The sequence below is a fragment of the Monodon monoceros genome, unplaced genomic scaffold (genome assembly GCF_005190385.1).
Source record: "Monodon monoceros isolate NGI ecotype Baffin Bay Population unplaced genomic scaffold, NGI_Narwhal_1 Super_Scaffold_20, whole genome shotgun sequence".
NCBI lineage: Eukaryota > Metazoa > Chordata > Mammalia > Artiodactyla > Monodontidae > Monodon > Monodon monoceros.
This window is the reverse complement of record NW_021703777.1, coordinates 17,369,265-17,441,353: the sequence shown is the minus strand read 5'-3', so window position 1 is coordinate 17,441,353 and position 72,089 is coordinate 17,369,265. Positions and strand designations below refer to the sequence as shown.

The window sequence follows — 72,089 nt, the reverse complement described above, 5'->3', positions numbered from 1 at the left end:
TATATTTTCTTCTCAACTCTCTACAAAATTAATAAAAAAATGAAAAGTAATGTGTATTAATCATTTATTATCTACTAAGATTTAACATGGTGCTACTTGATTCTTTAAACGAGTGGGTACTATTCTTAACCCTATTTAACAAATGAAAAAATAACTTGTCCCAGATTAAGAGATCAGCTGAAATCCAGGCCCTTCAAGCTTGGGGGCCCATGCTCTTATTGATGACCCCTAGTTTGCCCACTTTCTCCCTCTCTGCCCTCCCCGTCTCAGTTCCTTGTTGTGAATTGTCCTTCTTCCCTTATTTGGGAAAAAAGAGGGAGGGAATAAGGTAAGAAATTGACCCTGAATCTGGCGATGTCTAGCGTATACTAAGCCTCCGTATGTGTTTTTCTTTTGATTAAAGTTTAGCTCTCCTATGTCCCAAAGACAAACAGTTCCAGCACTTCTAGGGGCTGTGGCTCCCAGTGTCTGTGTGGTCTGTAATAATTTTGTGTGTATGTGGGGATGGGTGAATGTGGTCTGTCACCTGAGCGTGGGATCCCACTGGATACTGATGGGCTCATGCCTTTCAGTCTAAGAGAAACTGTGTGGCTTTGACTAAAACCCAGGTATCTGCACCATGAAGTCAGGCAGCCCTGGCCCAAAATCTTCCTCCTCTGGATAAGTGACTTGCCCTCTCTGGACCTCAGTTTCCTCAACTGTAAAATGGGGATACCTCTCAGGAACGTCGTGAAGATTGAATGGTAAAATCACTGCAAAGGATGTGGCACAAAGTCCATGGCATGTAGTAAGAGTTCTATCTCCCTTGGAGACTAGAAGCTCATCAATGCCTCAGAAGCCCCTCACCTCTCAGGGCCCTCCACCAAGGCAGAAAGTCAGCCCTTATTCCTGTAGACTCTCAGGACAGCACCAGGGACCCGTACCCAGGATTGCTTGATATTTCCCCAAACCAGAGGTCATGCCCACAGCTCTGCAGTCCCCTTTGGGCTGCCTGATCTCCTGGGTAAGGCCAGTTGGCTGTGGTCAGGGTCCTCTAGTATGCCCCACGGCTTTCCAGCATGTTACACAACTCTGGGCATAGTTGGCCAGCTGCATGTGGTGATTTTCCTCTCAGTCTGGGCACAGACCTCTGTGGAGCAAGGGAAAATCTGACCCAACATCCCTGCTGAACTCTGTCATGTGTTCCGGTCCTAAAATCATGGGAAGTCATCCAGGCCAAACTGCCCAGTGACATAGTGCAGTCACTCCTCTCCCTTTACTGACTTCTTCGTGACCCTCTGCTAGGTTGAACCGGCAATTTTTATTATTTCATCCTTAATAGGAATTGGAGCATTTTATTACTTTCAAAGTTTCAAACAAAATTCCTCGAAAGTTAATATAAGTGGAAGCAGTATCCTGGAAAAGAATGAAAAGGCCGTATCTGGACTATGGATCCCCAAAAATGATCCCAGAAGCTGGTAGAAACAGATTTCTCCTCCATTCCTCAGACTGCTCTCCCCATCCTGTACTGTTTTCTCTCTCTCCCTCCCTCTCTCTCTCTCTCTCTCACTGTTTCTCTCTCTCTCTCTCTCTGTCCCCCTTCTGCTCAGAGAGTCCTTGCCAAACTTGCTTCATGATGGGATTCAGCTTGAGTTGTCACTAGATCCTTGCATCCCCATTAAAACTTTTCTTCTTAGTCTATTTTCTTCTCCTCCCCCTTGTAATTATATATATATTTTCCTGTCGCTACTCCGTGTGTCCTAAGGTAAAAAAAAACTTTTAAACTTTTTTAGCAAATGAGAAGTTTCCAAACCCACAACTGCCCCTTTCCTCTTGAAAGTCATTTCTCGATATAAAACACAAAAGAGTAAAATCAACAAACTTGAAATATATACACATGAGCTATTCTCTAAACCCATAATTATTCTTATAGACTTCTTTTTCCTTAAGTATATACTTAACACAGGTCAGTTTCTAGATGGCAGGATTAAAATACCCTTTGCCGCACTGCTCTGCCTATAATTGATTAGATAGCTGTTATTTGATACTTCTTAGAAGTTACATTTCACACGCTAGAGTCTTCTAATCCCTAACAAATACTACCTGTAGGCCACTCTATTTCTGTCTTCATAATATTACGTTCAAATATCAACTCCCAAAGGTTAATTTAAAAACGTTCTTTAGGCCAAGTTCTAATAGATATATATAGAGAAAGAGATTAACAGAAAGAAAGGGCTAATTTTCAGTAAGCTTTTGAACATGTCAATGCTTGTCTTAGAATGGATTTAACTAAGTTATAGGCTCTAACCAGTATATCTCATTTTAAACAAAATGCGCAATATGAAGTTCCACATAATTTAAGTAGTGACCATTCACTTTAGAGTATAGAGTTTATTCATTTAACTAGATTAATAACTCATGGTAAATTTCAAATGTTTCAATTTAGTTTAAATATCATTTTTGTATATTTTAGGAAGATATCGGTTATACTATTTTATCTCTGTTATGGATGGTTTCAGTAAAACTAAATATTTAACTCTAAAATCATTTTTGAATGGTTGACTGTATTTAATTCAAGTTTCAAAGAGAGGGTTCCATTTGAGGCAATTTCTTAAAGTCAGTAGGATGTGTCTAGTAGGTTCAGAAACACACTCACCAAACACATTTTAAAATGTGAACTTCATCATTATTCACACTGAAATTAGCCAAATAGTTAAATAAAATGTATTTTGTCATTTTTCTTCCTTCTTTAAGAGCAAGATTTACTAACAATCTTTTCCTTGATTATGTTTGTTTATAGGAGTAAGACAGAAAGATGGACGAATCTTCTTGAATCAGAAGGCTGCATTGTAACAGCACTAAGAATTTATCTGGAAACCTTCCTCTACATATGTTATTCTTAGTTTTTGCTTCTATAAACCAAGTGTGTAAGTTCCTATATTTTTCTGAATAACCCTGTTAAGACAGCTTGTGTTATTTTAGTTTTATGAAGCTGATTGAATGGTTGCATTTTTCCTGTGTAAAACTATTTCTTTTTATACTTTAATACAGAATATAAGCTTTCCCTTCATCTTTCCCTCCTGCATTTGTGACTAGGCAAACAATCTCTTACATGTTCTCATAGTTCAGTCAAAACATACAACAGAGTAGGATTGGTTCTGTTGTAAACCGAATGAGCAAATCAGTAATTTGGATCACAAATCTCCCTGCAGAATCTTGGAATATATCAGGGCTGGCTGGCAGAGTTGTAGCACTTGTTTGGATTTAAATATGATGGGTCTGCATTTTGGATCATGCCTAGTCATTCTCTTGGTTATGTTTTACATGTTCTTTTATTGGGTTTAGCATGATTTCAAATGTGATTGTGGAAAGGTGGTTTTAACTTTTGTGCCTTGTTTTAACTTTCCCATTGGTACAATGCTATGACACTATTTGTTGCCTTAAAATAGAATGGCTTGAAAGACTAGAGAGCCAGTGGTTGCATTTAAAGTTAAGTTCTTAGTTTCAGAAAGGTATAAAATATCTACTTCCCTCAGAATCCAACCTCTGCTATGAGTGTATAGGATTATTTTTCTTCTTCAATGATCCCTCCTTAGTTGCACACTCCTGTCTCTCACGGATTATTTGGAGTCTGAAGAGTGACCTGTTTGGGGCAGTGGAGTAGAAAGTAAACTCTGATTTGTTGGCTCTGATTATCTCCAGCCCTAGCCATACCCATAGCAGTGACCTAGGTTTATATCATTTGCTCTTTATGGTTTTAAGAGATGTCGAGAATCTAAATCACAGAATCTTTCATTGACATTCAGTACTGCCTCAGTTGTAGCCCAATTCTGAAGGTTATTTTAATGAGTGTTCACGGTGAGTTTTGAAGAGTTGATTGAACAGATAAATATTTAGCTCATCATAATAATGAGTCAATATATATTCAACAAATGTTACGTTGGAATATTTCTTTACTTTTTAAAACAATAACTTGAAGGTTCTCCCAGACTTTTTTTTTTTTAAAGAAATCTCCTCTTATTTACTTATTTGTTCAAAGATAAAGCATTCTGGTAATTTTTTTAAAGCCTTATTTTGATTTTAATGATCATTAATATTGGTTTCTGCTTAAAACAACTTCTTGAAACCACAGAATTTTATACTACTCATAACTGAAGGTGTGAGTAGAAAAACTAAGAGACTGATTTTTGTATGATCTGTGTAATCTCATTACTTTGTATTTATGCTTTCCATCTCAGTTGGACTCTTTAAAAAAAAAACAACTCAATTTCACATTCAGGAACTTCCTTAAAGGGATCTTACTCTGAAAAGAAGTTCTGTTGGGTAAAAGGAAGGGTTTGAGGCAGGAATAGTCAGCTCTGGTCACAATTCAATCAGTCATTGGGCTGATGAGCTATGACATGAAGCGATAGCCTCTCTGAGACATGGAACATGAAATATGAAACAGTCTCTGTGTTTGGAAAAGATGCCCTTGTGCCATATTGGGGAAAGCGTTATTCCTTTGTCATAGAGGTCTTCTTACCCAAGTACATCAACAGATTCACCCCAGAGCTTGCTTGATTTTTCACCACTGGGAAACTTCTCTTACAGCATCAGCCTTTCCTCATTTTCAGTAGAGATGTGCTGGGTAAGAGGTCACTTAATATTGAAACAAGAAAGTAGACTCAATCAAAGATCTGAAGCTTAGAATACTTAAAGCAGCACCGTGAAATGTCACGTATTTGAACACATCTTGTGAAACTCAGATAGGATTTGGCAGGTAGAACCAGAATTGATAAGACTGTTTTAGAGTGACATGTATATATAATATCATGTATATATAATATCATGTAATATCATGTATATATAATATATACATGATAAGTATATATTATATGTGCATGACTTTTAGTGCTCGTGTCAAGTAGTGCTCGTGTCAAGTAGTCAACGGCTTGCCAGGTCTTCAAAATGAGAGACATCTTCTTTCCTAGAACATGTGGTAGAGTTCTTACCTACCAAGGGTCTGGGAAGCCCATAAGCTATTTATCACTATTTATCATGATTTATCACCAGCAGATCTGAGCCTTAAATTCTCACATTGATGTAAACTAGGACAGAAACTTGGAAAGAAAGGAGAACTTTTCATTTGTCGGTTCTATCAGAGAGGTCGTGTCCTCTGAGAAGCTGCTGTGGATGTAGTAAATGTCCAAGTGGTTAAAATGTGACTTTAAAATAGTATTCTATGAACGCCATATCATCTACTGTTAATTTTATGGCTTTCCATTTCATCAAGCCATAAAAAAGCAAATCAAACCTGCCGGGCCATTTACCACCTCGAGTGATAAGGAGGAACATTTTTAAAAACATGAGGTAAATCTAAATCCTCATTTTCATTGTTTTATTATTTCTTGAGGTTGAATTGATATTTGAATAAAACAGTTGTGCCCTTTCTTTTTCAACCCAAGTTAAGTAGGAAAAACCAAGAGTCTATGAAGCCTTCCGACCCATAAAACCATTACCCTATCAGTGTCCTTTTAGCTACTGAAATACTCTTTTATGGCTCATGTACACAAAACCATTACTAAAGCATGTAGCATTTCCTATATAGTGCCTGGAGCTTGAATCTAATTAGCATTGCAGAGTCTGGCTTTCGCCGTTTCCTCTCAGGGTTACATGTGTGACTCAGTTTTCCAGATGAATCACAGGGCATTTTGTGTAGAAATCTTGATCCATTTCCTGTTTTTCCCTGTTGGTTAAATGGTAAGGTTGAAATATGCCCCATTTGAATTGTTTTTGGAAAACTGAACAAATTTGTAACCCGTACGAAAATCTAAGTCACCAGAATGTATTTTTCTTAAAAAGCACTCACTGAAATTGCCCTCAGGATGAAATGAAGCCCAGATATGCAGTTAGTGACTTAACATATCGGTTCTCTGTATGTCTGCCTGTGTCTCCATATGTCTGTATGTGTATGGCTCTCTGGATATCATTGAGTAAGTAAGCTAAAACAAATGACACTTTGACATCTTTATGATAAATCTTAAATGTTAACACACATTTCAAATCCATCCTTGTATCACTAGGAAATATCTAGCGATATAAGTTTCTTAATTTCAGATTTAACTTCATCATTCTAGCCTCTTAAAGAGATTTAATGCATTTTAATTATTTTCATATTCCATAGAAATGGAAGTCAGTGTTTGCTGCAAACTGAATGCTCATGCTACCTGAAATAATACTTTGGAGTGCAGGACAGTGTTGATTCTTAAGTAGATTGACTATAATCTCATGATAAGTATATATTATATGTGCATGAAAAAACACATTCAGTAATAGTCTCTGTTTAAAAGCTATCACGGTATACATTTTCCAATGTGGTGCTTGAGGAGTTTCATTCTACAGTTTACAAGGTGTAGGTTTGCACCCCAAATTCTCAGGGTATGCTGTTTTACCCAAATACTTGAAAGAAAAAGGTGCCCTGTATTTTATCAGTACTGTTGAGGGGAAAAATTATGTGTAGGCTTGTTTTACAAAACTACTTATAAAAATCAACTTCACAAATTATGTTAGACTTTTACATAATTCCTAAGGAAGTATACATATAGATATGATACATATTTTCAAGAGACTGTTTCTATATTCTTAACTAACTTCTGGGTCCTAAGTAGACCTCACAGGTGCATAAAATCATTAATAAAGCATGTAGCATTTGCTAAATTGTACCTTGAGCTTGAATCTCATTGGAATTGCAGACTCTGGTCCTTGGGGGGAAAAAAAATTGTCCGTCTGTGTCACATGTCATTACAAGGCCCAGGGGAGGATTCTGAAAATTGGACTCATTTGTATGCCCCTTGTCTCAGAAGAGAACTAAATGTTCACAGTAGCATTTGTAAGCTGTTAACATTCTTGTTTTATGTTGCAGCTAGAGCATATTATTAGTTATTTTCCTATTTGATTCATAATGGTGCAGAATAAAACATACACACACACACACACACAACACGTCGAATTTGATTTCTTTTTTAAAGTTTCCTACTTGCTTTTTATAAGCTGGTATTAATGGCAAAAAGTGCTATCCAGGGCTCCCTGAAATTACTTGTCATCCCTGTATCTTTTTCTAGCAGGTGGTCCTTTCTTTTTCTCACCCTTTGAAGATGTAGGTTTCTATATTTACATTGAAGTCATCTTATTGTACAGTAAAGACAGTGATGGTTGAAAAGAATGTGAAGACTGAGGAAGTTAGGTCCCAAACAGAGGAGAGTAAATTGTGTGGTAAATGGAGAAAGACATTGGATAACGCTGAATTATACCCCTGACTATGAAAAAAGCCAGTGGGAAATGGAAAGAACATGAACATTTAAACTGTTCTCAAGATAGAAATCTTGGTGGAAGAGTTCCTACTTGAGGTCTGATGTGATTCAATTATGGAATGCAGTGAGCATGGCCACTGTGACTGTGAATCCAGCCCAAAAGCTCTGAGAATTACTTTGTCAGTGGATTGCATGTGGAGAAGACTACTTAGACAAGGACTCTGTGAGACTGACTAGCTTACTTACCTTTAATTGCCAGCATTTGTGATTGTGCGATCTTGTGTAATGGTCTTTTATTTTGACTCTTTTTGAAAAAAAAAAATGTGTTGTTGTTGTTTTTCCAGTAAAAGTAAATGCAAAGAAAACATGCATTCTTTCTCTTTATTTTAACTCAGAAAAAAGCTTTGGACGTTTTCATTTTCTTCTGTCTTCTAACTTAAATCCTTCCTTTAACTAAAATACTCTATTATAATGTTTCACGTCCAGGTTGTATTAGTTTCTCTTGCTGTGGGAACCACAAACTTAGTGGCTTAAGACAACACAAATTTATTATTTTACAGTTCTGGAGGTCAGAGTCTGGTATGGTCTTTCCGTGTACCCGGAGTATTTCACCTGATCAACCGAAGGTATCTAACTGCTTACATTTTTAAGTAGCATTGTGAGGGGCACCTACCAAGTTGAGAGATGCTCCATTGACACCAAAGAGCAACCCAGACGACGAGTGTCCCTGAGGGTCCACACTGAGGCCCAGGAGAGTAAATATCTGAAGCGCACATTTGGAGACCCACTGCACAGCATCAGTACTGTAAAATGTCAAGCACTAGTTGAAGCCACTATAAACCTTAAGATGGAAGCCCCCAAAAGACTTGAAACCACATTCCACAAGAACATACAGATCCAGAATCCCTTACATATGTCCAGGGTGTGGGGGTTGTAGGGCAAGAAATTAAGTCGAGGGCTGTTCTAGGCCTTGTATTTTCCTGACTCACCTCTGGCTTCCAGCTCTTGTTTCCAGTGAATTCTCAAATTCCATTCTTCCATTGTGCCTCAAGCGTGCATTCCTTTACTCTGCATTGCATTGCCCCACCAGGCTTCATTGCAGGACACCCATCCCGTCCTGAGTATTCCAGACTTGAGACTGTATATGTGTGTCAGGGTTTTGCCGAAGGCTTAGGGTACATGGGATGGAGATTAGCAGGTGCTTCACCCGATAGCAGCCAGCTGCATTAGCAAACACCTTAAACCTGAGCACTGGCATCCCTGTTCTTATACAGTCCCCTGCCATCTCTGGCCCTAGGTAATTTTGCTGGTTGTTGAGTTCATTTGTGCTTCAGCCATCCTGCCTATGGCTAGAACCCTCTCCCTCTCTTCATCCTCTGCTTCCTCTGCTCCTTAGCTTGCTGGCTCAGAATCCTCTAATTTCCTATTATTTCTTTTCTTTTCTTTTTCTTTTGTTTGTTTTTTGTTTTTTGCGGTACACGGGCCTCTCACTGTTGTGGCCTCTCCCGCTGCGGAGCACAGGCTCCGGACGCGCAGGCTCAGCGGCCACGGCTCACGGGCCCAGCCGCTCCGCGGCATGTGGGATCCCCCCAGACTGGGGCACGAACCCGTGTCCCCTGCATCGGCAGGCAGACTCTCAACCACTGCGCCACCAGGGAAGCCCCCTATTATTTCTTATATAGAGCAATTTAACCACCTAACAAAGCCCTACTAAAGCAGATCCACTGCACTATGTCCAGAACCATTGTTCTAGTTATGTATTGCTGAGTAACAATCCACCCCAAAACTTAATGGCTTAAAAAACACAAAAATCATTTGTTTAACTTGTGAGTCTGCAAATTGGGCAGAGCTCGGCATGGAAGTTTTGGCTCTGCTTCAGAAGGCAGCGTGACTTCCAGGGACAATCTACTCACATGACTAGAGAGCTGCTGATAGCTATCAGCTGAGAGTTCAGTTGGAGCCAGCCAAGGGCCTCAGTTCCTCTTCAGCTGGGCCTCTCCTTGGGCTGCTTGGGCTTCCTCAGAACATGGTGGCTGGGTTCCAACCATGAGTACCCAAGAGACAGGAGCAGATGCTGCCCACTTCTCACGGCCTAGTTCGGGAAGTGACACAGCATCATTTTTAGCATACTCTGACAATCACAGAACCCAGATTCAGTGGGCAGGAACACAGTCCCAGCTCTCAATGGAAAGAGTGTCAAATAATTTGGAAACTTGTTTTAACCACCATCCTCATTAAGGGGTGTTTGTAAACAGATACTTTTTTATAAAGGAGTTTTAAAGTTAGTTCTTAGATTAGTGTAGTCTCGGTCAAAGATTTTAGAAAAAATCTAGAATGAGAATGGTCTATACAAGATTTGTTGGGCATGCTTTTTGTGTGTGTTAGGAGTATGCTGGAATCTCAGAGGGCAGAATTTCACTGCTGTATTTCCAGCATGGAGGGAACCAATGTTGTTGAGGAATGAATGAATGCCTGCTATATGCCAGGTGCTCTGATTCATGAAGAGGTTCGGATTTCAGGAAGCCTTTAAACATGGTGAGAATGCCTGATACGGTGATGAAGCTCTCCAGTGTAAGCCTTGTCAAATGCACAGAGATTGAAAGAGGAAACTGGCCAGCAGCCACAAAGAGGAGATCCATGCCAGCGACCCAGCATGGGGCAGGCAGGAAGCAAAGAGGGCTAGGTGTGAAGAGAACCAGAAAACCAACGCAATAGCAAGAGACAGAAAAAGAAAAAGCTGTTTAGTTGTGTAGGGGGCAGGGAGCTGCTGAAGGGCAATAAGGGGCAGAGTGTATGGAGAAGTAGTGTGGACTCAACCGTTTGGCAGCAAGTTTATCCAACAGAAGTGGTGTGAAAAGATAGTCATCAAAGACACAGAAAAATCGTATATATATTTTTCATGCTCCTTGAGGTTACAATGCAATCAACAGATTGTCCCTTGAGTGTAATCTTCCCTGAAGGCTTATATACCTTCAGTACTACTGGATAGAGAGGGAAAACAGGTTTTATTATACACATATGTATATTCCACACAAACACACATTAGATACAGTATTGCAGAATAACATTATTATATACAATATGTGACATACTATATATTATTATAAAGAGAGAATTGTGAGATAATATATATTACCCCTATCCTGTAGTTGTATTCAAGAAATATTAACTACTACAATATACCTCTCCATTATAACATTTCTGCTCCTGAAAACTTCAAGTTCACTCTTATACAGGTTGTTTAAAAATACTCAAACCATTTATTGGGATATCTCCTGTTTATAAAAATAGTGAATGTTCTTTGAAGGATATTTAGAAAATGTTAAAATTTCTAAAAACTGAAAAGTAGGGAAAATTCTTAATCACTAAACAAAATGCCTCCAGAAATAAATACTTGCAAGTGTATTTGATACTTTACCTGCTATTTTGTAGTCTATTTTTTCTTCATAAATTTATAAACGTACCTCCTTATCTTCCAGTATTCTTAAAGGAATGATTTTTAACAGCTATATCTTAAATTTCTTTATATGGCTGTATCATAACATGTTTAATCAATCTCATATTTTTAAGTACTTAGTTTTTATGGTTTGGGGCTATGAAAATAAATGCTGCAATGAACATCTGAACACAAATCTTTCCAAGCATGTCTGATGATTTCCTTGAGATAAAGTCCTCTGGGTAGAGTTACTGAATAAAAGGACATAAACATTCTTAAAACTTTTCACACAGATGTCTCCCCACCATCCACCCTGAAACATGCAAACACCTCATTTAGAAACTTTATATTTTAGCACTGTTATTAAATTATCCTGACGATTGAGGGATGAGAAGCTCCTTGTGATTTGCTGAAATACATAGTACCCTGCCCAAAATACAAACTCTTACTTTCAACCCCCCAACAATCCCCCCAAATACACACACACACACACACACACACACACTGCTTACAAACTTTAGGAGAGACCGGTGGTCTTCTTATGACTTTAAGTGTCTTCCTTTTTCTCAAGAGCAAGGCTCTCAAAGTGTGATCACCATCAACAGTGTGCGCTTTACTTGGGAAACCTCACCTGTTTCAATGCAAATCCTCAGCACACTTCAGGCCAATTGAATCCAAAATGGGGAGTAGGGGCAGCAATCTGTGCTTTAACAAGCCCTCCAGGTGATTCTCCTGCACACAATTTTGAGACCCACTGCTCTGGACCACAGGGCGCTGGCAACCACCAGCTGACCTCTTTCTTGGAGGGAAGCCAAAAGGCTGATGTCCTGAGTGGAAAACTATGCTCTGCACTCTTCACGTTAGTGTACTCATCCCCAGAGAGATATTCCCCTACCACCCTCGTTTTCCTCGATGAGTTTTTTGTTTTTTGGTTTTTTCTTTTCCGGTACGCGGGCCTCTCACTGTTGTGGCCTCTCCCGTTGCGGAGCACAGGCTTCGGACGCGCAGGCTCAGCGGCCATGGCTCACGGGCCCAGCCTCCAGACGCGCAGGCTCCGGACGCACAGGCTCAGCGGCCATGGCTCACGGGCCCAGCCGCTCCGCGGCACGTGGGATCCTCCTGGACCGGGGCACGAACCCGTGTCCCCTGCATCGGCAGGCGGGCTCTCAACCACTGCGCCACCAGGGAAGTGCCAAACCTGGATCTTAAATGCATGGATGTTTCTCCCTCTATTTTCCATCTGAAGTATTTTGTAATTAAGAAAAATATTTTATAAAAAAATTGTGTTTTGAGCAGGAGCTTTTGTGAAATCATGTTTATTTCATTAAATTGCTTATCATAAGAAAAGAGATATTGCTTTTCTTTCTTTTTGGCAAAGTTAATCTAGCCCTTATTGTTTGTTCCTTTATTTTTTTTCTTTTGAGGAAAACGTTAGAGCACTGGGCCATGAGGGACATTGCTTCACTATGGAGGCTCTGACAGACAGCAGGCTCTGTCTGCTTCAAATGTCTCCTTGGCCACTCTGAAGGCAGTCTGAGCATCCTGAAAGTTACAAACGTACTGACATCCCTGGGGAATAGCTCAGTAGTTACTGAACACCGGGTGTGCTATGTGGAGGATACTAAGGACATACATGTGGCCCTGAGCTTGAGAAGCTCACCCTTCATTTAGGAAAATAGGATATTTACATAATAAAAGAAAATTTTAATGACATAAGGAAAGAGAGAAGGGCAGGTTGGTATGGTTAATTCATAAGTGGTGGTATATGTAATAAGTGTACCTGGGAAGCAGGTGGCTTAGTAGCTGGCAGTTTCTATGCATAGGAAATGCAGCGGAAGCTGGGCTTGGGAAGACTCATTTGGGCAGAAGGACAGGTGGAAGGATGAGAGCCAAGGAACTGGAACAGCCGAATGTTGGTGTGTTTGGAGAGTGCACGTGGCAGGAACAGGAGGTGTGCTGTTTGGGAAGACTAGTGCACATGAGGCTGGAATAAAATGTCGAACTTGAGTGGGGAGAAGAAATTGACTTCCAGGCTTAGGAGCTTAGACTGGATCCTGGGTAGGTAGTGTAGTACAATGGTTACATGCTTAAACTCTAGAGGGAGACTCCAGGGTTAAATCCTGACTCTGCTCTCCACCAGCTGTGCGATCTTAAACAAGTCACTGAATATCTCTGTTCTTCAGTTCTCCATACACAAAAGGTGTATAATAACAGTTTCTACCTTATAGGGTTGTTTTGAGAATGAAACGATTGGATACCTATGAAGTGCCTAGAGCAGTACATGTTGCCTAACAGGTGTAATATAAAATGTTGAGTAAAAAGGGTAGAGGGAGACTGTGGAAGACTTTGGTTAAGCACAAATAATTCTAATTTTTAGGAATTGTCTTCTCATCCCGTAAGTGCTTTGTATTCACCAAGGCCCCTCAGATTTTATTAAAGAGCTGACATCTTCCTCCCTAATTGGGGAATATATTAGACCGTGTCCACTCTTAAGCATCTCTTTGTTTCTCAATAATTTGATTCACCTCACACTGAAATCTTACTCATGACTGTGTTTACATGGTTGATCTTCAGGCAGATTGAGTGGAAGAAGTATACAGAAGTGGGGATGGGTACCTCAAAACAGAATGGAGGTGACTCACTTTCACCAACAAAAGAATCAGGTAATTTAAACCTAAAGCCTATTCTGAAAAGAGAACGTCCAAACTTTTACATGTAATCCTAGATTATGGCAGGAATCTTTCTAGTAAAAACAGAAGGATGAAAATAGCATACAGGTTTATGTGATGTTCCAAGTCAACTGTGAATAAAGTAAACTTTTATTAATAGGAGGGTAGCAAAGGATTACTAACTCATTCTAGCTTAACTGTAATCCCATTATGGAAGGTAAATGGTTACCCAATGTACCTCCAATGGTGGACTTTTTATTGATATCAATTTTTACGTTCTTCTCTAATCTCATCAGATAGCATATGCAATTGTGCGGTAGGCTCTCTGAGAATGTGAACTGCCTGCACACTCAAGCTGAAGACAAACAGACCTGACTCCATCTGCGGGTCTGAGGTGTCCTGGACAGTAAAGGAAGCTCATGCACAAGGAAGCCAATTCTGGTGAAACGGCAGATGAAGAGAGGTAAAGAAATCATACGGCCTCCTTCAAATTTCACCTCCTTGATGCTTTTTTCTTTATCTGTCTCCTCTTTATGCTCTCTTAGGATTGTGAACACATTGCTCTTACAACATTTATTCATTGTACTAAAATTATTTGTAGTTGTATCGTTTTCCCTAATTCACCGAGTTTCTTGAGTTGAGGCAACCCATCTAAATTTTTTTAACCTAGTATATCTCTTGATCCTAATAGACCCTCCACGTTGTAAGATGATTAATTAAAGAAATTAATAAATTGTAGAGGAGAACCCATCATATAAACCGGGGCTAGATTTCTTCCATTTTCTCCTGCAAACCCCTCTCTACCCTTTCCAACTTTGTGGATAGTCTGGGTCCATAGAAACTCTTGCCCCCTGCCTTGTGGCTGGTCTCAGCCAATGGGTACCATAGGCAGGAGATCCAAGGGAGAAAAGAAAGTGAAGTCAGGATGTTTGTTTCCCTGGTTCCCTCCGGTGGAGGTGGTGAGGGCTGCTTGTGTCCCTTAATCCAAGGCCATAGGTCCACATGGCTTAGGCTCTTTGGGTTCCAGTGATCTCCCTTGACCTTTCCTTCTCCCTGTTGTTATGAGCCTGGAGGTGCTGTATCACCCTTGAGGTTTCCTTATATCCTGCCCTTATCTTTCTAAGGTTTATTAAGCTCTTCTCAAGTTACCCAGTTTGGATGTGCCATCAGTTTTATGCAGTGGCCCTGTTTCCTACAGGGATCCTGACAGAGAAAAGGAAAGAGACAGTGAGGGTGAAGGGGACTAAGAATATGCAGAAGTTTAGACACAGAGGTGATATCCTGCTCCAGTCCTGAAGAAGGATAATGACTGAGTTGAGATGCAATCTTCTTCCCATATTTTCTTCGTTCTCAAAAATGTTGTACCTGTCACTTATGATATGGAGTCCTTCTTACTATTTTCTAGAAGAACTTTCTACTGGAACCTGCTTATTTTAAGGCTGAATTTTTGATTCATTCCATGCTTCCTCATGGAAATACTTACTCTTTTTTCTTGGTAATTTTCACATTCACAGAGAACAAAGGCAAAGGAATTTGGTAAATAAAGGATTGGTGAAACCTGAAGTCAATTTAGGCAAGTAGAGAAACGGATGAAAGTCATGTTTTTACAAAATATGAGAATAATCTTACAATGTGAAAGTAGTGTTTTCATGATAAGCAAATAAATAAGCCTGGTAACTTCCTAAAGCCCATTTTCCTCACAGATGAAAGCCCGGAAAATAGATGCACTCTATGGAGCAGTCATAACGTAACATGTTGCCTTCTGTCAGGAGTTCTATCGGACCACACATTGAAAGTGAATATCAGTGAACACTTATTAAGTTCTTGCTGTGTACCAGGCGCTGGCGCATAACCTCACCTCATCCTCACAACAACCCATGAGGAGAGGCTCATTTCACAGATGTGAAAGCCAAGATGCTTGGCAGTTTATATAGCAGGACTATGTGGAAGAGGTGAGATTTCAGATATACAGGAGCATCTTACTCAGAATCGCCCTCACTACTGTCCTCCCCTGCTTCCCACTTTCCTGGATGCTGCACGTGAGAGGTGCAGGTATCCCAGCCATACTACACCAAGCCCTGAGAGTTAGAGAAGCATGACCACTGTGCTGTCTGACTAGTTGGAAGGTAGAGGTAGAAAGAACACGTCAACAAACCCCATTTTATTGAAACTGATCATAGGTAAATAAGAACATTGCGCACCACATCTCTAATATTAAAAACAACATTGATGGACTTCCCTGGTGGCGCAGTGGTTAAGAATCCACCTGCCAATGCAGGGGACACGGGTTTGAGCCCTGGTCCGTGAAGATCCCACATGCCACGGAGCAACTAAGCCCGTGCGCCACAACTACTGAAGCCCACGCACCTAGAGCCCGCGCTCTGCAACAAAGAGAAGCCACCGCAATGAGAAGCCCGTGCACCGCAACGAAGAGTAGTCCCCGCTCGACACAACTAGAGAAAGCCCGCGCAGCAACAAAGACCCAACGCAGCCAAAAATAAATAAAATTAAAACAAAAAATTGATGAAAGTGGAAAATAACATTTATCAAATGCTACTGTGTGCTCAACACTATACATGCATTATCTCAATGAATCCTTAAACCAACCCAGTGAAATAGGGATCATCATACCTATTTTAGAGACGACAGATAGAGTCATATATCCAAAATCATTCAACCGATAGGTAGTAGAACTGGAATTCCAAGCCAGGCCTCCCTGCCCCACTCCCCTGCTGGACCCACTGTCTCAGCTGACAACTAAATTAATGAGAAGAAGCAACAAAGCTGTGATCAATCTGAGTCTGGAACAGACTCTTAATGTCGGGATAGACATCTCGAATTCTGTTCCTCCTCCCTGTACAGGAGTGCATTTAGGCTATTTTGAATGTGTTTTAAGGTTTCAAATAAGTTTTTATGAATTTTAAAATATATTACTTAGTGAAAATAGAACCAGATCATTGCCAAGTGATTTGAGCCTTCCTTTCGGGTTCGGGGGTTATTATTATCCCTCATTACTATCACCCTCACCACCATCTTCACTAGCACCATCATCTTGGCTATGTCCACACTTACCACTTCCATTCAACCTTCAACCTCCAAGTTCGAACCAGGGCAATTAAGCAATAAAAAGAAATTAAAGATATTCAGATTGGAAAGGAAAAAGTAAAACAATCTCTATTTACAGTTGATGTGATCTTTTATATGGAAAATCCTTCTATCATAAGATATTAGAATAAGTGAGTTCAGCAGGGTTGCAGGATACACGATCAAATACAAGAAAAAAATTGTGTTTCTATATACTTGCAATGAACAATCTGAAACTGAAAGTAAGAAAACAATTCCATTTATAATAGCATCAAAAATAATAAAACACTTGGAATAAATTTAACAAAAGAAGTGCAAAACTTATACTCTGAAAATTACAAAATGCGGTTGAGAGAAATTTTAAAAGATTTAAGTAAGTGGAAGGGTGTCTCACATTCATGGGTCAGGAGACTTAACATGGTTAACATGGTAATAGTTCTGAAACTGATGCATCCCAGCTGGCTTTGTAGAAAGTGATAAGCTGATCCTAAAATTCATATGGTAACTCAAGAGACTCAGGATAGCCACAACAACCTTGAAAAAGAACAAAGTAGGTAGACTCACAAGTCCCAATTTCAAAACTTACTACAAAGCAACAACAATCAAGAGAGTGTAGTACTGGGATAAAGATAACATGCAGATTAATGGAATAAAGCTGACAATCCAGAAATGAGCATTTACATTTATAGTCAACTGATTTTCAACAAAGGTGCCAAGACAGTTTAGTGGGGAAAAAATGATCTTTCAACAAATGCTGCTGGGACAACCAGGTATCCTCATACAAAAAAATGAATTTGGGCCCCTACCACACATCATATAAAAAGATTAACTCAATATAGACCAAATACTTAACTTAAAGCTAAAACTATGAAACTAGTAGAAGAAAACATAGGGGTAAATCTTTGTGACCTTGGATTTGGCAGTGGTTGCTTGGATATGACCAAAAGTACGAGCAACAAAAGAAAACATAGATTACTTGGATTTCACCACAATTTAAAACTCTTGTGCTTCAGAGGACATTATCAAGAAAGTGAAAAGACATCACACAGAATGAAAAAAAATATTCGCAAATCATATATCTGATAAGGGACTTACACCCCAAGTATATAAGGAACTCTTACAAGTCAATAATAAAAACAAATAATCCAATTTTTAAAAGGGCAAAGGGTCTGAATAAATATTTCTCCAAAAAAGATGTAATAATATGTAATGGCTAATAAGTACATTGAAGGATGCTCAACGTCATTAGTCATTAGGGAAATGCAGATCAAAACCATAGTGAGATATCACTTCACAACCACTAGGATGGTTATAATCAAAAAGAAAGATAATAAAATTGTAGTTGAGGATGTGGAGACATCAGAACCCTCATATACTGCTGATGGGAGTATAAAATGGTGTAGTCACTTCAGAAAACAACCTGGCAATTCTTAAAGAGCTAAACATAGGGTTGCCATTTGACCCAGCAATTCTACTCCTGGGTATATACCCAAGAGTAATGAAAGCACATGCCCACACAAAAATTTGTACACGAAAGTTCATAACAGAATTATTCATAATAGCCAAAGGTGAAAACTACCCACATGTCCATCAGCTGATAAATGGCATATCTACATAATGGGGTATTATTCAACTGTAAAAAAGAGTGAAGTACCGATACTAGCTGCAACATGGAAGAACCTTGAAATCATAGTGCTAAGTGAAGGAAGCCAGTCAAAAAAGACCATGTAGTTGTAAGAGTACATTTATATGAAATCTCCAGAATAAAGCTATAGAGACAGAAAACAGATTAGTGATCGCCTCAGGCTGGGAGACTGAAGAGATTGGGGGTAGGAGCTAGGGGTACAGATGTCTTTTTGAAATGATGAAAATGTTCCCCAATAGATTGTAGTGATAGTTGTACAACTTTGAGACTCTACTATATTTATATATAATACCGAAAAATTGAATTCTACACTACAAGTGGATGAATTGCATGTGATGTGGATTGCATCTCAGTAAAGCTGCTATCAAAAAAATGAACATTTGCTGGTAGCACATTCAGATTTGCCTCTAGGGATGAAGCACCTTTCATGGAGGAAGGGACACAGGACACTTGGCAAAGAAAAATGTCGAGACCTGTGAGTGTACAGGGACTTCTGATGCTGTCGGAGAAAGAGAGCTAGAACTACAGAGAAAGGGCAATGACTCTCAGAACTTTTTAGCATAGCTTAAAGCTTTGTAGCCACTGTTCCAGGCTTGTCATTTTCATAACTACTATTTGTATTCTTTCAGCACCAAATTAAAAAAACCCAAACAATCTGGGAAATATAGTGGATTCAGAGAGCAGTTTCTGGGGTAAGACTGCTTATATTTGAATTCTAGTTTTACCATTTCCTAGCTGAGAAAAGGTCTCCTGTGGGGTAAGTTAAGTGTCTTCTGTGCCCTGGTTTCTCCATCTGTAATTGTGCTGTCCAATTCAGTAGCCATTAGCCACATGTGGCTATTGAACACTTGAAATGAGCTAATCCAAATTGAGATGTGCTATAGGTGCAAATTATATATCACATTTCCAAGACCTAATCCTCTCCCCCAAAATAGAATATCCCATTTGATATGATAATACTCATATACTGGGTTAAAAATAAATTATATAGTCGGTTAAAAATAAATTACTAGGGCTTCCCTGGTGGCGCAGTGGTTGGGAGTCCGCCTGCCGATGCAGGGGACACGGGTTTGTGCCCCAGTCTGGGAAGATCCCACATACCGCGGAGTGGCTGGGCCCGTGAGCCATGGCCGCTGAGCCTGCGCGTCCGGAGCCTGTGCTCCGCAACGGGAGAGGCCACAGCAGTGAGAGTCCCATGTACCGAAAAAAATAAATAAATAATTAAAGTTCATGTCGCCTGTTTCTGTTTATTTTTTGAATATGGCCACTAGCAATTTAAAATTGCTTATGTTTATATTTATTAACATTTATATTACAAATCTACATTTGTATTTACGGTTATTTTTAAACAGGTTTATATTTATAAACAGAAGTCAAAATTATCTGTGTTTACATTATATTTCTATTGGACAGTGCCAGTCTACAACATGGAAATAATAACGTTCCCCGTTAAATGTGGTTGTTGTGAAAATTAAATAATTTTTAATATACGTAAGATGCTTAAAAATACCTGACCCTTACAAGCGCTGAATAAGTGTTAGCTTTAAAAATGTATTTGAGGGTTTCCCTGGTGGCGCAGTGGTTGAGAGCCCGCCTGCCGATGCAGGGGACACGGGTTCGTGCCCCGGTCCGGGCAGATCCCACATGCCGTGGAGCGGCTGGGCCCGTGAGCCATGGCCGCTGGGCCTGCGCATCCGGAGCCTGTGCTCCGCAATGGGAGAGGCTGCAACAGTGACAGGCCCATGTACCGCAAAAAAATTAAAAATAAAAATAAAAATGTATTTGAAGGTGGTCAGGTTCAAAGAAGCAGAGAGCAACTTTCCATGGGCAGTACATCTGTGAGAGACAGGGCATGACAGTAGCGCTTTGTAGAACAGCCAGGCTAAATCCTTCAGGTCTGCAAGGAGAGGCTGACTGGGCACAGGGGCTCATGCCAGAGGGTCGTGAAGTTCCCAGACAGCCACCTCTGCAAAAGTCAGCCATCTGGACACTGGTGTTTGAAACAGGTCAACAATAAGGATGCCAAGTAAGTCTTTCTGGCTCCAATATGTCATATAAAAGGTGAAATATCACCCTACTCCTCTTAAATTTGTCTCATTTATCTAGAAAGGAGTTAATGTTTGTTCTATGCTTCAGGTTTCTTTTTTCTTTGGAGCATGTTAGAGTTGGTAGGTACCATCCAGTCTCCGAATAAGTGGCCATATTTGGCTCCGCCAGGCAGATAAGCAGTTGGGAAATGGCATAACAGTAATATCCATGACCCTGCAGTCATCACTCTTAAGTAAGCTATTATTTTACGTGCTAAGTAAGTTATTATCACAGAAGCAGCTGTGATTTACTAAGTGTCACATGGATGAGGTTCCTTAGCCCACAGCATCTTCCAGCTCAGTGCCCTGGACCAACTTGCTTTTGCTGCAGCATGAGTATCTCTGCAGAGCGCTTCCTCCAAGGCCAATGCCACCACCACCAAGAGTACCCCCGAAACCCTCCTGTTTTTATTCCTTTTTGTCTTCCCAATAACATAACAATACGTGTGCAGGTCCAGAGCTTTATAAAAACTGGGCTTAGAGCTTGTTTTTAAGCTTGCCGGTCCTAAAGAGCTTCTGACTGCTTCTGCTGCTATTTCCAATAGCGTATTTTCCAAAGGGCTCTGACCACCTATTAGAGCATCTGGCCTGTTCTGTAGAGCTTCAGAGGCTTAGCTGTATATGTGTCTGGGCTCAGAAAGTGGCAGGAACAGAGAAATATGGAAGACAAAAGCAATTCAATAGGAATTCCACATATTTATTTCATCACACATCATTTTAAATTTACAACTAGTGGCGGGCTAGCTAAATTTCCCGTGTGTGTGTGCGCGCGTGTGTGTGTGCATGTGTGTGTGTGTGTGTGTGTGTGTGTGTGTGTTTAATGGACAAGTGAGCACCTGTTATCTGTTTTGGGCCTGTCGCTATCAAAACATGTATCTGTTTTGTCAGTAAATATTTGAAAATGGTTAACGTGGCTCTTTTAATTTGTACAAATAGAGACACTCTTTTCTTGATTTCATTTTTTAGAAGTCCAAATCCATCAGGTTCTCAAAGCATTATTAAATTCTCTCGGCCATTCTGGCTTTTGTAGACTGCAGTCCAACAGACTGGGACTTCCACCACAAAACAGTTGAGTGAAAAATAAAATGATGAATATTTGAGGATGTCCTTTATAAAGGACAGTGAACCACATTATAGTCTCAAAGAGATACAGCACAAGAAAAAATCAAATGGAGTTCCTGAAATTAATATTTCTAATTCTGATATGCTGAGTCCGGCATTTTTGTAAGGCAGAAGGCAGAGGGCTCACTAGCTTTCTTCTAGCGATCTATGTGGCCAGCAGAAAGGAGAGATGGTATGTGTTCATTCTGCGTGCCTCCTACCTCAATACTCAATAAAACTAACAGAAGAGATAAATATTAATTCTTGAAGATGGCTGCCAAAAGCCATTAAAAGTCTTATCCCTTTCCTCCATGCTCCCCTCTCCAAGAAAAAAAGGTCTGTTTTTTCCTGATTGGGCATGTTTCGTAGAAACAAGCTGTGTAAGTTTCATATACATTGATTGAAAATTGTTGAAACAAAATTGTGCTCTCCTGAATGTGTGTCTGTGTGTCTTATTTTTTACAAACAATAGTTTCTTCTTAGGGAAGAACTATTTTCATAGTACTAAATGTGATTTGAGAGAGATACAATGAAACTAAGAATGCTACTAAAAGTGTCACATAGGTTGGCTCAAAATGACACTGTAGGTAGTACTGAATGATTCAGGCCCAAGCTTAATTATGTGAGGTTTTTCACTGTTTTTTAAAAAAACTCTTAAATACAGGTAAATATGTAAACACTGTGCTCTCAGAGAGCAAGTACTTAGGCACGTCACATCGTATCCCTTCCGGGGAGGTGGATTCCAGTGAAATAGCCCCATCAGTTTCAAAACCAACTGCTGGAACTACTCTCTGGTTGAGGAGGAAACACCGCCTTGCACATCTCAGAGTTCTCTTGGTGCAGCGGGAATTCAGATCCCGCTACTAGGCTTTCTTTTCTCTTCCGAGAGACATAACCTCTGCCTGTGGACAGCCTTTCATACTTTGTCTCAAATTGCCTGCATAATAACAATAATAACAAAATTACACACATATTAAAGTCACCCCACCCCCGTCAGAGCCAAGTTATTGAGTGAACACTTGAAGCTTCTGTTTCAAAGCCATTTGAGAAAGGATGTGAGTACCAAAGACGACTAGCTTTCGTTCCCACGAATGGGGTGATTTTTTTCTTCGCGTTTCTCTTCACACGCCTGGGATACGGGAGTGCTGTTACTCATTCTTCTGGAATGAAGGACCAAATGTCTCGCAGCTTTCTGCAGAGGCTGCTAAGCTTTGTAGGCCTTGCTATGTCCCCCACCCTCATTCCAGGAGCCCCACCTCTGGAGCATTCCCCTTTTGAGAAAGGAGCAAATCCAACTGGATTTAAGCTGAGAATGCTGACAGGGAAACATCCCCAGAGCCCTGGCCCAAGTGAAATGTGGAACCTAACCAGTTAGCCTTGTGCCTGGGCTGCTGGTCACTGCATTTTGACCATTGGAAGGTTGATTTTCTAAAATGTATTAATGGAGGTTTATTCTAGACATAGGTTAATAAATTAGCAACAGCTTAATGTACTATAATCTACAATCTTTTCTTCTGTAAAAACATAACCTGTTCATATTTGTACTTACATCATCTAGCATTCCTTACATGGATCATGAAATTAAAAAAATAAAGAAAGAAGGTGCTTAACTCTGCCCTACTTATCAAAGGAGATAATGTAAAACATGGTTCTCTGTTTTAAGTATACAGATTCCCTTCATGGTTAAGCGTGCATGTCAAGGCGACCTCTACACCCACTACAGAAAAGCCAGTGCTCCCTAGACCCGAAGCATCCTACTTCCTCACTATAGTATTATTAGAATAATTGTTACAAAATTCAAAGGGCACAGTGTAAATGAAAAGCTCTAGAGTGGATAAGGTGTTGGGAAAACTACATGGACAGTTATATATTTAGTTTCTGGGACACTAAGTAGTCTACTAAAAGCCTTTTTTTTTTTTTTTAAATTCAAAATCCCAAAATCTTAAGCTTGAGCCAAAACTTAAACCAGGTCAAGTTGCTGTTGTATGGATTACCTAAAAATTGTGATTCATTTGGGCTCTTAAACCACAGTAAATGATTGTCAGATGTTCTGTCTTGAACTTTCTGTCCAAGAGACAACTGTGAAGATAGCTGATAGTAAATATGCATCTAGTGTTTTTGCTGAAACTGTGTGGCAATTCTTACGGTAAATCAAATCCCTTTGTTGCCTTGATAAATTATTTCTGGGCTAGAATATGATATTATCTCCAGAATCAAATGAACTAGTCATTACAGTTTCTTGGTATCCTAGAAACTAACTTTTTTTTAGCCTTATCAATTATTCTTTTACTCATTTAAAGAAAAGGCATGTTTCGCTGGGTTTTTACCATTTTCCTTTAATTTCTGTAACGGAATGCTCAAAACTGGGTGCAAGTTCCTGCTGAACTGGGGCTGGCCCTGGGACATTCCATAAGCACTGCTTCTTACCTGTACGGAATTCCATCCTTGTCCATCTGCAGGCACACTAAGAAGGGGTACTGAGAAAACTGCACCGTGGAGATAAACTCCAAGCCTGCTTCTGTTTCCACACCAACTTCCAGGCCAGTTTTCACAAAAGAGGAGTCCACTGTGATGTCACCAGTTATTACCACAGTTACCCTAAGAATTGAACAAAATAAGCTGTTAATCACATTTAACTGAGCTGAACTAACAGACCACAGGGTCTGAATTTCTCATGCTGATAACTGGAAAGAAACACTTAAGGGACTAGTAGGTGACCTAAATGTGCTTAGAATTCTGTTGGTAACCAGGAACTGGTTTGTCCCAGCAATTGGGCAGTGAAGTTTTGCCCTACTCCTGAGTCCTCCCCCAGCCTTCAATTCTAGATGTGGGAATGAAATGTCTATCAGGCATTAATGTTTGGTATGGGCATACCAAGAGCCATGATGAAAACATGCCTGGGACCTGGTCCTATCAGGAAGTCAGAAATACCTGTGTTATCTTAAAACAAAGTATAAGCTCACCCAGAAGACAGTTGATGTTTACAACAATTTTCTTGGTAACTATCTCTCTGTTGGCTTCTATGTAGCTACCTCAATTCCATTTCATTCCTTTCTCCAAAGGGTCTCTGATGACAGAAGTCTATGGTTGCCAAGATATTTGAAAAATACAGTATCACAAAGAACCATTCCTACAGCATGTATATTGGGTGCCCCAGAAAGGACAGATATCATAGGTTCTCCAGTGATCACCTAGACAGATTGGATTGACTAGGATAGAGGCTTGGATGAAAATGAAGAGGATAAACAATCCTAGTAGAAGGCTTACCTCTAGGACTACTCTAATTTAATTGCAGACTTTAGATGAAATCAGAGCTGTACGTTCGTGCTCTTTTAATAGGCTACTAATTTTTGCTGTGCTTCTCACAGCACACCTGCTGCTATTGCCAGTGTAAAAGTAGGTCAGAGGTGGTATCATTTAAATCCCTGAATCCTTTTCCCTGAATTCATTAAATCCCTGAATACCTTCTAATATCTTACACTCAACAAAGGCTTAAGAGATATTTTTTAAATGAACAAATGGAAAATTGAAGATGAATTGGCTATAATGTGGACACTGGCAGATACTTAGGGATACCGTGTCTCTTTTAAAAAGCCAGAAATTTTTGTTGTAGCTGTTGTTGATTTCCTTCTGAAAATAATTCAGTTCAGTTTAATTTGGGTAAACTTCTGTCTAGAAAATACATCAAAAAGATGACCAAGATGACTGATGCAGTGGGAAGCCCTAAATTATATTGCTTATCACTCTGAAAGCCTCTCCCATTTCTCATTCTTTGGTTCCTTTTAGTAACACTGAGGGTCACCTTTCATGTTAAATGTGCCACCTTCTGACTTTTCTCAATTCCTTCATCCATTGTTCAAAATAAACTAAAAATCTAATTTTAGCACTCCTATCTCACCTCTGCCCCACTGTATTTTTAAATATCCAAAAAGTAAAAATCAATTGCATTTTCATGTTCTTTTCCTCAGTATTACAACAAACAGAAGAATAATTCTTTTGATTATCACATTGGTTCAAAGACATTGTTTTAAGTTCAATCACATTGGTTCAAAGACATTGTTTTAAGTTCAAAATAAAACACTTTCATTTGATCTGATGGGTCAATTAGAAAAACAAAAAGAGCAGAGAAAATTCTGTTTAGAAAAATGAACACTAATAGAAACACTTAAGGACTCAATGTTTAAGACTTAGATTCTCACAAAAGTGATCATCTTTTTATTTTTCTCCACTGAAGATAGCAAAAGAGGAAAGATTTTAAATCCCAACGAGAGGTATAAGCTAAAAAAAATTGCTTAAAAGTAAAGTCTTCTGACAGCATTGTCAACTACCAAGAGAAGATGAACATCTCATCCACTGTGCAAGCTGTCCGTGGATGTCTTTAAAAGCGAAGAGATCCTTGGCTGAGTCATATTAGGTACCTAGCTGCTCATAAGAAGCTAGGGAAAGAATGACTTCCCATGGTTACTCCCTACTCTACGATTTAATGATTACTAACAGAAAGCATAGATTTCAAGAAGTCGGAAAGTTAAACAATTCCGAAAACATATCTCTGCATATAGAGAACAGACTTGTGGTTGCCAAGAGGGAGAGGGGGTGGGGGAGGGGTGGACTGGGAGTTTGGGATTAGCAGATGCAAACGATTATATAGAGAATGGATAAACAACAAGGTCCTACTGCATAGCACCGTATATTCAATACCTTGTGATAAACCATAATGGAAAAGAATACGGAAAAGAACTATATATATGTATAACTGAATCACTTTGCTGTACAGCAGAAATTAACTCAACTATATTTCAATAAAATTTAAAAAAAACTTTATCTCTGTGGTTCTTTACATATGCTTACCGATTTTTCACTCGGGTCTTAGACTCACGATACCACAGGCTAAACTCCATTGAACCTGAAATATCAATAGCCAGACCACCCTGCACATCCATATTTGCCTTCAGTCCAGACTGCAACTGAAGCTCCTAGAAACAAAGATATAGAATAACAGTGAGAAGAAGAAGAATTAGAAGAAGGAGGAGGGGAGGGGGAGGGGCACAATGTAGCCAGCCCCTTTCCAAAGGCACATTCAACCTCCGGCTGTAGGTAATACCATTTGAGTTGTGTTAACATTGAAGTCTTTCTCTAGGCTTGGAAACACATCCTAACCTTGATCACGGAAGTAGATTATTGATTTGCTAAATTATTTAGTCAATTAAAATACTAAAGAAGTGAAGTGTCAATTGACAAGGGTGCTTTCTTTCAATCTTTGCCTCACTTTGGGAGGGGCAATGGTTCTCAAAGTGTGGTTCCCTGACAAATAACATGAGCATCCAGGGAACTTGTTAGGAATGGAAGCCCCATACCTACTGAATTAGAAACTCTGAGGGTGGTGCCCAGAACTCTGTGTTTTAATAAGCCCTCATGTGCTTCTGTTGCACCTAAATTTGAGAACCACAAGACTAGGGAAAATGAAAGCATATCCATCAGAAATCCAGTGTGGCTTTGGAGTGCGGGGTGAGGGTTTGGGATAGATGATCTCTTGAAGTCCTTTAGCACTTTTGTAGTTAGGTGCTGTGTCAAATATAGTAAACTGCATCCTGCTGGTAAATGAAAGGCAGGATCAAAACTGCCGGTGCAGTATACAAGTTCCAGGAATTGCCTAGGAAAGGAAAGCTAGGCAACTTAACTAAGCCATAATATCCTGTTGTTTGACATTTGGAATGACATCAAAATAACAAACAAGACCAACATGAACTCCACGGCATATTCCAGAGGGACAGTACTCATTTACGAACATAGTCCATCCTCAGTAATTTTGTAGTTGTCTGAAAACCATTGTTTTATGCTGTTTGCCAGCATTTACCCTTTAAGTCTTGCAATTCTATGTACATTAGATGGGGTGATGTTGGCTGAAAAATTCTCCAGCTGGATTGGAATCAGATTGCCTTGGGACAGTGTTTGAAATGATAACAGTTCTGGGAAAAAGGCTCAGTACATTTAATTTTGATATTCCTCCAAAGATCTTAGGTCCACAGCAACTGGCAGCATGACTAACTTCTTTACGTAACTGCCCTATTCAGACTAAATAAGCCATGCTTTCACCAACTATTAATGCCGCAATTTCACTTCCTAGAAAGTACTGTGTTGATCATCGATCTCCCTGAATTTTCTCCAACTTTCAAAAAAATGTGGCGAGAAATCTCAATCGTAGAACTTGGTTTACTAGAAAAGTCTGATTGTGGCATGAAACTACCTTCAGTCTGAAAGACACTTGGACGAAAGCATGAGACTCTCAACACAGAGCTCAGGCCGCATTAGGAGACAGCCCTAAGGATACTTACTGCTACGTTAGGTCCAGAACAAAATGTGGTGGTGGTGGGATGCAGGGGTTAACCTCAGGCATCATAACTGATATGAAGGAAGACAAATTATCCTGAGAAAACCACGATAATCATGTCCCAATTGTAACCTATGCCCATGAACTGCAGAACCAAGATGTGAGTTCTGCACTTGCACTGTTACTGTCATTGTTTCCAAATTGGCCCTACTGTATGCCCTGCCTCAAAAGTACTTCCTTATTTGGATCATATTCTCTATTCCCCACTTGAAAACTATAATCTTCTTAGTCCACCTAACTCGGCAGAGGTCTGTGATGTGGACTTTAGCCTTCCCACTGACCATACATTACGTGGATGTCAAAACACACCAACTGCCATGGAAAAGAACATTTCACGGCTATAAAACAAGGTGCCTTTTGTGGGGAGAGAGTATTTCCACTGCATTGTGGGTTTTGAGGAGTGCCTTGGCTTTCTGGGAATATTCCACTTCTCTCCTGCAAAGGGATCATGGAAGAATTCTTATGCATATCACACAGGAATTTATTTGCCCCCCCCCCGCAATAGAAGGACAGACCACTGACCCCTGTAGAAGGACAAACCACTCTTTCCTTCGTGAAAGTGACTAAACCACATAGTGCAGTGGTTCTAATTTTTGAGGGGTGTCAAATAAGTAGAACTAACAGCTTTTGAGCACCTACTGTGCCCCCAAAGCTCTACATTTTGTATCTCATTTAATTCCCATACAAATCTTCTATGGTGGGCATTATATCTGAAGACTGAAAAGAAAAATTAGGCTTGGAGGCTGCATGTGGAGCTAGAATGAACACCCAGACTGTCTCTCGTGGGGAGACTTTTCTACTACCATACATGCATGGCTAGCAGGAATCATAACTGTCATTTGTCTCCTAGTGTGCAAGGAAGCCTGTTCTGAGAAATATTGCAAAAAAGATAAAGCATAGGCTTATGTCCTTGTTTCACCAAGAGGACATATTTATTTAAATTCTTGTTTATAAACCAGAAGAATAAGATACTGGAGCTTTGTATTTGTAGCTAATGTGACCCCTTTGATCTTTTACTTTTGGGCCTAAAGGTGTTTCTTAGAGCTCAGACACTGATATTTTGACAACTCATCCCATTGCTCCCATTCAGGAAAATATGTTCTTTGCTGGCTAAAGAGGATCCCCCTGTTAATCTGACTTTATGAGACATCCTTCTCTGAAGAGTGATCCAGCTAGCTGCAAAAAGAGAGCGAGAGAGTAAGCACAGAGTAATTTCATCTGCCCTGGCGTTTGTGACTGGTCGTCCACTGCCAAAATTTCCTTCAATGTCAGCACTTGACCTAGAGTGGTATGTGCCCCTGAAGCTAGGATGGCATTACTGGAGTGCTCTGCAGAGCCAGGGAGACTCAAACAGCATATTTGTATAATAAACCCAGATCTGCCAAATACTCCAATCTAAATTACACTGGCATTGGGCTATGTTCAATAACTAAGGGAAGATCTTTCTCTTAGAATATGCCTGCAGTGCCCTAGCTTAATGAAGACAAAAATCATGCAAGATAAATCTAGATCAGGGGTTGGCAAACTGTGGCCTGCAGGCAAATCTCGCCCACTGGCTATTTTTGTAAATAAAATTTTACTGGAACACTGCCACGCTCATATGTTAATATATCACTTATGGCTATTTTCACTCTACAGTGGCAGAGCTGAGTAGTTCAACAGAGACCATATGTCTCACAGAGTCTGAACTATTTACTTTCTGCCCTTTACATAAAAGTTTGCCAACCCTGACCTAGGTTATTACTTATCTTTGCATCAAGATTTATACCCCCATTCAGACTATTAGGTGTTGCTGTTGGGTAGGTGAGTACGTACAGGTGGTACTGAACTGTTATTATTCCTGCATCTTAAAATGTGGACTACTTTCTCAGCACTCTCATGCCTTCTTCAGAGATTCTTTCATTAAGAATACATCTCTCCAGAGGTAATACTTCAATGGAAAAATGCAGTGTAAAATTATAATATAATTTGAGAACAATTTTTCTTCTGTGACTTTGAGGATTAAGGGGCATGAAACGCATTGCTGGTTGTCCTTCTTTTCATTCATATCAACAGAAACACAGTTTTGTTCAGAGTGTCAATACAACCATTGAAAAACTATAGTTACTAGCTTCTCTTGCAGCTAGAGATATCCATACGGCACAGTTTGGGTCAATAAAAAAGGACTTCTTTTTGTAGATGCTTATCTTTTGTAGAAATAGTTAGTATTTGCAGGACAGTTCTTGAAAGAGAGTCTCAGGCTCTGCTGCACCTTACCCTTCTCTCTTCCTTCCTGGAATGAGGAATTAGTGCTGGAAGTGCAGCAGCCAGCTGATAATCATGAGGTGACAAGCATGAGGTTGAAAAGCACACGTAAAGGTGGCCAACCTGAGGAAAACGAGTCTGGATCCTAACAATATCTTAGGGTTTCCATATCAATCCTGGATTACCTACTTTCAAATACTTGTAACATGATAAAAATCAAATGATTTGGTTAAGCTACCCCAAACTGGCTTCTTTTGTTATATACAGCTATCCTGAACTGTTATGAGGAATAATAAAGATAGGGAATTAGCATCTAGCTTCAACCAATGATGTTTTGGGGGAGTTTTAGTAAATCTGATATTTAAGGTCACTCTCAGATCTTAAAATCTATGATTTCATAACCAGAATCCAACAAATCAAGATCCTCAAATTATCCGGCAAAGAACAAAGCTGTTAAAAACTGTGAATCATCTGTTCCAGATGCCTCACTTTATGAGTAGCAAATCCTGGTTTAAAGCTATTCAGTAACCGCCCAAGAGCACACAGAAAGTAAGTAGTGAAGGCAAAAGTCAAAACTAGGCTATTACTTATGAATTTATTAAACCACAAAAGCAAACTTCCCAAGCAAGTCCTGTAGTCTGTAAATTTTAAATTTTAATTTAATAAATATAAATCAGAGTGCAAGTGATCACTTTAAGGATTTCCCATAAGATCCTTTTTTAGCAAATATTCCATTTTTATATTGCTATGCTTAGTAAGGCAGGAAATGTCAAGCCATTAAAGAAAAAAATTTTAAGCATCAAACACTCAAACTCAAAGGTTATTCAGATTAACTCTTTTCTGTTTCTCAAAAAATTCCATGAGGCAGCCCACTCCCATCTCACAGTCACCTGGTCACCTGAATCTTACCACACAGAATACAGTATTGTCGTACCTTAGTACAGTAATGTAAGATTTAGGGGTGAAGCAAACTGAAAACTATTCTGAAGAATGCAGGTCAAGTGAATGAAAGTAATCCTCCTCTTTAACAATGAGTGAACCTTTGTAAGCTTCTGTGAACATGCGAATTTGGGGCAGAGTCTCCATTAAACGTGTGGTTGGTGTCAGTGGTTGCTTGTGTCTCTACGAACTTGGCAGGGATGATGCACTATTTGGATCTTACCATTGTTGTCGTGACAAATGTCATCAGTAACTATGAAGCCATGTAGTTTAGCTCTTGCCTTCAGAAAAAAATATCATCTAAGCCCTTGTGCCCAGGAAAGCCAAGTGAAGAGATAAGGCCATCTCTTCTCTGTTGAATCCTAGGTTACTTTCTCCATAATTTCTTGTCTCTGTTCACATCAGTTACCCCCCACCCCCACCTTTTAGTTCTATGGAGCTATAAATGACATTATATTATACTCATATTATGTTGAGTACTTCTTCTTTTGCCTCAACAGTGAAAAGATGTCTTAATCAGATAATACAGACAAAAGAAAACACATTTACCTGTAGCAAAAGAGAAAAAGAGAAAGGGCAATAATAGCAAGAGGTTCAAATGCTTTGAATGTGAGTTCCAAGGTGGGTGGAACTTTGTCTTGTATCCTCCAAGCATGGAGTACATTTAAAGCATGCCTGGTACATTCAGTAAACAGTTGCAGAATGAATTACCTGGGAATGATCTATTAGCAGAATAAGTCCTTTCACCACACTCATGGGGTCGCTAGTTGCTGACAGCATTTTGGCCATCAAATCACTGTATCCGTTGAAAAAAGTGACAGGTCTGAGCTGAACATCAAAGAGGAGGGCTGACAAGCCAGCATAGGAGTCAAGGTTCTCCTCTCCTTCATCGGGAGTGGCTGCAATTAAGGTCTCCAGTCCTTGGGCTTCAATGACCACCTAGAGAAAATGGATATAGCATTCATGACACTAGCTCCATGCCTGTTCTGTACGTGATGATGAGTTGACAACTAGAACTTTCCCGGGGGTCAAAAACTCAAACATTTGCAGTTGCTAGGCAAAAACAAAACAAAAACAACTCCAGGCCTGAATATGAGTTCGTTTTCTTCATTTAATCCTCACAGCCACCCTTTGAGGTTCATATGATTGTATCCATTTTGCAGATGAGGCCAAAAAAAAAGCTCAAATGGCAGAGGTAAGTCTCAAACCCCTTCTGTCTGACTGCAATGACCATGAGCTTTCCATTTAATGGCGTCATCCTAGAGACTCAGTCTCTGCAGAGCTGTCGTACATGGTGGATCGGCTATCTTGTAGAGCCCCTAAAAAGAGGCGGAGAAGTGTTGGGACAGTCTGCCCTACGAGAGGATGTGGAACTCTCTAAGCCATGACTCACACCTTTCCACATAAAACTTTCTCCAGTAAAAGAAAAGATGATGAACGCTATGAGGAGCCTCACATCCTGATCTCTGCCACACACAGGAATCCCACAGATTCTCTGTCCTCCACGCCCAGCACCTTAGCCACTGGGCATTTGGCATTTCAGAATGCGTATCAGAAAACAGATGGTGATTCCTCAGGACAGAAAGCATGGTATCCTAACTAGAGTCCTACCAAAGGTGTCGTAATACAATATTGATAAGAACTCAAGTTTATATACATTGCATCATTTTTAAAGCTTAAATGAGCTTATTGAGAAGGCTATAGTTTGATATGCATAAAAACTATAAAGAAAGTATATTTCACAATTAGGAAGCCTTTAGAGATTGTCACCACATTTGGGGTAAAACTAAAGGGATGGAAGTCAGCCAGTTGTCAAATGCCTACACTTTATTCTTTTCTCTCTTAGCAATATTGAAAAAATATAGATTGACTCTTTGGAGAACCATATTCTATCATGAAAGCTTTTATTATGGGGAATCAGTCTCTTCATAGAAACACCAAGAGAAGGAAATGTATTCTATAACTAAATATCTGGAGCTCCAAGGAATATATCTATGGATAAAAACAGTTTTTAAAACATACATGAGAAATACTGGCATGACTTCAATTTTGTGACTATGTGTACCTTTGAAAAAACTATGGATGTTTGGCAAGTCCAGTGACTCAAAACACCTAAGTTTTCAAGTTCATGTGGAAACTCTCTCTGGGACTGTAAACCGTACAGCCTAGATCCACCATGAATTTATGCGTTCTATAGTGTTATCATTAGTATATATTCTATTTTACTGCACACTAACCTCTTACATACTTTAATAAGCAAAATTAGTGAAAAATGAGATACCTGAATACTATGAAGAGGATTTTTCCTAACGTACTGAAAGATGTTCAGGTTACTTCTCCTTAGAATGCCAGAACCAGAGTAAAGAATGTCAAGGCTGTAAGTAGATGCCGAATGGGGACTACCTGAGGACAAAAAAAAAAACAACAACCTGTAATTTAACCACAGTTCCAGCAATACCGAGCAGGGGACGGAGCAGGGAGGGAGAACCCCTTTTTGGGTTACGTACGTTCTATGTAGCCAGTATAGGCAGAAGAGGATCCACTCTTGGAGAAACGGTCATAATTATGAGCAAACATTTCCTTCAGAACTCGACGGACCATTTTGCTGTAACACGTAAAAGGAAAAAGCTGCACATTCGTGGTAATGGCTGTTTCCCAAGTCAGATTTGGAAAGAACCCAAATCCTCAGTGGAAAGAAGAGGGGGCCAAATTTTCCTCATGCCACTCCAAAACTGGGGAGGTGCCAGCTGGAGTGCCAGCATCAGGATGAGGGCTTTCCCCTCCATTCCTCGGATATTTGAAATTCAGTTTGGTATCAAAATGACAGCAAGGCGAGTTCAGCCAGCTATGAGATGGCCTAAGCTGACTGATGGACACACCTCAGGAGTGGAAAACACATGTTCTTTGAATCATCGTGGTTCTATTGTTAAATAGTATATACTTTTAAGGAAAGTTGTACCAAACTGGAGAGGTTGCCCAATATTTCTTTAAATGTTTTCCTACACCCTCTAATGTTATCACTGGCTAATGATATATAACAGCAAATTCCCAGGAATTTCTTCTATATCTGTGTAGTTTTCACTTAAAGAAACATATCAGTAAAACCCAATAGTCTCCTCTAAAGTAAGTCTTAAACCTGACCCCATACCTCTATTTTATCTACTTAACTAATTAGTGTTGAGGTATTTCCATTCCTGACTACTTAACACTAATCATATCAGTAATAATAAAATTACAACTCAGCAAAAACGAAATCAAAATAATCAACCAAAGAAATCTGGACCTAGTTCTGAGGTAGAACATCACTGAGCGGAAGAATGGTTATCTTATAGGTTTTTCCCCCAGTATCACTAGATTATAAGATTTTAGCCTGAAAAAGGAAAGATGAAGAGCAGTCCTCAAATATTCAAAGGGCCTGCATGTGGCTGAATGATTAGATCTCTTCCACTTTGCTTCAGGAATAAAATCTGGGCCAATAGAAGATTTCAGTTATGCAAAGCAGTAATGGAGAGAGTCTCTAAATGATGACACAAGTTCCCTCAGAGGTGGTGAACCTCCCACCACTGGAGAGGTGCAAGCAAAGTCTGGACACCACCTGCCAGGAGACTAGACCCCCTCACTGGAGAGAGATAGCAAGCGAGGGGGCCTCTCAAGTCCCTTCCAACTCTGATGCTTTCAGTTTTGAGAATCTGACCTGCCCCGTTTGCGATGGCTTCCTCATGTTTCCCAGGCTGCTCTCTACCCCGCTGCTTCCTCTTTACTGTCCCCTGAATCACTAGGTTCACAAGACAATGGCAGCAAATACACCCAGGATCTCCCCCACAGAGTCTCACAAAAGCAAAGCAATAGAAGGAGAAATCAAATCCATTTGACCAGGCACACATGGCTGCAGAGAGAATTCGTTTCTTTTCTGCATCTCTGATCTGCTTCCCCCTGCTTCCTTACTTGCCCTGCTCCTTTGTCTGTACTTACTCCTCCTGTTTCTTTTTCCTTCAGTCTTACTCCTTGTTTCTTTCCTTCGATCTTTACTGCCTTTTTTTCCATTTCCTTTCTCCTTACCTATTTCCCACCCTCCCCCCATGTCTGTTTCCCTTTTCAACTGGGAACACTCAAACATGATCCTTCCTGAAGGCAGTGCTCGGCATGTAACTCAGGGGAAATGGAGATTCCTTCCCTGGCCCTCTGATTTCAGTGAGGAAAAGGGACAGCAGTGAATTTGGGAGAAGAGACTTGGGAACTGGAAGGAAGATGATTCCAATGAGTAACTGAGAGCAATGAAGTCTGCTGATTCCATTCTTCATACTTTGAATAGTCCTAAAGCATGGGTCTTGTCTAAGGTTTTAAACTCAAATGGTAAATTCATTTAACCTGTGATAAATGAGGCTTCAAAGATTCCTAACATTTGGAAAGTTAAGATGAAAGACCATTTGGTGGGAACCTACCTCATTTTATGATGCTAGTTATAAAAATAGTCCTACTGAAAATACAGTTGGATTTTAAAACATTGCTAACATTTGGCAATATGATGTTACCAGACCTAACAGGAGACCTAGAGTAAAAAAATCATACCCAGAGTTCCAAATCACAGTGCCAAAGTGAAGTTGTTTAATCTGGCCCTCCAAATAGTTTTGGCAAACTCTCTGGTTTTATGCAACATAACCCAGCATAAAGACCACACCATTATTATTAGCCACACATGTACCACATCAATATACAAATAAGCTTGGATAAGCAGAGACGGGGCACTGCTTCATACCTTGCAGGCATTTCAAAACGTAGGATGTCTTGGACAATGGAGAGCATGTATTTATTCATTTCTTTGGGAAGCTCCCCAATAGAGAGGAGGATGTTTTTTACTTCCATGTAGGATGGATTGTTATTTAAAATGATGGCAGCTGCAGTAGTGCGCACAGTCTTTTCATGAACTTTATGATTCTGGTGGTATATCCTGTTCATAGTCTTCTTCACCTGTTTGTAAGATGTTCAAGCTTAGTTAGTGCGCATCTAGATTTTTTAAATTGATATCGGGCAGGAAGAGTTAACGCTCATAAAATAGACATGTGTTCCAATATTTCCCATATTCTTTTGCAATTATGTTGGGGTCATAGTTCTGGCTAATGGACCATGAACGGAACCACTGTGGGTAACTTCTGGGCCAACGCAGTTAAGAGCTGGTGTATCTTATCCCTCTCTCTCTTCTACTACGGTAGTGAGCTCAGGGCCACATTTTCTTTTACCTACTTTAGCCATAGAGTGGATGAGAAGCTGAGATTTTTGAGTCTTGTTTGTTATAGCAGCATATCATGGTATTCCCTAACAACCACAGAATTTTCAAAGACACTACTGCCACATGGCAAAGGGGCTCTGGAGAGAGATGGCTATATGAACTTACATTTCCTTACAATGAGGTACCTCAGAATTTTCCCTTCTTCTTTTTAATTAATAGACTTTTTATTTTTTAGAGCAATTTTAGGTTCACAGCAAAATTAAGCTTAAAGTATAGAATTCCTATATACCTCGTGCTCCACGTGCCTCCCCTCTCCCCCCAACATACAACCTCCTCCTGTATAACATCCTGCATCTCAGTGGTACATTTGTTACATTTGATGAATCTATATTGATACATCATTTTCACCTAAAGTCCATAAGTCATATTAGAGGATTTTCTTCTTTCAACAAAACATTAACACAAAAGAAAATTTGCCAAAATAATTACATTCTGCGGCAACAAATAATTTCATTGGTCACTAGCATTGCCTAACAATATGCAGTGCTTGGGGTTCTGTACTAGGCATTTATAAATATTTCTTTCAGTTCTACTTTCCTCTGTCTTTTTCTACCTCCCGCAAATGTTGACCTTGTTGTCAGGTATATAGGAATTAAGAATCACCTAAGCAAAAACAACTAGGAAGGGACAGAGCCAGAATCCATATGTTGGTCTGTCTATCTCAAAAACTCATGATCCTAATTACCACACTTTACAGCTTATCAACTCGGACACAAAACATGGTTGCAAACCGGGAACATCATTCTCAGCAGGCAGTTTATCTTACACTTTATAAACATTCTCTGCCCTAAAAAAAAGTATAGTTTGGATGCCTTCCTGAAAATGCAGCTGTAGGAACCAACATGGTAGTGCTTAAGCCAGGTTATTCCAGTGTCAAAAAATTTAAGAGCATCTTAAAACTTGTGGAAGTAAAGATATTTCAGAAAAGAATTTGTTTCTTTTTTTTATTATCATTTGGAGTATTTTATTGAATTTTGATATTAATTTTAAGAAGACCACTGACAACAAGAATTCATCCTGGGGAAGATATTTTGAAATCATATTTAACAGGGAATTGCTGAAGGAACTGGCATTGGTACCCAAGAGGAGAGAGGACTTTGCCTCTATTCGAATACTTGTAGAATTCTCCTGCTGGAGGGGAAGCCAAACTAAGACAAATAAGTGTTAGTCACGGGAAGGAAGATATCACCTTGATATGAGCAAAAAAATCAGACAGTGTGAGTTGTCCAATAATGAAGAAGTCTTGTGAAATATTGAACTTCTAGTCACCAGAAACATTCAAGTACAGGCTGCATAACCATATTGCAGAGACGTTTTCCCTAACTTTTCATGTACCAGTCATTCTGGACTTATTTCTTTTCCTGGAATATTCCACCCTCTTTCCCATTTGTGGGTCTTCACCCATATGCTTCCCCTGCTTGAAAGACTCCCACTTCTTTCTCATATTCTATCCAACACACATATCCTTTCTTCTGCCTGACCGTTTCTCATCTTTTAGCTTTAGATTCAGCTCCCCTTGCTTTATCTTCCTTTCACACTCTTGACTTCCTATATCTTAGCATTATCTATTACCTTTGGTGATAAAACAAGAGAATGTGCTTCAATATTTATGCTTCAGGATATAGGACATTATCTATTCAAAATTGTGAGGCTGCTTCAGAATAGCCTTAAATCCAATTTAAGAGTTATTTCTAACAGGAAAGAGAGATTGTTAGTTTGGAAAAAAAAAATAGGGTGACTTCAGAGAAGTTTGCATCTGACTTGTGATTAGGCATGCTTTTTTCCTTTTGTGAATGTTGCAAACATTCTTGGAGAATTTACCTCATCAGTTATGAAAGGGGCATCATATCTCTGGAGAGTGGTGGTGGCGAGGTGGCTGATAGACCCCTCTCCTGTCTCCGCGTACTTCAGAAGGAGTGGGATGCCTTCCGGAAGCCGGGCATTCTTCAGAGCCAGCAGATACATCATTTTGTCCTCTTTTTTTTCTGCTTTTTCAAGTCCTCCCAAGATTAACTTCTTGGCTTCTACCACTCCCTAAAAAATCACATTCTACATCAGACATATGCATAACCATATATTAAACAAAGCTTGGGTAAGATCAGCTTCACTCTTGTGTCCAGGATAACAGCCTAAGGTTTTAGAAAGGTTTACACTGGTTGCCTGACTGAGGCACACAATGAAAATGAACAAGTAAAGCTTGATAAAGGTGGTGTTGTTTTTTAAAAAAATACATACATTAACATATTAAGAAGCAATGAGTATAATTAATAATCGGCATACTTACTTTTAAACACATTCTGAATGTATAAAGTCATTTTTAAAATTCCCTTGTGATCGATTATTCCTAAAACTGCCCATTCACTGAAATTCTAAAATAATGGTTAGATGGTGCCTAAATGGTGGCACACACCTTTTCCTTAGTAACAACTTCGGTGAAAGCACTTAGCACTCAACTGTAAGGTCTTGTTCTAAATGTTTAAAAAGTGCTTGTTTCCACTTGATTCCAAATTTGATTAATGCTGACATACTGTTCAAAAAACATTCCTTGAATGCCTTTTATGTAGCATGTACTTTGCTAGGTACTTTTCAAACATATTCTTTAATCAGAAAAGGCCTTTTAGTTTTCTGGCCTAGAAACTATGAACTAGCAAGTTAACAGTTTAATGGAAAAGCAAATTAGAAATAGGGACATCTAGGTTCTTATTTTACCTTTGCTGCTACGTATGTTTTAGGGGCTTCAGTAATCATCCGTAAAGTAAAGGTTCCTAAGATCTAATTCATCTATAGGATTTATAAACTCTGAAACCAGGCTGCAGGTACACACACACGTGCACACACACACACACACACACACACACCATGGGAGAGATGGGGGGTAGGGAAGATATAAAAGGCCCCCAAAGAGAATGAAGATGCTAAACTTCAAATTTCATTAAAGAAATACCATTTCTCAACTACCAGATTGATCTTTAAAAATACAAAAGTTTGATAACATACGTTGTTATTGAGCCTACAGGGAAATAGGCATTCAGGTGGAAGCATAAAATGCTACAATTCCCATGGAAGATAATTTGGCAAAAGCTAACAAATCTGCATTTTGATCCAATACCCTGGCCCTGAAGCTATATCTCCAAAATTAAGAGAAAGTGTGCCTAAGATTATTCATTTAAGCATTATTTGTAATAGTAAAAATAGTGGAAACCACCTAATGACCATACATGGGAGAATAAACTGTTGTGCCTCAGTTTAACACACGATAGAGTACTAGACAGTTGTAAAAGGAAGGAGGAAGATCTCTGTGAACCAGTATGGGGTGATTTCCAAGGTATGTTGTTAAGTGGAAAAAAGGAGATGCAAGAGAGTGTATATAGAAGGCTATATTTTGTGCAAGAAAAAAGAAATAAAATGTGTGTGTACATCTGCTTACTGTTGCAAAAAGAAACAGAAAGGAGAACCTAAAACTAACGATACCGCTTACATAGAAAAGGTAGGTGAGAATGGGTGGAAGGGTAGGAAAGGGAATGAGACCTCTTTGAGAACACTTTTAAAATAAAGTCTTGACTTTTGAATCATGTTACTATTCCATATGTTCAAGAAATAAAATGAAGTCGACAAGGATGAAAGGTGGCTAAAATTGATTTCAAACAGAAGCAAATGAACATGAATGTATATCAGAGTAATAACATAACTAAACAGAAGAGAATAAAAAAGAATTAATCCAAACAATGTTTGAACATAGTCCTCTGACTGTATACCTTTAGTGAAATATATTCTAAGGTCAAAAAGACTGTGATGAAGTCTTGAACTTTATTTAAGTCAGTTTGGTTTTTGTAATGACGTTGGTGTAACAATTCCAAAATTATTTTGTACATGTTTTAGGATTGAGCAAATGAATCAGGATATTAATGTTCTTGAGAACCAAGGTTCTCACTGTGGGAGAAGGAGGGTATAATTACAGAATGATGGAAGGAGAGGAAGAACCCTGTAGAACTGGAGGTAGCAGTATGAACTCGCAATTTAATAAATGTAAATATATGTATTTTGTCTATTATAAGAGCCTAGATGCAATGGCACTCGAATAATAAGAAGTAAAAGTCTTTAGGGGTAAAATGTCAGATGCATGCAACTTACTCTCAAAGGGTTCAACCAAGATAATATAAAATGAAATAAAACAGAATGAGGTAATGCAAATATGATAATACGTTAACAACTGGCAAATCTAGATGAAGCAGGTATACAAATATTAATGGAATTGTGCTATTCTTACATCTTGTCCATAGGTTTGAATTTTTTCAAATATAAATTTGGTGAAAAAAGAAATTAGGATACAGGGAGATCAAAATGTAAGGAAAAACAAATAGAAAAAAGAAATAGAGGTTTAGTACTCATTGTGACCTGTGTAGCTGCCATTTAGACTGTCATAGGGCAGTGGCTTTCATGCCAGTAAATGCTGAACAGCTATAGCACTCGATAGCTTCGCAGGTACCTTTTGCACAGTAAGGTATTGTGGATTGTGTGCCCAGCAGATGCCTTAAATGTGTATTTAGAATACATCATTTTCTTTCTATCCAGATGTCTTTGATATGGGCAAAAGATAGATGAGTATTCCACAGCAGAAAGTTGAAAAGAAAATTTGAACATTTGCTATGGTCCATTTGGTAGCCAAGTCTCATTATCTTCAAAGATGCATTTTTTTAAAAGCTGCTCAAAAACATTAACAAAACTGAATGACAGTGATGGATAGTTTACAGCTATACTCATAAGGTAACTTTAAAGATGTGATAACTAGGCTGTCCCATTATCAGGAAACTTTAAATGTAATCCTTTGTTTTGTTTCCTTCTCACCCTATATGCCTCCCTTGGGTAATCCCATTGTCTCCTAAGGTTTCAGTCACTCTCTATTCCTGGTCCTGACTCCTTTTCTGAGCTACGGATGGATGTGGCCATCTGCCTATTGGACAACGCAACCTGGTGTCCCAAAGGATTCAAACATAGCCAAAACATAGCCAAATTAATAGCTCTACCCTCCTCCCACCCCCAAACCAGGTTCTATAATAAATTTTGCTTAAGTGGTTCACATCACCATACATCTAGTATCCTAACCTGGAAGCTTAACAGTCACCTGGATTCTCACCTCTTTCTCATTCCCCACATCCCATCAGTCACTAAATACTATCGATTCTATCTCCTAAAGGGCTCTTGAATCTGTCTCCTTCTCTCACCGTACAGCACCTACGTTAATTCAGACCTTTATTAATTCGTGCCCAGGTTGTTGTAAACATTTCTGATCAGATCGTACTGGCCCTAATGCAGCTGACACCCAGTCTATATACCATTTTGCTTCTTCCTAGGTTAAAAAAATCGGCGTGTGTCATTCACCATCTAAAAACCACATTATTCTCCCTTTTCTCTACAGAATGAAGTCGAGACTCCTTAGCTTGCCATTAATAGAGATCCAGCCTACCTCTCTTCTCTCTTCCCTTCTTTCCTTCATCAGCACTCCCACCTATCTGCCCCACAAACATACATATTTTTTGCTCTAGCCCCACAGAATTTCTCACTGTTCTCAAGCATACAAGGCTCATTTTGAGTTTGGGCTTTTTTATACATTATTGTATCTCTCCTAGAATGTCCTTTATTCCACAAAACTATCTCTTCACCTAAAAACCTCTTCTAGGCTAAGCTGTTTGATATTATCATTTTGGTGACAGCTTCCCCAGCACTCCCAAGCAGAATAGTTTGGTGCCTCTTCTGTAGTATTTGCAGAGCACTCTTTTTTTTTTTTTTTTTTTTAATTTATTTTTGTCTGTGTTGGGTGTTTGTTGCTGCGTGCAGGCTTTCTCTAGCTGCGGTTAGTGGGGGTTACTCTTCACTGCGGTGCTTCTCATTGCGGTGGCTTCTCTTGTTGCGGAGCACAGGCTCTAGGCACGTGGGCCTCAGTAGTTGTGGCACACGGGCTCAGTAGTTGTGGCCTGCGGGCTCTAGAGCGCAGGCTCAGTAGTTGTGGCACATGGGCCTAGTTGCTCTGGGGCATGTGGGATCTTCCCAGACCAGGGCTCGAACCCATGTCCCTTGCATCGGCAGGCAGATTCTTAACCACTGCACCACCAGGGAAGCCCCAGAGCACTCTTTTTATATTTCAATATTATTATTTATCTGTTTACATTTGATAAACAGACTAGGAGTTCTTTGAGGATGGTAGAATGTTTTATGTATCTTTATATTAAGGCATTAGCATAATGCCTAGCACAGAGTAAACACTCATTAAATACTGCTGAATGGATGTTTTTATATGTGAGTTTTGTGTTTAGCCAAGATATTTGATATATGATTGCTGAAGTAAACCAGCCAACTCAAATAATTATGGAAACTGAAAAATATAAGAAGTCATAGTCCTTTGATGTCATAAAAACCATACAAATTTGATTTCTGCCCCAATGGTGGGCAGCACGGTAAATGTTAAATAGATTGGTCCGGAACTATAGATACAGTAAATGAGATTGGATTTGCACTTACTTTGAGTTTGCAGCCTTCATTCTGACACAGCTTCCTGACAAGGGCCCCAATGATGATCATAACGGATTCCCTGATGTCATTGCTCCCAAAGGAACCTTTGAACTTACTCTATTAGCCAAACAAGGATAAAATAGGTTACCAAAACATTTAAACATTTCCAAGGGATATTTTAAGTAAAGAAACAAAGTAGCCAAAGTCTGAGGAAATTGTTTTTATGTTCCTAGGTTGCAAACTCTGAATTTTGCTTTGGGGACGCTTACAAATTCACTATCTAGCTTTGGGTTGAAAAGTCTTAGAGTTCTTTCAGGTATTTTTAACGTGGGTCTGTGAAGTCCTGAGAGGTTTATGGACTGGGCTCATTGGGTCAGTGAATCCAAAAAATGGTCTGTAAAATTTTATGTATAGGTAATTTTATGTATGGGTATCAGATTTTTCAAACAAACCCATTTTCTAAAAAGATTATGAACTATTCCCCTAAATCATAAGTGAATAAGTACACTTTTTGTTTTTAAACCTTGGATCCAAGAGAACTCTAGCTTTTGCTTCCAATGTAATTTTTAATATCAGAAGAATTATATCTTATATATATATGTATATAACATGTATAAGATTATACATTATACAATGTACTGTACATCAAATACCATGAAGATTTTTGAAGTCAAAATACATCTTTTAAAATCAAATTTTGAAGCATAATCAAGACTTCTCCCCTCTGAAATTTTGTCCTATGTTACATTACATGATAGGTGAACACAATCTTTAAATTTCCATAAAGTATAGTTTAAGTTATTTAGAGGAATTACAAAGAAGACACTATGTGAAATAATCTACTGTACAGTTAATGATTAACAGAAAGAAAATAGTCCAAAGGAATTTGAATATGAATAATCAGAAGGCTGTATTTCAGCCTGTATTCTGATGCTAGCAAATTTAATTACTGCCTAGATTCCTAAGAGCAGCCCAGAGCCTTTATTTTTGCAGTTTCCATTTGACTTACAACGAGGGCTCTCAGGAGTTCTTCATCAGGATGGGAGGCAAATCCACAGGCATAGAGAAACCTCTCCTGGAGGATAATGCTACTGTCACTTTTGAAATCCAAAAAGTCCAAAATGGCATCTAATGAGTCTGGGGTCTGAGCAGAGGTGACAGCATCCACCAGCTGGGGTCTACAAAAAAGGCATGGTCATGGATATCAATGTTTAGGGTGCTTAAGAAATTATTTTGAATCGCTACCATTCATAGACCCCATTGGTTTACATTTCCTAAAGAAGTGAAAAATTTTGTATTTAAACAAAAGAAAAATGAATGACTTTCACCAAAGATCCTTCCCCCTTTTATTTGAAATCTCTCCCTTAACTCCCTTCTTTCTCCTCAATGTATAATCAGAATATACAAATTAATTTTACTGTATTAGCCTAAGCCAAATATAATTTGGAGATTTATAAATAAAATCATATAAATAATATTATAAATTAGGTTCAAACTTTTCTGTATGGGTCATATATAAAAGCTATGGTCCCCCAAATCAATTATTTCTCTAATTAGCTTTGAAAATATATACATTTCTCAAATACATAACTTAACTAGGGCAGTATTATTTAATGGAAAGGTGGGACATTCTTTAAACTTTCATTTATATCCAAGAGAGACGTTTTTGCTCATTTTTTAAAAAATAAAAAGCACCATGGTATAGTTCAAGTTCAACCACAATGATTAGTTGTGAGCAGAGCAAAACTCCTGCAGGAAAGTGCTAGTTACATATTCTACTCATCAAGAATCTTTTGTTGGCTGAGTCTTGGGATGGTAAAATTTCTGAAACTAGTTGCCATACTAATGAACATATTAGGTATGTATTGATATATATTTTATTCCACATTCACATAACATACCATACATGTATTTAATATGTTATACTTTTAAAAAAAGATATTCTTGCACTATACCATTTTGATCCTAACAAAAAGCCTAGTGAATGAAGCAAACTGAGAGAGAGGTAATACTTATTAAGTGTCTATTATTGCACTAGAAATTTTAGGTGTGCAACCTCTTTTTGCTTTAACTTCTTCATCCGTAACATGGGGCTAAAAACAGTAGTTATTTTAGGATTGTTGAGAGGATTAAATTACATGATCTATGTAAAACACTTAGAATAGTGCTTGGCACATTGTAAACGTTCAATAAATATATGCTGGTATTAATACCATCACCTCACTGAACATCTCTATCAGTTTAATACTAATATTCTCCCTTATATATAAAGAAACAGAGATATCCAGTCATTTGTTCAAGGTCCCATAGCTGGTAAAAATATAGCTAGGATTGGAACTCAGGTTTTTCTGACTGGAGTACACGGTCTTTAATTACAGTGTTTCCTAAAGTGTTTTTCATGCAATACTAGTTCTACCAAATGCTTTAAGAAAAGGGATTTTCAAAGTCGTGTAAGTTTGGAATATGTTTAAGGAAACTTATACATAATATTATCAGATTAAAGATGCTGGATATTTCTGTAGCAGAGAACTGTTTAACTTGGTTTCTCCCAGTGTTTTTCAAACTCAGTTGCTCACAGAAGCCTTTCCTCTTGGCATACTTGTTAATATTCTATAAGTTATAAGATACACGTAATAAAAACTTCGGGAGATGTTACATTCCACCACCCTGACTTTCACTATCCTACAATAAATAGAAGGAATTATTCTCTGTATTTTACAGATGTTGAAAGTGAGGCTCAGGGAAGCTAAATGTAAATGACCTACTTCAAGGTTGTATGCTGTTGGAAGTCAGAATTTAAAACTAGGTCTTCTGGTATTAGCGCATCCTAGTATCTTTTCTACCGTACTACGTTACGTGTGTGTTACCTATGATATGGTACAATATTGCGTAAATAACCTGATTTAGAAACTACATCATGCAATCATACAAATTATTGCCACCTTAAAATTTTTAGGATACAAATAGGCTAAGGCTTAGTGTAATCTCTGTTCTAAATAGCTAATTTTTGCACTATTCTTGTCATATTTTTGGTTTTGATAAAAAGATAAGTCACTCTAAAATATATTTTTCCTAAGTTCTATGATTAAAACAGAGTCTAAGAATTTATGATTTTGCATATACTTAACTTCTGGTTTAAATATTTATTTTTGAAGATAGTACCCAACTAAATTCTGGTTTGTCATATGGAATTCATATCAATTTTTTTAATGTCCTCAAGATGAGTAAATAACAAATACAATCTAGAATAAACAGACTTCTCAGAAAAAAAACTAAATTCTCTTATTCTTGGGTAATTGAGTCCCTTGAACTCAGTGACTACTGCTGCTGTGTGTGTGTGTGTATGTGTGTGAGTGTACATGCGCGTGTGTAACTTGGCCACTTTCTACTTTTTATTATCTTAATGGCTAGTTTCCACTGTTTGTCAAATTAATTGAGCCATGTTGTATATCATCAGTTAGGATAATTAGTGTCATATGGTTGAATTTGTAGCTACAGACAAATTTTATATTACAAGACCAAAACACTTTTACTTAGAAAGTGTATTTGTATTTACAAAGTAAATTTGGTAATTAAGTCAACTCTCTTTACGGTGCATGTCAAATAAAGCATTCTCTCATCAAATATTCAAATAATGTACATATTTCTTTTCTCTGGATTCTTTTGGCTGTGTACCTCAGTACTCAATTTTCTTTTTAAAACACGGCTGCAATGGGGATGATCACATAAAAATGAAAGCACATTTTCAACTGAAAAAATCATATTCGTTTTTTGTTTTTATAATCAACTCTGAAATCTTTTCGAGTGTAAATGAATAGCTAGGGAACACAATTTCACAACAGTGAGGCAGCACATGCACCGTGGTGTCACAATGAAGCCCTGCCCCCCCATCTATGTACCAATCCAGACCTGATGTAAACTCATGAATACTCAAAAAACAATGTTCACTCTGAGTCACTGCTGAAAACTTGTTATCGCATGTCTGGTCAATTAACCACTGCATTACTGCACTGAGGTATAACTGTTCAATGAAAACACAAAACAACAAAACAATTGATTGGAAGGTGAGGCAGTTGGTTAAAAAGAGATCTTACTTGCTTAATAAACAATAACCCAGTAATGCTTTCCCACAGACAACCCCACACAATGTTCAGGGCACTTACAGTACTTCCTTGTTTTCAGCCTTTAGGATTTGGAGGATCTCTTCTTTCTTTGCAGTCCTGAGGTGCTTAATAAAGGTCAGGAAGCTTCTGACAGCCTCAGCTTTGGAGAGGTTGTCAGGCTGCAGGTGTTTTCTGATGGACTGCCAGTGCTCCGAGAGCTGCAAAACATGGCCGCAGGCCCATACCACATTCATAATTCTGAACATCCACACTTACAAAGGATGTTCTTTCCAGACATAAACTTTCCTTTGTATCTGACAAGCCAAAGAAGCTTTTTGTGTCTTACCTCAATATATCTGATCGCCCCCTGTCCATACCACACTCCTGTGGCTCTCAGAGGCTGACACAGAGGCCTGCTGACTCTGTGTACAATTCCCCTGTAGGAGGACTGTCTTTGCCTATTAGCACTTAGCTCAAAGGACCTCAAGCTTCTGGGCATATGGGTCATTCCATGGTTACAACAAGGGAATTCTATCTGAGGCCAGACTTTGACTACCAGAGTGAAACGATGCCCAAATTTCATTAACAACAGGATAATCTGGAGGGGAAAAAATCAGAACTGCTGAAGAATTGTATCAGGTTCCTTATGCAGTGGAACCTTACTGAAAACCAGTTTCTGTAATAATTTGAGCTCCCTATTCTCTTTATTTTACTGCTGTATGAGATGCAAACAATAGTAAATAGTTTGCAAACAATAGTAAAACATATTGCTGGGGTCTGAACTGTTCATTTCATATATCCGTGTTAAGTAGAGTATTATTTAGATAAAGGTAATTCTCACATACACCATCATTATGCTACTGTGGTTTTAAAAATAGTAAATAGTTCTAATTAATGACATCCTTTGGCTTAGAAATAAGCTAAAAACTTATTTTTCATAGTTTACCACTTTTCCCCAGTTGTAAAAGAATGTATTAAATCTCATCAGTGACCTCTAACTCTGAATAATGTCCATGCTGCCAGTTTTTAAATTACTCATTCCTTCCAATAAGCAACAGATATATATTTTGCTCTTTTTTCAAGTCCCTTTTGGTTACCTAATCTTAAGAGAATATTCCAAAACAAAATTCCAGTTGTACTTAGCTAAAGATTTACTGGGTCATTTCTGAGGGCAGAGAGCATATCAATGTGAAGTCAGATTTTTTTTTTTTCTTTAAAGGGTTGCACTGGTGACATTATACTGAAGTTGGAAAACAAATTCCTCAAAGACATAAACCTTTCCCATAATAATGAAGAAATAGTTATGAAAAATCTTAGATGGCTCATAATGTCGGATAACTGTGGGGGGAGAAATTAACAGCATAAGAAAAGATGATTAGTTTCATTAGTCAACTTTCTAAATAATTTCCATCTCATATGACATTAGAAAATTACACCAGAACATGAGATGATTTATGGAAGAAAAACAAAAGAAACAACCAAGTGTGAGAACAATTACTTTTTTTGTCTCATTTTGTTTTTCCCTTAATTCAATTTTGGTATATTTGAGAAACTAGCAAGGAATTAGTGCCTCACACTTTAAGCAAATTATGGTATTAGTCCTTGATGTGTCTACTTTTCTCAACACTAATAATAGCCAAGGGTAGAGCATCTTCTGGTAGATACAAACAGAGCCTGAAGCCAAGGGTTTGCTCTCCTGACAAGACGTGAAGTATTAGGAAATGCTGGAACCCAGAGTCATATTTGTGGCCATACATCACAAATGATTCATGCAATAAATGAAATTTCTCTTTGCTGGATTACAAATGTTACGAGATGATCTACACTTTGCCTTGGGGATGTGCTATCTCATTTCTGGCTGTAACTGTAAGGGAGGTTGGGGCATGGTAAATCAGTGTTCCCAATTTAGGCAAAGAGTTTGGTATCCTTTCTTAGTCCTCACAGCAATTCTCAGAACACTGAGGTCAGTAAAACGTTTCACCTGTGGACATATTACTACCAAATGGCAGAACTTTCAGGATTCAGACCCCTGTCTGTGCTCTTGATGCCATGCTTCCCCTTAACTTCATGAGGTCCTTATCCCCACTGCATTCTAAGTGCTGCTCTGAGGAAGCTCTCCTTAAGTCATAACATTTTTTATTTGAAATGAGTGGATGGTAATCATTGGTTAATTATTGTTGTATTATGCATCACCTTGGGTGCATATTATTAGGCTACTGCCATTATAACTCAGTGGTGGCTGGTAGTTCTTTGTAAACTTTCTTTACAAATTAACTGAAGCTTCCATTGGAGACAAAAGGAAAACAGAACTTTAAGCCATGATTATTCCATGATTTGGCCACACAACGCAGTTGCTCACACTTACAGAAGGGCATCCTTTGCACTCGCTCTCAAAGACCTGGCCCACAATGGGAATGGCCGTGTATTTCGAATCAATTGCTTTAATGATGGCAGCAACCTGCTTCCCAGGCATCAGTCTTGGGCCTGCTTCTGTTGTCTTCAGCTCTAATTTCTGCCTGCATAACCAAGGAAGAGAAATATCACATTAGCAGCATTCATTTGAGTGAACAAGCTACTAATTGTCATTCTTTTGGCAAACAAGATACTAATTTATTCAAATTCTGTAAGGCCATGTCTTTCAAACAGTGATATCTCCAGCAGTAACAGAAACCTCAAGACAATTATGAAATTTTTCTGGAGCAACAATTTTACTCAAAGATTCAAAAATTTAAGTCTGGCGTGTAAAAATATTATGACAAGAGACTATAGGAAAGAAAATTTGCCTGGATATGTGATGTTACCTCTTTTGGATTTAGCCCAGCTCTCTGAAAATGATGTCTTCAGTACAACCACGTTTCACTTATTAACTAAGACAATTAGGAAATCTTGTTTTCCAAAACTGGCCTCAATAATATTTTTATCTGATATGCTCTTTCAGAAGCTTGCCTCTCTCCCTTTAAGAGGTGGAATCTACATCCCTCTCCTTGAACATGGACAGGACTCTGTGACTGCCCCGACTCACAGAGAACAGTAGAAGTTTCAATATGTGGCTTGTAAGGCTAAGTCATAAAAGGGAATTCAGCTTTCATCTGGCATGCTAGCAGCACATACCTCGAGAGAACTGAGCTGCCATGTAAGAAGTCTGGCTACCCAAACCTGCCATGTTGAGAGGCCACATGGAAATAAACAGAGATGCATAAGGAGCCTCAGTAGTTTGAGTCTCCCAGCCCAGACACCAGATAGGTGAGGGAGCAGCCTTTGAACCATCTCTGGTCAGTGACTGTCTGCAACTGCACAACAGACACCAAGAGAGGCATGCCTAGCAGGACCAAGGCAAGTGCCAGGATTATGAGTGAGAATAATAAAGTGATTGTTGTTTTTTTATACCACTAAGTTTGGAGTGGTGTGTTATAGAGCAATGGAAACCTGATAAACCTAAGTAATTAAAAATATTAATTTTATATGAAAATATATGAAAACAATATGGATACAGTACAAAGTAGAACACAAGGTTCTAATCCAGAGGAGACTTCAATAAAATTTCAAGCATTTATGGTTTGAAGCATTTCTCCCAAGATTTTGCAACCATGTACATCTGACATTAGGGCTACTTCAGAAGAAACATTTGAGAAAAAATGACATAAGATAAAACTAACATTTAATGCCAGAGATGTTCTTCTGAATTAAAATTTGAAAATAATACATACTCTTAGATTTGAAATTCTAGTTCTTTAGCCTGTGAGAACTATTCTGACCAGAGAAATTTTCTCCAGTTGAAATAATAGGCTCGAATATGTAAGTACTATAAATCACATCAAAAATTCTGTCACATCACTTTAGTATGGAACTTTTCTGTGCTTATTAACAACAATAACAAAAAATAATCTTGAGGCGAGAACTCACAAATGCCACCATTTTTTAACGCTTAACATTAAAATCATTTGACAGAGAAATTAGAAAATAAATGAGAATGAATCAAGTAGTTTGCCTTTTCAAAATTTAAATTCTATTCAATTAACAATTTATTTTTAATGAAATTCTATTTAAAAACATTAAGTATTTATTACATGCCATATATTACTGTAGATAATATGAAAAATAAAGATGAACAGACATAATCACTGTTTTAAAAGAACTCAGTCAAAATGAGGAAGCACTACATATACATGTACGTGTATATACACACATATATTTTTTTAAACCAAGTATAATAATACATCAAAGAACAGTAAAGAAAACTTAAATTCTAACATTATCTTACTTTGATAATATTTTGCCTGCAATTGTTTGTAGAAAATTCAGCCTCAAAGCATGTATCTCTTCTGCGAGCACAGCTACAACAAAGCTGTCTTCTATCTTATAGGTAGTGACAGATGTGGCTTTCGAAGTGACACCCAAGACCTAAATAAATAAATATATGTGGTTGTAACAAGTAATTAGCTTTTTATCTTTGAATCAAGCCAAATAGTGAATTATCTTTTCATCTTCACAAGAACTTCCCCGTCACCCAAACCTACAATATATTAAGATAAACCTATTCATTTGATATTATACAAAATTAATACCCTAAACTAAAAATTATAAATGTTCCCAAATTATATTGTTACCTTATTCACCTATTATTTTAAAATAATCTCTACAAAAGGTAATTACTTGGTTGCCTCAAAGAAAGTGATAGCAAGCATACCGGATTTAGGGTTGTAAATCCAGAACTCTCTGATTTGCATGAATCCAAGGCCTTGATTTTGACCACCTTATCTTGATGAGCCTGGTAGGTCACTTTACAATCTCCAGAGATATCTATCTAAAAAGAAAAGCAAAAATACAATGTTTGGGATTCTCACGTGGACCATTTGAATTCCAGTAGGAAGTGGCTTGAAAATTGGGGTTCTAATATGTCATGGGGGACTGACTTTCTGCCCAGGTTGACAAGCTAGGAAGGCAGAAGAATTCAGTGTTTCCTGCAGCGTGTGGATTCTTTTCCATTCCCTTTGTTTGAGTCTTATGAGTGCCTTCATATTGCCCCAGGAATAATAAAGGATTTCCTACTTCTCTCTAATGTCTAATAGGAGCTGGACAAATGGCCTGGTCATAATCAAAACCTCTCGTAAATGGGTAATTATGTGGCAAGGGGAATTGACTTTTAATGCTGTATGTAGGCTGTGTGTACGTGTGCATGTGCGCGTGTGTGCGCTCACATGCTTTGATGAGCTGAGTATGATTCGAAATCCTTAAAAACCTGTGGGATTAATTCAACTCATTATAAGTCACATCAACAGTTTGAATGTAGGCAAATGTATCTCAGTACAGACTCAGTTTAGCATCTCTGAGTCTTCCCTCTGGCCTCTACAAGCACCACCCCCAGTCTTCATTCTAGAAAGCTAACCAGCATTCCCTTGGCCCAGCCTTGCCATCAGATTTTCTCACCCACTGATGGACTGGCTGAATTCAGACAAGAAAACTTGGACTCAGCTTTGCTTTTGACTCCAAGCATGGTACTGAAGGAGTCACTCAACTTCCCTAGTTCAACCTCGGTTTCTTCATCTATAAAATGAAGAGGGTTTGTATAGACCAGTGGTTCCTCCAACTGACAATGCATCTACATTAGCTGAGAAACTGTTAAAATACAGATGCTAATCTACTTAATCAGAATCTCTGCAGTGAATCCAGGGAATCTATATTTTTAATAAGCTCCCCATGGGATAGTGATGCACAGTGATACCACTGGAATATTCTCCAAGGTTTTTTGCATCTCTATCATTCCGTCATTCTATAGGTCTCTTTAGTATGACTTATTCTAATTCCCTCTACCTTGTATTCAAATACAAATTGGGGTAAAGGGCAATTCGTTTCATATGTAAATGAGATAACCACCCAAGTCATCTTTTCTAAGCATTACCATAGCAGTAACTTTTTTTTTTTACTGAATTTCTGCAGATAGAAACCCATATAAACAATTTTAGTAACTTTACTGACAAATACGTTTCTGGATCCTTAATAATATTAGTAAGTACCTCATTGGTAGTTCCAGAGTTTAACTGCATCTGAAATAGACTAGCCAGGCCTCTCTTGAGATTTTCTATGGCTATTGGTTCATTTTGATAGGAGTAGAACTCTTTGACCTAGGCAAAAAAAAAGGACAAACATAAATAGAGCAAAAATGCATCATTTACCAGATTTGGTTAAATAAATAGCAGGGAAGGTTAGATTCTCACCCCCTATCAATTCTGGGAGAAAGAGATCTGTTAGTCCAAAGCTGGGACTTCTTTTTTTTGTGAAACGAAGCTATTTACATTTATAAGAAGCTTAGACTGTCCAAATACGACATTTCAGGAGACTTTTAATGAAGGCTCTAAATATGATGAGCGTAACATAGGGAAGGAAAGAGAGCATCGATACGGGGTGGGATTTCTGTGAAAACAAGGATTGCCCAAGGAAGAGAAATCAGGAACATTCTCTTCAAACATGTCAATGTATTCTCTACCTGTGATTCTGCTTGAAACAAAAACTAACCAAGGTTTAAAATAACATCAAAGAAATCGATTCTTGGAAGAGAATGGCAATCCCCATGCTTGAGACTCCTGAGGCAGCACAGCCTCTAAGGGCTATGATACGGGCCCACACGTGGCCAAAATGCCCATGGTCAAAATTCCACAGGATCGGGCTTCCCTGGTGGCGCAGTGGTTGAGAGTCTGCCTGCCGATGCAGGCGACGCGGGTTCGTGCCCCAGTCCGGGAAGATCCCACATGCCGCGGAGCGGCTGGGCCCGTGAGCCATGGCCGCTGAGCCTGCGCGTCCGGAGCCTGTGCTCCGCAACGGGAGAGGCCACAGCAAGTGAGAGACCCGCATACCGCAAAAAAATTAAAAAATTAAAAAAAAAAATTCCACAGGATTGATGTTCTGCCCTCCATAGCATTCATGTTGGCCTTGGGTATAAGGAGACATACAAGGTTGGAAGACTTGAGGTTTAGGGTGCTAACACTGCATGGCCTCCCCCACGCGCTGCTTTGAGTTTCTCTTCAGAAGGTGGGAAAAAGAGGTTGGAATGAGGAAGGTGAGTGTGATTTGGCTGCACTAGTAAATGGCTTATCTTAGCTTTGTTTCATCCTTGAGATTTCTAGGCACAGAGGTAATAACGATGTCTCATACCATTTTGAACATTTAGCTCATGTTTAGGAAACAAGGATAAAAATACAAAGCATTTTCTGGAAAGTAGGCTGTCATTTTTTACTCTGTTTTGACTCCAAACATGTCACATGATTTAGAAATGGAGAGGTTGGACATAGCTTCCCTGTAAAAATTCCCAAGGTTTATGATAATTATAGCTGGCATTTCTACCAGAAATATCCTGAATGCCTTCCTATTTCTCTTTAAAACCAACCATGACTTCTCAAGTAAAACTGAAAGCTCAGTCATTATGCAATAAATTCAATTAATACCAATCTGAACAATTTAGTGTACATGAAAACTCCCTCATCCCTTAGAAGAAGAAAATACTTTGCCTGAATTATCCTAACAAGTGCCTCAAGTTTTCTATTTTTATTTTCTACATATACTCTGCCTAGTGATAGATTTATTAGGTACTTTATCTGGCAAACAATTTTAGTCATTACAGTGGATGAACCTATAAATGTTGGAATTGTGTTTGTCCAGCTTAAAAAGGAACTGGAATAGTGATCTCAGTGTCTGAAAATCCATGGCATCATATTCTCAAACAAATCACTGGCAATTTCTCAGAACCAAGGCTGAGTTTCTGATGTTCTATTTTGTAAACTAGGTCTTCTTTCCTTTTAGGAATTATAGTGTAAATTTCTTTTCAAATATTTGGGAGTATGGGATCTGCAAATATCAGGACTAATAGAGCTTTACAACTGGATCGCTTGAGCCCATACACAGTCAGAAGGGCTTGCTGGTAGCAATACACACATGCCTAAGGCCTGTGACTTTTTTGGTCTGCGCCTTAAATACTTCAGAAAGTGAGAGGAGCCATTAAGTGGGAAAAATGCTTGTACTATCATCAGTATTCTCACTTTGCTTCCAAGCTACAAAATATGCCTGAACCAGTTATAAAGTTTCACCTAAAATTTCAGGAAACCCAGGTCTCAAATTTAATCTTTAGACTATGCATAAGGTTAAATGCTCTCCTGTTACTCCTACTTCTTTTGATCTTGACTGCTAGATACCTAAGAAAATGGTATGCTGAATTTTTTCCTGGAAGGCTGAGCAACATAAACTGTGAGACAGAAAAATTTTTTTTCATTCCTTCTATTAGCTTTTATTGTTTCCCTAGAACTAGAAAAGTGGACAACTCTCTTTTTCCTTTGTCTGTCTGCTACATTTGGGGCCTACATTCTCTTCCTTTAGTGCAGAGCAATGAGATCCAAAGTGAAGACAGCACTGGTATCCATATTAGCTAAATGTCAAAACTGTTAGAATCGAGTAGGGTTTTGATAATTCAGAAAATAATAATAAAATATCAGAACTTGGAAGTTTAATCCACACGGCTGACACAACAATAATCTTAAATTCATTATTTCACAACAGGAACTAAGTAAGTTTTATTATATTCAGGCCATAAAGCTGATTACTTCATTCAGTTCTGAAATGAGCTCTGAACATGCAAGAGCACAGGACTCTTATCTAAATTCACAGTCTCCCAAACTGCCAGAGGCCGGCGGCATCGTAGACTAGTCACAAACTAAGAGTTGAACCCAAGGAAGCTAAACATAGGGGGAGAAGGGTGGGTTGTGGGAAAGGAGACTCAGTGCCTCTTCTGGGATAATTTTGAGGGCCAATCTCCCCTTGGAATCAGTAGGGATTATGCATTTCTTTTCCTTAGGAAAAAATTACTTCTATACATTCCCTTAATTTACGCATTCGTTAAGAATAAGAGAAAGCGAATTTTCATTAACTGGTCAAAGAGCAAAAATAAACAAAAAGGATCTCAGCAAACAGAGATTAGTCATTTTATCTGGTCTACTTAGCTGAAGCTATGTCTCTTTCATATGTATCTAAGACAGAGCATAGCTAAGAAATGGTACATTGGAAAACAGACAAGTGAAGAAATATATAAAGAATTAGAAGGTTTTCAAGGTGCCACGTATCTTTTGGAGGTTCCGTGTGTGTACAGGAGCCACACTGCCAGATTCAGAGAGCAAATCAATGTCTAGGAACAACACAAAATAAGGGACAGGCTCGGCAGCCACATGATTAATGTAATCAATACTGAGCAAAAACCAGAAATAGAAGTCTGGTAATATTCTAGTTAATTGGATTAGCATTCAACACTGTAACTTGAGGCATCTTTTGCATGTCAGTCTTAACCAGAAAACTGTCATATTTCCGACTTCATCTATGATTTGTAGATAAAACTAGAGTCATACCCAAACATTTAAGTAGGGGAGATAAGTAGGCATGGAAAAAAATATGTGCAATAAATATGCATGTAAGTATTTCCATGAGATATCTTTTACAATGTAAATGTGGGAGCTTAAAACAGGGGCTCTGGGAGGACAAAAATACATGCTGATGGGTATCCTTGAAACCACAGAAATTTCTTAAATTGAGCCTGGGATAGAAAATACTCTTTGAGAAAACAGCAGTACAGTCTTCCCTTTCATAATTTCTCTCATAGTAAAATGAAGTGATAGTTTAAATAATGATCTTTCTGACAGTGATGTGGCTAAAAAAGTCCAAGTGGCTTCTTAGTCTCCAGGGTCATGTTTTTTCCAACAAGTACTTTATTGTGTAATTGAAAGATACCACAATGTACTTTGACCTGTAGCTACAGTAAATCATCACAAGTAATAGCTCCTGTAGAAATGGCATGTTGGAGCCACTGAAATAATGATGTGGCAGCTCCATCCCAGCCTTTGAACAGGGAGGGCACTGAGTGCTTTTGTATGTGTAACAAAAGACTTTGTACTCAACCGCTACCCAAGGGGCTATAAAATAATTGGTTTGTCGTTAAGATTATAAATGCAATTAATAGTTTATAAATCAAGCATCTTGCCACATTGGAAGGCCAGAGATGAAAATAACAGTATTTCATGTTGTTAATAAAGTTGTGCTATATGAAAACCAAGTGAGTTAATAGATACAGTGAAGAATAAAAAGAAGACTACAAGGCAGCCAGACATTTTTTTTTTCCCCAAGTACATTCCAGCTTGAAAAGACAGTAAAATATAGAGGTTTCCAGCACAGAAACCTGTTTTAAATCCCAGCTCCACCACTTGCCAGTTGTGTGACCTTAGGCAAGTTTCTTTACTTCTCTTAACTTTGGTTTCCTCATCTATTACAAGAGGACCAAAAAGTAGCACCTGCTTCCTAGGGCTGTCATGAGGAAAAAGAGAGAATTCATGTAATGCCTTCAGTCAGTGCAGGCATTAAGCACTAAGTATGTTTTAGCTTTTATTAAGCAAACAATAGGCACAGACTTCCTCAAAGTCTGACTCATTTTAGCCCCATATAACCTTATTTGTTCATTCCTTTAATTTACGAACATTTATTGAGCTCCCACTATGAACAAGGTGCTGAATATACAAGATAAAGACACAACTGCCACCCAGGAGAAGCTTACTCTGAATGTGGATGGCAGACAAGTAAAGAGAGTATTACAATACACTGTGATAAATGCTTGGATAGAAATAAGCTCAGGGGAGTATGGGGTTTGGGAAAGGCTTTCAGAACACCAAGTTGGTCAGTGCAAGGCTTGGTTCTGGGTGCTTTGGGGAGGAAGGGAGTAGAAGGGCTGGAATATCAAGAGGAACAGCAATTTTCTCCACCAAGACCCATAATCTAGCAATGAACACAAATGACCAAAAGGAAAGTAATGGGGGGCATGAGTGAGCTATAAAGTGCTAAGAGGGTTCTGAAGAGGGATGGTTATTTCCCGCTGGCTAGAAGGGTGGGAACTTTGTAAAAGAAAGGGTCTGCAAGCAAAGCCTGAAGCATGGTAAGTATTTTCACAAGTGGAGAAGGAAGAGAAGGATTCTTGAAATGGTGATTCATGTTTGGTTACAGGAGAGTGATGATATAATAATCCTTCTTGTGAGTCCCTTTTTAGTACTTTATTAAAAATGAGCATCATGAATAGCAAAATATTTCATGTCTGAAATTTATATTTTAAAGTATTTGTTTTCACTTTTAGTTTGAATCTAGAAATTTTGGATCTAGAGAAATTTTAGAGATTTGTAGTTTTAACTATAATGATCCCTTTCTGTTTTTCTACTTTAGTTCCTAAAAGTAAGCTTTCATCTTATACTAATATGTTTTTATACATGTCAGTATAACATCTATACTTTTCATAAACCCACATATGTAATACTTGATCATTCACAGATCAAAATTTCTTTTCAATTCCAAACATAGTAAGACCATTTTAATAGACTAGACTCAAACCGTAAGAAATGCACAGTTACAGAATTTTCAGAGCAAATTTCCAATGTATATTATAGTGTCCATTCATTACTTTAACATATAAAATGCTTTTCAGTCGTAGCTATAAAATAATCTAAATGCTTTTCTAAAGAATCAACTCTATCTTAGAAATGCCATACCCCTTCAAAAGCTTCAATTTTGTACTTAATCCACTTATTGATTTCTTATGACAAGTTAATATCACTTATCTAAGTTAGATCATTTCATTCTCATAATTTGTCTACTTTCCTGAATTTATCCAATCATCTCTGATGACCTATTGTGTTACAATATCTTTTGAATTCTTCCTAATTTAATAAGGAATGTACCTTTTAATTATGCCTCTTACCAATAAACATATACTTCCTATATAAAGATTTTTCATAAAAATAGGGAACATAAATGGCTAGGAAATATAAGTGAATCCAGTGCCTTGATTTACTTCTGAAACACTTAATTTGCAACTTCTGTTTATTAGTTCTTGAAAAATTCCATTTTCCATAAAAGTAGCAACACCATGATCACCTAAAATAATATCTACTGAAGGAGAGAAAAATATGAAGTTGGAAAAAACAATGTGAAACTCCAAGAATCACTTTTACCTTTCCATGGACTAGATGAAGGAGCACAGGTCTTTGTAGAGCTTCCAAGTTTTCCTTTCTTATGATTTGGGATGGCTTTTTTCCCTTGAAAATGCTCTTCTCTCCTCTCTGTTGATTCACATTTTCGACGTTTACATCTTTTATCTGGAATCATGGAAAGAAACCTATTAGAAAAACTTCCTATGTTTGTTTCCATCAGGGTCTCCTAGAAAATAAAATGGTAAAGCAATAAACAGGGTTGGCCATAATTTCTTCTGTCATTCTCAATTCATGATTCATAGGACCTAATTATCAACTTTAAAAGAATGGAGAAGGTATTAAAAATTAGATTTTTGAATTAGGTAAAAATACTGACATCAAGGAAATCTGTGACTTCAACTCTACCTAATACTCTGTAATGGCCTATATGGGAAAAAAAATTTTTTTAAAGACTGGATATATGTATATGTATAACTGATTCACTTTGCTGTACACCTGAAACTAATACAACATTGTAAATCAACTATACTCCAATAAAAGTTTTTAAAAATTTAAAAAAAAGAAATCTGTGACTTCAAGTCTACAATAATTGTGGCTAGAAGATAGCTCTTTTATGTCATTGTCACTCTCTTCATTTATTTTGAACTGCTGCTGTCTGCCTGCTCTCTCCACATTCTGTACCATTGGTTTGAAAGGAGCCCTGCCCCACTGTACTTTATTTGTACACACAAAATTAAAATGAACAGTCTGATTACCGAACAAAGAGGTACAGAATGCTTTCTGCAAAATACTGTTCTATTGAGAAATGGCTTAGTGAGGTGGATGATAAAATTTTGATCCAACTTGGAAAACACACACAGCTATTAGAGACAACCAAAGAAGCAAAGATCACTTGATAAATGTATTGCAGTAACACCTCATTATAAAGTATATCAGTAACTACTTATCAGTGACAATGAAGCAAATCTTGGTCCTGTGTACCTGTTTCACGCTGACTTGTAGAAGGAGAACTGACTATACTAGAGAAACTATTGCCTTTAGGTCCTTGAAAAGCAAATGTGGACTCACCATATATTGAAACAGGAACAGGCCCCAGAGGCCATATAATTTGAATCTCTTTGTCAACACTTAAATCTAAAGCATCATAACTGACCAAACACTGCCATTCAGGGGAGCACCTCGTTCTGTCCTCAAGAAGAATGCAGAATAGGTTTACTCCCTCATTGGTAATTTTACCTGTTGGATCAAGGAACTCAGAAAACTTGGAAGGTCACAATTTATCTCCTTCGGTTAGAGTGGTCTCGATTGCTTTACACATAACATGGATTCTAGACTCCTTAGTTTCAGAACACTTCAAATGGATTCTAGTTTAATGTGCCTATTAGTATGACATATAGAACTGGACATCATACTTCAGTTACTCACCCGTATACACCTTCGTTTGCCTGCTTCAACAATTTGGAAAGATCAGATCACTTTTGGTTAGCAAAAACTTCAAAACTGTATCTCTACTTATTTTAGTGATGGACAAAAAATTCAATGACTATATGACCAAGAGTACAGACAAGTGCTGTTGAATGGTACACTTCTCAAAGACTGCTGACATCTAATCTTTGCATCTCTCTGGTAGAAAATGCCCACCATAATTTGGATCAGTTGGTCGTCATCGCCATCAGGACTCCTCCACAGTAAGACAACATCCACATTGGATGAAATTCGGTAGCCCACACTGTCTTGGAGGTTTCCTTTGCCCCGATCAAGAAAAACTTCAGTGGAGTACGTGAGTTTGTATAGTCGGTCATTATTTAATGAGAGACCAGTTGTGTGACCTGCATAAAGATAGTGACACAAGTCAAGTCTTTGTTGTAAAGCATCCATCAGGCCAGGGTCTGTGCTATCTAGCACAGTGGTACACAGTGGGAGCTTATGTTTGCTAATGGAAGTAAATTTTTGCTAAGTGAAACATGGTTCTACTTCTCCATCTGCTGAAATTATTGGCTTGAACAACAACAAAAACCACAACAAAGAAATAAGCTTCCATTTCAGAAAACCTTAGTTTGTATTCTTAATCAGTAATCAGATTATCTAAATATTGCCCTGGTTGAACTATAGAATCTTTTTTAAAGAAATATCATTGTATTGCTTTAAATTATATGAATATGATTTCTTCCCTGCCCCCCACCCCAGCTTTACTGAGGTATAATGAATATGATTTCAAGTAGAGATGCAGCCAGAGATTGTTCTATAATTTAATAAAAAACATTTGTTATTAACATATCATTTAAATACAAGAGATCAAAGCCAAAGTAATTTTAGTAGTTAGAAAGCAGTCCCTTACATCGGATATTTTGAGTATTTAAATATCCCTCTAATGTACTTTATCCTATTAATTTAATTAGTAAACTTTTAGTATGAATGTACATTTCAAGGCTACACATATATAAATTTAAATTAGCTATTCCTGAATAAAACGATGTTTTTCTACATAAAATCCTAGCACAGGCTTTAATCTGGCAGGGACAATTTAATGTCAAATAGTATACAAGTCAGTATTATGACCAAAAAAAATTGATATATGGAGGAGTTTATACACTCTCCAAGTCAGTTTATCTTAACCCAAAGAAATGTAAAAGAGTAGGATCAAGTCTTTCCCAGAGATGACTTGCAGTTTATGGTCATACAAAGTCTTTGTATGTTTTCTATCCATAGCTCGCAGGAGATAGTAAAAAAACGACTTCAGTATACATTTTTCCTCAGTGCTAACAGGGTAGCATTGCCTAGTTAACTATATAGGGAACCATATCTTTTTTTTCCCTCAGGACATATGCACACGGGAGAGGGACAGGAAAGGAGGTTGAGATGACTAGGACAGGAGTGAGGCAGCTGAGAAAGGAAGTGAAATTACTTGGAAAGCCAGAAATTAGAAAACCTCTGAAAAGTCTTTACTATTTACTGTCTCTATCACCTACTGTGGCGCCTACTGCCCAGAGGAAAAAAAGGTCAAATACATTGTCTCTAATAAACTGTTCTAAGTGTTTTATACACATTAACTTATTAAATCTTCACAAAAACCTAATGGGGTGGGTACTATTATTAGCCTGATTTTATAGATGAAGAAATTGAGGGACACAGAGATTATACAATTTGCCCAAGGTCACCCAGGAAATCAGTGGCGGAGCCTCTAACACCCTGTCTGGATCTAGAGACCATGCTCTTACCTATACTATACACATAAAACCTTTAGGTTGAACACTTTCATTCCTGGGGAGTGAGCTAGGAATTCATTCTTTCATTCAACAAGGATGTACTGAGCACCTACTGGGTAGTAGGCACTTTTCTAGGCTCTGGGGCTACACCAGTTAACAAGCAGACAAAATTTCTACCTTTGTGGAGTTTACCTTTAAATGAGGAAGGGATGGAAAATTAAAAAAGCAAGTACATAAACAAATTATAAAGTATGTTAGAAGTGCTAATGAAGAAAAATGAAACAGGAAAGGGAACTGGGATGTTAAGGGAAAGAGTTTTGTGAGAAGGTAATATTCTGGGCAAATACTTTAGGCTAGCCACATGGATATCTGTGGAAATAGCATTCCCCTTCCCTCCTTCCCCACATTCCTACCCATGCCCCGCCCCTCCGCAGAGGGAGTAACAAGTTCAAAGGCCCTGAGGAGAGTTCATGCAGGTGTAAGGGAGGAACAGCAAGGAGGCCAAAGAGGCTGGGATTGGCTAAGTGAAAGACATAGCAGAAGGAGATGAGGTCAAATAGGTACCCATGGGTGGCTGGGAGACCTGGGGGGACATTTGCATAGATTTAGAATTTGGTTGAGTGACACGAGGAGCCACTGGAGAGTTTCGCGTGGTGAAGTTATACATGATCTGACAAACCTTCAAGGGAAGGGAATAGGGCGTTTAATAGGAATCAAGAAAAGCCAGGAGAAGGAAGTGTAGGAGGGGGTCTCCAAGTGTGTACACAAAAACAGGCTGTGTCCAAACACCAAGTCAGGCAGAACCTCAGGTATGAGATACAGAAGGCAGACAGAGTCAGGAGAAACCTTGCAGGAGGTGAAGCCTGGGACTCCCTCTAGCCTCCCTGATCTCCACCTCTTCTGCATTTTAACTGGGGACACTGCTGCAGGGTCAAACACTGGCTTTCTGACCAGGAAGATATTTTGGTCAAAGAGGCCTTCTTTTTATGACACCGACACCTATCAAGTTCCACATAGGGCAAAAAGGAAATACATGTTGTCTTATCTAATCCTCACAGCAAGTCTGAAAGGTAAGCAGTATATGGCAGCTGAAAAAAGCTGACTCCACATATAATCCAACATAGCAGATATAATGCAGAATTTGACGTTGGAATATGCTAAAATTCAAGTTTTGTGGACTACCTGAAGTTGTCTTCTGATTAAAGTAGCTATGAAAAGTTTGCAGTAAAGTAGCCTCTCTTTAATTCCAAAGCTTTCCAAACTATCATGTTGTTCTTTTTTTTTTTTTCTTTTCTTTTACTTGACTGGTCAAAAGAATGTGAAAAGCGACAATATATATCAGTTCCTGACTATGATTTGGAAGTGATAAAGCACAGGAAAGACTGGGCTTTGTTCTCCTAGAACTTTTTCCTACCTCTTTCAACAGGAGATAAAGCCTAAAATGGTTTAAGTAAGTGCTGACGGTGCTGAAGTGTTGTCCCTTTTATCCTTTCCTCTTTGATAATTATTGATATTTCTGTTTCTGTTATTCAGAGATCCAGCAATACTGGGCAGTGGGGGCATGTCCCATTTATACTGGTGACTAAATTTCTGTCTTAAGGTGTTGCTCTGTAGAGTATGCAGAATGGCAATTGGAACTGATGGTAGATTAAACGAGAAATCAATTTTAGCCCCAAAAGGAGTCAGTACCTCTTCAAGGTGCCCCTTCAAGTGAAACTTTTAGTCATGTAAAAGGAACAAAACTCTTAATTTTGAACTTTTTAAGAAATATCTTCAAATATTCTTTAATTAAACTTAGATCAATATAATAGTTCATTGACTTCAGCAAAAAGACAAAATAGAGATAAGTTAATAAAGGTGAGGCTTGAAGAGACCTGCGTTGGTGGTAAGGAAGACAGGTAATGGGATTTACAAATGCAGCAGAAGACTAGGAGGCCGTAAGTAAACGAGTAGGATGAAGGACAAGGGAGAAAATATAGAGGATTGTTGTGCATGAACTGAAAAGCATGGTAGGGCCAGGGACTGAGAGAAAGACTGGGAGTGAAGGAACAGTTCAGGTAACAAGATTAAATAGAAAGTGTATGGGCAGGTTATCAAAAGGAAAAGCACTATAAAGAAAACCCAAAGAAGGCACTGAGAATGGACCCACCATTACAAAATGTGATTCAGAAAAGGTAGGGAAAACCTGAGTCTTCCAAACATTCAGTCAGCATATCAGCATATCTCTTCTAAAGAGACCCTTTTCCATTCTAATTCTAAACCCCTCCTCCATCCTCTTTATGGTCCAACCTCTCTCAACATCCACCCAGATCTGGGGATTTGCTAAATAGTTGCATTGAGAACTAAATTTGAGATGAGTTTTGAAGTGATGCATAACATCCCAAAATTTATAATGGCCTGATTTTAAAGTAAACTCTTCACATGTAATTCGCTTATTAAATGGCAATCATTGCAAAGGGCAAGGAATCTATAATTAAACCATGGTACTATAATACAAAAAATTACCCTATCTGGGTAAGAGAGAGCTGTCAAGTCCTGTACTTTTTATTCATGGTATTTGGCATAAGCAGCTTATATCATGATGCTAATAATGCTTAAGCATTGGAGCCCTCACTTACCCAGGCTTCTTCCAAGATCTTGGAAGGGGACCCTAGCGTTGTGTACACATGCCATATCTTTTTTTCAGTAACATTTGCAAAAGTAGGATATTTTTGTAAAAAAGTAGATATTTTTTTCTCAAAGATGGAGCCTAAATTGCATAAGCTTCAGGTTCTAAAATTCTGGATTTGCCACTGAACTTACACACAAAAAACTGTAGCTATCTGTTAATGTTCTAAGTCATATTTCCCTGTATGTCATTGCTCTGTGTGTGTGTGTTTAAATCTTTAAAAATGCATGTATTTGAAAACATCAAGTTATCCAATGTTATCATTTGTAGGACAGGGGGAAAAAAGAGAAGCCCACAATAACTACTATATCTCAATTATTTTTCTCAAAATAATCATGGTATTGGTTTGATCTCATGGTGTATGAATCATTCATATTTCCAATATTTAACAGTTTATTTGACAGATAATAAAATGTAAGCTCTCTATATAGCAATTCTCTGTCAGATATAATTTACAAACCTTTACTTTTTTCTCATTAAAAATTCTTTTCATCCAAGTAAGGACTATATCTTTAAATACTGAACATTTTAGAATCTGGTAAAAATATATATATTATCTTTAGTTCAAGAACCTAAAGTGTGATTTGCTTAGGTGAAATAATTTAACCCCCCCACCACCCTTTTATTGCTCCAATAGCAAAGATTGTCTCTTTTCCTCATGTGGAAATTTTCTGTGCAAAAAAATCTTGAGACAAACTTTACCTTATGAAAAAAAGCCATAGTTATCCCAAAAGGCTTTTAAAAGTTTACAGGTGAATTACTTTTTATCACTTACTAAGAGTACACAGTTATTAAAATTGGACCCTATCATGCTAAGTCTTTTCTTAGGCCAACTGGCTTTGACAGTGAGTACTCTTAAGAGATTCTAAAAAGTGATGATTCTACAGGTGCAACATTGAGAAATTCAAGGCGCGCATAAACTAGCTGATTTAAAACAAGATTCCATATTAATACATTTCATACAGCTTTTTAAAGTCATTACTCAAAATGTTTGCTCTGAAAGTTATCAATTCATGTGTTTTTTAATCAATTTTATCTTAAAATAGAAACGATAATGAGCAACACTATTTTTCCAAAGATAAGTGTTACTTTTTAAATCTACGTCATGTAGTTTTATTTTCTGTAATTCACCAACTCTGATAGTCCTATCACTTCTGAATGGTAATGGAATTAAATACAGCCTTTACCATTTCATTCATAATCCTTTGGCAAGTCAAATGCCTTTTTCATTGGGTCTAATTCTTCTTGATATCACATTGCTAGGCAACTAGAAGGAAATTTAAGAACTGTTTTTTTTAAATCTACTTTTACAATTCAAATGAAGGAGCTGCATTCATTGAGTGACCAACAGCAGCAGGTGACAATAGTTGGCGTCTTTTTTTCTCCCTTTTAAAAATAAACCATGAATGAGAGAATGAAGCAAGAAGCATGCTAGTCTGAGGGACTGAAACTAAAAGGAACCTCTGTTTTCTTTATGTAGGAATTTGAATTTGCTTTTCATTCCAACCCAGTCATGCCTTCACCAACATTCCAAAGTTACATGGTTTTGAAGATCGCTTAGTTTGGAATTCTTTCACTACACACACACGCACACACACACACTTTTCTCCCTCAACGATTAAAATTAAAGTTTAGCAGAAAGCAACACAAACTTACCTTTAACAGAAGCTGAATATGAGGAAATGAAGCAGAGGAAAAGCACAGCAAGAAGAATCATATTGACTAGCTACCCTCTAATGCATCCAGTTCCCAGCTAGGAGTCACTGAGAAGTGGACTCTTCCAATGGCAGCGAGGGAGTGACCCTCCTCAGAACCTGCAACAATAATGGTTATCTTTGGGGGAAAGGTCAGATTCCAAACTCCAAAATCAGGACCTTAGTTCACAGAAGGGCTCACTATTAATGATTAAACTTAGGTGGGCTGTAGTTTTCAGTCTCTCACTCTTTTTATTTTTTACTCAATAAGAAAAATCAAGAAAATTTCACTTTTGAGAACTAAACTAAACCAGTCTACCATCCTATAAATTTAGAAGTACTCAGGGGCATTCAAGGAAAACTGGTGGTGATACTTTTCTGCTCAGTACATAATTATCATCATGCCTATAACATTAAATGCCTGTCTTCACATTTACCACTTTATGTGGGAGGGTGCTGAGGATTTGCAAACTCAGATAAATTTGGATTTTATTGTCTTGTATGGTCATCTGAATTTTTTTATACCATGTGTATGCTATTATTTAAAAAATCACTCTGAATTTTAGAATTTAAATTTAAAACTTTTAACTTGTACCACCACCAATCACTTCAAAATAATGTTAGATAAAACATTCAGTTCTGAAACCTAGATGGTTCTCCTTATGTGTGAATCAGCATTGTCTACCATTAACATACTAGCAGGCAATTGAGTTTATCATAGTAGACCTCTAGCTATATCTATGACAGGAAACATTTGTCTGAGTCCCCAGACTGGCTGGATGGAGTCCCCTGTGCTTTCTGAATCCCATTTCTAGGAAGAAACTCAGAGGGGGGATTCCAGCCCTTAACACTTTTGCTACAGAAAAGTAATTACGACACTTCTCTAAAGTGAATACTCTAGTATGGCTAAGGCCACATTAACTAAACTAACTCTGTCCTTGTAAACTTCTGCAAGAGAAAACTGAAATGAATAAAACCTACTAAAATGAGGTGGTTTGGGGGGGCACGTGGGGATGTTTTGGCAAAGGAAGGAATAAAGTGCTGGTGAAGGGCTTTTTGGAATGAACTTGAAAATACTTATGGCCGTGTTTAAGCATAAAATGGGTTCCGAAATCTACCCTCATCTCTCTCTAAACCCTTTTCTAGAATCCCTACCTTAAGCTTAAATCTTCTAGACAACCCAGGTAAAAGACAGTCAACTTTATAGACAGGGCCACAAAAAGAAATCTAAAATTTAAAAATCTCACAGTTAAGCATATTTCCTCTCGAAATATATTTTTGTATAAAGAACTGAAATGTAAAAGTTATTTGTCTTTATCATCTATTGAGATTAGAACTTCATTTCCTATCATGTTTTATATATAAATCATGACTAAAATACCTATATAAAAATAAAATATTTGGTTATGACAATCACTTTACATATTATCCTGGGGTAAATAGAAAAGGCCATTCTTAGAAAAATAACTGTTGAAGGAATATAAGTTTTTATGAATAGTAGGTATTATAAATACAAGATAATGTGAAAGTGCTTTATTGCTTTACATTTGAATAGATTTCTACGTATTCCCACAATTTCTGTATTATATACATAGTGACATGAAGCCACTAGTCACTTAAACTTTACATACTTATTTATTTAAATTAAGGACTAGTGTGAATCTTATGAGAACTTTGTATTTCCATTTGAGGCTCACAGCTACATGTTTGTGGTTAGACTATGTGGTGCATGATACATGTCTATTCGGGTAAAGGACCGTTCATTGTCAGGTGTTTACCAGAATCCAACCAATAAAAGGCATATCACTATTGCCTAAAAAATCTGTTTCATTGAGCATTTGCTTCTCACTAGAAAGCTCCTGTGAGTCACTGTATTAAGTGGTCATTTCAACATAGGGTGTTCAAATAAGGCTGCTTCTCTTGGTAATAAAAACCATCATCCTTTTATATTTCGCTTGTAACTTTTTACAAAGACATTTGAAAGACTTCTTAAGATTGTTTCACAGAGATGAAATAAGAATGCCAAAGTCTTCATATTCAGTGAATTCTGGGTACCAAAGGAGAGGCATTCTCCTCTGTTGCTCTGTTGATCAAGCAGAGCAAACATTGTACAATATATGTGGGAGATACCTCCAGATCTCATCACAAGTAAATCAGCTATTTACATGGTATGTGAAGCAGGACAGAAGCACAGCACGATACAAAAATAAGAGCTGCCACCTTTGGAACAATTACTGTGTACAATACACTATGCTAAGCACTGAACATTTTGTAGTATATCCTAACAACAATCATTTCACACGTTAGCAAAATGATATTCAGATTTATTTAGTAAAATGATTTAGGGACCATAGAAAAACAAGCCTTGAGACCTAGATCCAATACTCTCCTTAAAAAATATTAGAGATAGGAGGTAGAAAGAATTGATTTCTTATGGATGACACAGAATTATTAATTGGGGCTCTCTTTTAGTAAGTTCATCACACTTTTGTATGGAGGCTAAAAGAGCACCTGATTGCTGTTGTTAGATGTTCCAGGCTGAACAAATTGTTCCAGGGGAAAAAATTGATCTGTGCTAGCCAGGTCAAAATCAAATAATAGATTTTAAAACAATGCTATTGCAATGAAATTCTGTTGGTAAGTACATGACACTGTGGAATATTTGCTATACTACTATTTTGCAGTGATAATAAGAGACTATGAAATAAAGACAGCTGACTGATTCCAAAGTACAATAGTGTTTCTGTTGAGTATCAGAGATTGTTAGGAGTTAACTCATTTCCTAGATTAGAAGATAAATGAACTTCACCCCACTAAAGGTTGGAAGGAAAGGTATTAACCTACTATATATAGTAAGTCAGAATGTATGATAGCTAGAGACAAAAAAAAAAGTCTTTATAACATCAGAACACTTTACTCTGTTCCAGAAAGAACCACGACATTAATGAAAAACAAATTGTTAGAGGGACTCTTCAAGTTATCCCTAAGCGGTCATAATAAAGTCTAATAGTATTTTCAATTCAATTAGCATTTTCAAGGAATCCTGAAAAACTATTTTTGGTAGGTTAAGAATACAGTCAGCCTTCTGTATCAGCAGATGTGGAACCAGGGGATACCCAGGAGGGGCAACTGTAAGGGACTTGAGCATCTGCAGTTTGGTAACAGTGGGGGTCCTGGAACCAGTCCCACATGGATACTGAGAGAGGACTGTATTATTTTTTTTTTTTCCTTTTGTCAGTTAACGTTTTCTCAATTTATTTGTTTGTTTGGTTTTTAAAAATTTTCACTGGAGTATAGTTGATTTACAATGTTGTGTTAGTTTCAGGTGTACAGCAAAGTGAATCAGTTACACATACACATATATCCACTCTTTTTTAGATCCTTTTCCCATATAGGTCATTACAGAATATTGCGTAGAGCTCCCTGTGCTATGCAGTAGGTCCTTATTAGTTATCTATTTTATATGTAATAATGTGTATATGTCAATCCCAATCTCCCAATTTATGGGACTGTATTCTTATGATGTGATGCTGTCTTTCATGCCAAGGCAAAAATTACAGAATACATATACTATTTTTTAAGGTATTCTTTAAGAATTCACTTTGAGAAAATACAAATGCACTAAATGCCTTTCCTTAGAAAGAGTAAACAAGACTTAGGTTTGAAAAGTTTGGAATCTAAGACTCTCCAGAAAGGGTAGTCATTTTCCATAATGGAGTTATTAACCAAACTTTACCTCCACCTCCCACCCCTCCACACACATGTATTTGACAACAACCAAAAAAATCCTTATGGGTCAATAATAGTCACCCTAAGAGGAATCTAACTTTACACTAATTTTGGCAGCATAAAACCAAATTTCTAGCATTTAAAGGAGAAAATTGATGGCTTTCTTTCAATGAACTATTGTAAAGAAAACAAACTTAAATTTTGATCAGAATCATTTTATTTACTAAGACATTCTAGAGATTTCCCATATAGACTGCACCCAGTTGTCCTCATTATTAATATCTTACATTAGTGTGGTATACTAATAATTCACATATTAACTAAAATCCTTACTTTATTTAGATTTCCTTAGTTTTAATCTAACGCTTTTTTTTTCTGTTCCAAGATCCCACCCAGGTTACATTAAAATTAGTTGTCATGACAGTTTCTCTGATTTTCCTCATTTTAAAAAAAAATTTTATTGGAGTATAGTTGATTTACAATGTTGTCTTAATTTCAGGTGTACAGCAAAGTGAATCTGTTATACACATACATATATCCACTCTTTTTTAGATTCCCTTCCCATATAGGCCATTACAGAGTACTGAGTAGAGTTCCCTGTGCTATACAGTAGGCCCTTATTAGTTATCTATTTTATATATAGTCATGTGTATATGTCAATCCCAATCTTCCAGCTTGTCCCTCCCCACCTCTTACCCCCTGATAACCATAGGTTTGTTTTCCATATCTGCAACTCTACTTCTGTTTTGTAGATAAGTTCATTTGTACTCCTTTTTTTTTTTTTTTTAAGATTCCACATATAATGATTTTCCTCATTTTTGATGACATTGACAGCGTTGAAGTGTTCTGCAGGATCCGGTCAGGTGTTTTGCAGAATGCTCCTTTATTGGAGTTTGTGGAATGCTTTTCTCATGATTTGAGTGGGCTTGTAGGTTTGGAGGAAGACCCCAGAGGTCCCATTTTCATCACACTATATCAAAAGTACATACTATCAATGTGATTTATCATTGTTGATGTTGACCTTGATCACCTGGCTGACAAGTGTCGTCAGGTTTCTCCACTGTAAACTTACTCTTTTTTTTACCTTCTTTTCCATACTGTACTCTTTGGAAGAAAGTACTAGGGGCAGCCCGTACTTACGGAGTAGGGAATTATGTTGCTCCTCATTGAAGGTGGAGCATCTATATAAATTATTTGGAATTTCTCTGCATGACAGATTTGTCACTTCTCCCCCATTTATTTATCATTTATAGCCGTATAAGCACATGACTATTTATTTTATATTTGGGGTTATAATCTAATACTACTTTTAAATTTACATCTACAATTGTTCCAGCTTCAGCCATCAGGAGCTCTTTCAGTTGGCTCCTGTTTTCCTTTGACATACCCCATCCGTGTGTGTGTGTCTGTTTAAGCATTTCCTTCATTTCTGGCACTACAAGATGCTCCAGGCTCATCTTGTATGTTTTCACCCCAATCCTAGAATCAGCCCTTTCTCCAAGTGGTTCCTTTTACTGAAGAATGGCATTAGAAACCAAGATCTGAGCACAAAGTGTGCTCGTCCCTACAATATTGAGTCTTTTAATCCATGAACACAGAGTATCTTATATTTATTTAGATCTTTATTTCCTTCATCAGAGTTTTGTAGTTTCACTCATATAGGTACCCTACATATTTTGTTAGACTTACACCTTTCTTTTTGGTGCTAATGTTTTCTTGAATTTTAAGTTCCAATTGTTCGTTGCTAGTAGATAGGAAATCAATTGACTTTTGTATGTTAACCTTGTCACCTGTGACCTTGCTATAATCACTTATTAATTCCATGAGGGGTTTTTGGGTTGATTTTGGGGGGATGTTTTTCATAGACAATCATGTCACCTGAGAACAGTTTTACTTCTTCCTTTTATTTCCTTTTCTTCTTACTGCACTAGCTCACACTTCCAGTATGATGTTAAATATATATGTGTACTTTTTATATTTCATATTCTTTTCTGAGTTGTTACTGCTCTTCAAATCTTTTTTCCAATCACTTTAT

At 38.1% G+C, this 72,089-nt stretch overlaps 1 protein-coding gene across 1 annotated transcript; it reads right to left on the bottom strand.

Moving 5' to 3' along the window:
• Positions 1 to 21,639: 21,639 nt before the first annotated feature.
• MTTP (microsomal triglyceride transfer protein) lies at positions 21,640 to 66,430 on the bottom strand. The gene is made up of 18 exons (XM_029236049.1): positions 66,288 to 66,430; positions 60,399 to 60,586; positions 58,779 to 58,922; positions 52,773 to 52,880; positions 51,446 to 51,562; positions 51,020 to 51,159; positions 49,124 to 49,274; positions 46,819 to 46,976; positions 43,665 to 43,833; positions 42,665 to 42,772; positions 37,970 to 38,182; positions 35,618 to 35,829; positions 33,369 to 33,466; positions 33,143 to 33,264; positions 31,573 to 31,800; positions 26,139 to 26,263; positions 23,718 to 23,888; positions 21,640 to 22,227 (listed from the first exon to the last, which is right to left on the bottom strand). The coding sequence occupies exons 1-18, from the start codon at positions 66,346 to 66,348 to the stop codon at positions 22,056 to 22,058; spliced, it is 2,685 nt and encodes an 894-aa protein (XP_029091882.1). The 5' UTR covers positions 66,349 to 66,430; the 3' UTR covers positions 21,640 to 22,055.
• Positions 66,431 to 72,089: the final 5,659 nt, after the last annotated feature.

What these genes read in the sequence shown, in the direction of transcription:
- MTTP (XM_029236049.1), bottom strand. Translation starts at nt 66,348, where the DNA reads ATGATTCTTCTTGCTGTGCTTTTCCTCTGCTTCATTTCCTCATATTCA. An exon ending in ACCAACTGATCCAAATTATG is followed by an intron (nt 58,923 to 60,398) that starts GTGGGCATTTTC and finishes CCATGATTCCAG; the next exon opens with ATAAAAGATGTAAACGTCGA. An exon ending in ACTCTGGAACTACCAATGAG is followed by an intron (nt 51,563 to 52,772) that starts GTACTTACTAAT and finishes TTTTCTTTTTAG; the next exon opens with ATAGATATCTCTGGAGATTG.